General features: G+C 42.7%; 1 non-coding gene across 1 annotated transcript; it reads right to left on the bottom strand.

The window, feature by feature from the left end:
• Positions 1-58,475: 58,475 nt before the first annotated feature.
• Trnas-gga lies at positions 58,476-58,559 on the bottom strand. Its single transcript is given in 2 exon segments — positions 58,476-58,510; positions 58,520-58,559. It is a non-coding gene; the product is annotated as a tRNA-Ser (tRNA).
• Positions 58,560-72,089: the final 13,530 nt, after the last annotated feature.

The following is a 72,089-nucleotide window of genomic DNA, read 5'->3' as shown; positions in this document are numbered from 1 at the left end:
AGCAGAGTTTCTCAAAGTGTGCCTTCCTGTTCTACAAACGGAGTTCCTCATATATGTAAGAAAAGGGGGTTGCTATACTTTCGGCTGCCTAGTTTCGGCTGCCTAGAGTGACTCGATGTCACCCGACTACCCACTTCTTCCATCCGAAATACATGAACATCGAGCATTGTAAATATGAAACGTCTTAATATTTTTGGTGGGTTAGCGAACAAGACAAGCAAATATTCCAGTGCAAAATCTTCATTGGTTTCTACATATACATTTATAGACAGTAAAAACTCTTTCTTTACGTTTGTTTGGTGTAGTTTTAATAATATTCACTTAATTTTTGTCTTATAATTTAAATCCACATCTGTTCAGCTATTTCATCCTCCAGCCAGTAATTTGACAGGTACAAAAAGGTATGTTCTCGAATTCCAGTGTATATCTAATTTTTTTCCCTGTAAACTTCCTATTTTATGGCTTTAACAAGTAGTTCTGATCTTTCCGGCAGTTCAACTAGACGAGAGCATTTGGGGTATTAGTTTTTCGTCGTATTTCCCGCATAACACTGTTGTTATAACACTTCACATCTTCCTGGGTGTAGGCTGCCATTTCTTACAGAATTTAGATATCGAACTTGGAGTTCAATAAACAGATTTTTCATGTGTACTTTAACATATTAAACGTGCTCCAATTTGCTATTTTCGGCCAGGACTCCAACATCTTGTATTCCCCTGTCGCAGTCAGATTTCTCCTCACACTGTGTCTAAAGCCATCTGCAAACCTTGCTTGCATATCTGCAATAGATTCCTCTTTTTGCACTTGCAATTTGTATTCGTCTTTTATGGCAGTTGTGTTCGCCATGTACTCCAGTTTTCATTTCTTGACTTCGATGTCTTTTATTTCCAATTTCGCCGCGCGGGATTAGCCGAGCGGTCTTGGGCGCTGCAGTCGTGGACTGTGCGGCTGGTCCTGGCGGAGGTTCGAGTCCTCCCTCGGGCATGGGTGTGTGTGTTTGTCCTTAATATAATTTAGTGTGTAAGCTTAGGGACTGATGACCTTAGCAGTTAAGTCTCATAAAGTTTCACACACATTTGAAAAATGGTTCGAATGGCTCTGACCATTATGCGACTTAACTTCTAGAACTTAGAACCAATTAAACCTAACTAACCTAAGGACATCACACACAACCATGCCCGAGGCAGAATTCGAACCTGCGACCGTAGCGGTCACTCGGCTCCAGACTGTAGCGCCTAGAACCACACACATTTGAACATTTTTGAATTTCCAATTTCATTTTATGTGCACACAACACATTAACTGTACTTAAAGGTGTAATTTCTTTAATAGGGAATGATGTATGTCTGTTTGACACAATGGTTCTTTTCTTAGGACTTGTGGAATAAGATGCCTGTGTCACCCAATCCTCATCCTGCATTATCTATATCTGACAGTATTGTGGAGAACAGTGTTCTAGATTGAGAAAAATAAGTTTCTCCTGCTTTAATATAACATTTCTGTATAATACTTATTTCGAGTTTGTTGTAGACAGAGTTAAGAATCTTTACACACTACAATGATGAAAAATAGATATACTTACGATGTTGATATTGCTGCTGCTGCTGCCGCTGCTGCCTCTCAGCTTCCAGCTGATCTACGATTTGGTGGAATTATCCTGAAAAAAAACCAAGGAAAAAGTTAACAAAGAAATCTGAAAAATGCTATGATACCTGAACAAATCCGATGAAAGCTCCGAAATCCAAACTCACATTGTGATTTTATACTATAACATTTTGCTAACTTCGAAATCTGAACACAAAACGTTTTTACGAAAATATACTTAGAAACCTGAACACTCTGTGATTTGTTATTACGAAACTTTTTTTTACGAAAATAACTTAAAAATCTGAACACACAGTGATTTGAGACTGAAAAACTTTTTACTAAAATGTACACCATGAAATTTGATCTCATGCTATGAAAGCTAAATCTGAACAAATGGTGTGAAACCGAAATCTGAACAACTGTGTTTGAAAGTACCATTTTTTTTTGCGAAAACATACACTGCGAAATCAGATCTCATGATGTGAAATTAAATATCTGCTTACCCGGTAATTCTCCTTGCCTTGGGCGTTTGGCCCTGCCACCGGTACTGCCACTGGTGCTGCTATGGCACCACTTGAAAAAGTTTCATATTACAAGCAAACTAACATGGGAAGAGGCAAACTGACAGTTAAAGTAATATAATGGTGGACGATAGCAGAATGAGGACGAGAGTGAAGGGGGTAGGCTTTACATATCTTCCTATATTCAACATTAACCAATAGGAATGTGTTACTCTGAGGAGGAATTAAAGCCTCTGTCTGCATGTTTCAACACACTGATTCACGCAAAAACAAAAAATTGAGAGGGAACGGATGAGGTACCCCAGGTTATCAGGTCTCAGAAAACGATGTCACCACTGCCTCTGTTTGACAGGAAGCAGCCACTTGAGAGGGGCTGACCACCGTCCTGCGTAGACCAGTCTCGCTGTAGTTCCGCATGTCAATGTTAGAGGCGTGTGCTGGTATGTACATACCATTAGGCTGCAGACTTCCTCACCGGACTGAGCTGTCAGCACTAGGCGCTCCATCATGCATTTGGTGGCACCTGCCCTTGCTGACATCCATGGTGTGCGGGTGTGTGTGCCCAGTGCCCTGACAACACGCATGCTGGCGACGCCAAACAGCAGCTAGTATACCGTGCTTCATTCCGTTCTTCAGTGCGTACTGTTATTACATCAGGCGAAATGGGGGCAGATGTGAGCTCTACCTGAGTGGTGTCAGCCCTGCCTCCAGCAAACTGATCAAGTAAAGAATGTGCAGCAATATATTATTATTGGCACTGATTTCAATTTCGTGTTGTGAGACCTTTCCTCCCAAGCACAGATTGAGTCTTTTTCCCACCAACTTCCAGATGGGGAGGGTAGATGTGTAACGCAGCAAGTTATTACGAGATAAAATTCATTGCAGAAAGGCACGCAGCCGTCTAGTACAGTGGCTGCAGGATGGCTATGTTTTTTTTCGCTCTGCTCACAGCACAGCTGACACTGACTGCCGTGAGAACAGCACAGCGTAACATTCAGTCAATACGAAGATTTATACCCTCTACGAATCTAAATAATCCATATTAGTTATAATCCGATTTTGTTCAAATTTGGTACATAGCCTTTTGTTATTAGTGGAATGATGCTGTCAAAATGTAAGATTTTTATTTGTTGTAGTCCCGGAGATAAAGAGAATTACCTAAAAGTCCTAAAACCTACGCTTGTTTTTTTTAAACCAAGTTAGGAACAATAACAGATTGACTTTCATTATCATTTGAAGCCATTACAAAGTTGTCAGTGCATAAAAATCAATTAATTAGAATTTTCTTAAAAACTTTAGTTAGTTTGCATCACATAATACAAAAATCGGTCAAAATTATTATTTGAAACTTCCTGGCAGATTAAAACTGTGTGCCCGACCGAGACTCGAACTCGGGACCTTTACCTTTCGCGGGCAAGTGCTCTACCAACTGAGCTCCCGAAGCACGACTCAGGTCCGGTACTCACAGCTTTACTTCTGTCAGTAACTCGTCTCCTACCTTCCAAACTTTACAGAAGCTCTCCGCAATATCCTTTCTTTCAGGAGTGCTGGTTCTGCAAGGTTCGCAGAAGAGTTTCTGTAAAGTTTGGAAGGTAGGAGACGAGGTACTGGCAGAAGTAAAGCTGTGAGTACCGGCCGTAAGTCGTGCTTCAGTAGCTCAGTTGGTAGAGCACTAGCCCGCGAAAGGCGAAGGTCCCGAGTTCGAGTCTCGGTCGGGCACACAGTTTTAATCTGCCAGGAAGTTTCATATCAGCGCACACTCCGCTGCAGAGTGAAAATCTCATTCTGAAAATTATTATTTGATTATGTTTTGCTGTGTAAGAATGATTGAGAGTGTGTATGTGGGACATACATTAAAATTTAATGTTCCTTTTTTCGTAAAACCTTGTACAAATGAACCGTGGGAAAGTTATGTTGCAACCTCGATTCAGGTGATGTATGTCTGTGTGAGCATGCTTTTGTATAAAAGCAGCCAGAATGGAAGTTAGAACCAGAATAAGTTTATTTATCAATTTGCAGAATATTTCGCATTTTGTTTATTTTGAGTAAACATAATACAAGAAATTGAAGTTTTGCTGACATTAATTACTATCAAATTAGTGATTGGATAAAGCAAGATTTGCCGCGAGAATGATCAGGAAGGAACGTTCTCATTGGTCGTTCAGATCAACAGCCAATCAGAATTAAGCTGTCCCCACATGAATAGAGAAGTAGGGAGAAAGGAGAGTACCTCGAGAGAGTCGCTTGTTAGCCGCCCTATGGATAACATGATTTTTGATCGCTGCTTAAAAATAAGGAGCTAATTTCGGTTCGAAAATATCATGACTGATGCGACTGCATTTACGAACATTGTAATGAAAGTTTGGTGTTTCTAAGTTAAATAGTTTGAGAGATATGAGCGTGTGAGCTTTCCACGTGGCGTGTTTCATGCTCTGTACGGAATATTTTGGCGAGCACTTCTTAAGAATAAGACCACTGAAACGACTAAATGTTTAACTCGCGAATAGTTGTGGGTCTGTGACTGGTAAAACGTGAAATTAGTCGGGTCGGACTTGCTAAAATTCTGGCTGCTTTCTCGAGTGAATATTTGTTATACAGACAGTGAACTTTCAATGAGAACGTTTCACCATATTAAATAAGGACTTGATAGGCATTTCATGTGTTTGAATATAAATAAAAAAATAGAGTTAATCTAATTTTAAACACTTTTCAGCAAGTAGACAGAATATCCCGAACGTGCGATTTTTAATCATGAGCTTTCAGGAACTTACTTTCAACTAGAGTTACACGGCCCCTGTGTGGTAGGTATTAGGTAGTGGTTTCATCAACGCTGCTTTACAGTGCCTAGCACGTATCTGCTACCACAAAGTGAAGGGACATCGGCGCCTCACCGCAATTGGTGCATTTAGCGTCCAGGAAACATGAAGTTCAAGTGAGTGCGCAGTTTGAAAGCAGCAGTGTAGTTAACACGATAAAAGAAAGAGCCACACGTGCATAAATAAACTTTTATAGAAAGACAGTGCAACCATGTGGTCAAGGGAAAAATGATTCAGAAAGGACAGCAATAGTCAAGTGGAGATTTAGCGGCTAGAACAACCGGTGGAGAAGGTGGCTGAACATCTTCAGACCAGTGAGTAAGAACGTCCTTCTGCTGGAGAATAGTGATTCTCCAGCAAAATGAAGTTCTTACTCATTGTTCTGAAGATGACCTCAGTAGTGGTCGAAACCGGTCACCGTAATAAATAAATTGCGATCAAGACTGTTTTTGATAGTAAGTATTTGTACCACATTGATCACTGTTCTCTTCCACAATGTATTGAAAAACAATTAACGTAACGTTTAGTACAGCTGTAGGTGAACAACTGCGTAAACATGATGATAGACTAAAAGGAGTAGAACAAAGTGTTACTAACAGTAGTGGCTATTTAATACCTAATGGTGTTGTAGAATCCTCAGAAATTGCATATGTGGCACAGTGGCAGTTTTTGCGATTTGATCCAAGTAAAAATGTACATCATAAAGAATTATGGGGCGATTTTGAGGACGTTTTGCCCAAATCATGGAATGATAAGCAAAAAATTGGCTTCATAGCGTCAAATTTGATGGCTGAAGCTAGAGTGTGGGGAAACTGGGCAGTAGATAAATATGACAAGATAGAGGATTTCAAACAGGCATTTTTTGAGGGATAATGGGGCAAACGAAAGCAGATGGAAATCTTGAACAAATTCAGGTCAGGCGAAAAATACGATCCGAAGAAAGATATCATAAAGAGGTTTGTACAAAAATGGGTCACAACTTAGTGATATTTGAACTTTAAAGTGGAGACGGAACAGATCATTATGGAGGCACGGAATAAATTGCCTTTGTACTGGCGTAATAAAATAATCTCGGCAACTAGGGATGACATTGACAAATTTATTCATTATCTTGAGAAGGTAGAAAAATTTCTAAAGGAGGAGGAGAATGCTAGGAGGGATTATAGGCCTCCCGTTAAGCAAAATGAAAACAGAACCAAGGCACATGTAAATAGAATAGGAGTACAAAGATCCAGTAATTACAGAGGCAGGTACCGAGGTGAGGGCCTCCTGTTGGAAGTAGACATAATGACAGAGATCGAAACGTTGAATGTAGACAGCAGCAGTCCGGTGACTGGGCGGAGTGGCGTAGACAGCCAGCCGAAAGAAATGCCAATGGCTATGACCGCGTAAAAGAGGGAGAAAACTAATGGCAATCTGTAATGGTGCTAGCGTTTGCAGGCTGCGGCAGCATAGGTTAAATCTGCTAGGAAAACCTTTCGTAAGGCAGCCACCAGCTGAACATCTTGGGGTTGGCATAGTAGAAACAGATGTTGCAGAGGAGAGGGACACTGCTAAAATATGTGTTTTTCAGGGAAGTGTAGTAGATTTTTGCGAAAGAAAAGGTCATAAAAGTGATTGCAGGAACCACGTTAATGAGGAACAGCTATTAGTAAATAACGATTCAGGACAGGATGTTAGTATGAATGAGCACTGCAGTCCAGATGAGGAGCTTACAATGAAGTGTGGAATTAGCACTATAATAAGGGAAACGGTATTAGACGTACCTGAGGAAGAATATAGAAGGGCAGAGGAAGTTTTACGTATATTAGAAGGAGTAGTGTCTGATAGTGACGAAGAAGGAACAGAAGTGGATGAAGCAGGGGGCTATTTTGATAATTCTGACAACACGATAAGAAGGGTTGCAGAGTCCGATATTATTATTAAAGAAGGAGAGTGGAGAAGTGTTTTGATTTGTCAATAGTGGACAGACTAATTAAAGCTGCCACAGTTAAAGAGGAAGAAGATTCCCTGAATAAGTGCGTAATTTCCACAGAAGGTGTAGGATTCAATAGCGTGATGTAGTGCAAGATTTGTTAGACGAACCTGATTCTGAAGTCGGAGAGAAAACTGCAGGACATCCTATAATAGTTACTATTTCTAATGAGAAGGTTCCTTGTTTACTTGATAGTGGTTCCGATTTATGTCAAGTTCAAAAATGGCTCTGAGCACTATGGGACTTAAATTCTGAGGTCACCAGTCCCCTAGAACGTAGAACTACTTAAACCTAACTAACCTAAGGACATCACACACATCCATGCCCGAGGCAGGATTCGAACCTGCGACCGTAGCGGTCGCGCGGTTCCAGACTGTAGCGCCTAGAACCGCTCGGTCACTTCGTCCGGCTTATGTCAAGTTTCACAGGGTTTTGTGAATGCTCTCCCTGCTAGTAAGGATGTGATTATAATGCTAGTGGATGACATAAATAATATTGTAGCCACAGGGAAAAATAAGAAAGTAGTTAAACATGAAGTAATGCAACCTGTCAAGATCGGTGATGTACAGTTGGACCATAATTTTCTGTTAATAAATGGCTTAAGCTTGGAAAAGCTGGTGAGAGCATATTTCTTACAAAAGTACAAAGGAAAAGTGGTTCAAAATGGTTCAAATGGCTCTGAACACTATGGGACTTAACATCTGAGGGCATCAGCCCTTAGAACTTAGAACTACTTAAACCTAACTAACCTAAGGACATCACACACATCCATGCCCGAGGCAGGATTCGAACGTGCGACCGTAGCGGTCGCGCGGTTCCAGACTGAAGCTCCTAGAACCGCTCGGCCACACCGGCCGGCAAGGAAAAGTGGATTTTAGACGTAATGAAGCGGTCGTTGTGGTGCAGGGAAGAACAGTAGCTATCCATTTTATTGGTAAAAGGCAATATGAATCAGACGAGCAAAGTGACATGCCTATACGTTACTGCAGAAAGAAAGAGGATACTGTGGGGTACAACGAGTATGGTGAAAGGATCGAAGTAGTTCCTTCTGAGGTAGAAAACATACGAATAAGAACTAACGAAAAAGTACAGGGATTATCGGATTTAACAGAAACACAAAAGGATGAGCTAAAACAAATGTTGAGCTGGCATCGGGAAGAGTCCTGACCATCCAGGACTAGTTCGAGATTACAAATGTTATCTTACTGTGAAAGAGGATATCACAGGCAAATATTAGAAAAAAGGCTCTGGAAAGAAAAAGAAGACACGATGCGAGAGTGTGTCCTACAAGTTTTCAAGAAGGTAATTTAGTGCTGGTGTAAACCAAGGAAAAATCTAAAACGCTTACTGCAGAAACCAAAAAGTTTGCAGATGAGGATGTGGGACCCTTTAGAATTGTGGTCAAGCCTCATACCAATGCATATAAATTAGAATATGTCAAGTCGGACAAACTTCTGGGATTGCGAAATATCATTGAATTGAAGAAGTGTGTACAGAAGGATGATGGGGACAGTAGTAGTTACAAGGCCTCAGGGGACGCGCATTCATAGCGTTGTCAGGTGTATGACGAATACCAGGCTTCCCGAGTTGTTGGCAATAAAATTTCCTTTTCGTGTCGTATTGTCAACCAAACTCTTCATCATTCGGGACTTTTTTGCTATTTTCTTTCCTTCTTCTCTATCGTATTAAATAATGTATATGAAATGTACATAGAGAGTAAATGCCGTCAGAAAATAAGAGAACGGGTAAAAGAAAGATATTTTTGGCTGTAAATGAATAATAAAGACTAGCACGAATGGATGTGGAGTGAAAGTGATGCAAAAAGGTATACTAAAAAAACAATGTAATAGGACTCCTTAATATGTGATTTCAAAGCCATTTTCAGAACATGTAGAAATGATGTTGGAAGATGTTTGTGGTAAGAGGCATAAGGAAAGTGCCTAGTGGAAGTGAGTAAATAGATTATGTATCTGATGTTTGAGAGCCACATAAGTTGGCGAAAATATTTTCATCATTTCCAGTAATTTTGCATCCTCTGTGTATAATAGCTTGTTTTATGTAAAAGTCATAAGATATTTAATAGTAACTGTAAGGTAAATATTTCTTCTGAAAAGAATAGTTAAAGAAAATGTTTGTAAATTTTTGAAAAAAAGTTTTTTTGGCTTACTTACATCGTAATAAGTGCTGCTTTCAGCAGGAACTTGCTTAGGAATTATCCCATTATAAAATGCAGATAATGATCTTTTGAAAAAGAGTAAAGTAATAGTGCCAATTTGCATACTGTTGTTATTTTTGAATAAGGGTTAATTCATAATTTACTGAAAATAGTTGGTACTGTACAAGACTATTTGATAAAATAAATTGAATTTCAATGAATATTGAGTTTTCTTGGAAAAGTGTTTTATGAAAATAAGCAGTAAATTTTGAGTACACTAAAATTCTGGAAGGTTACTCGCAAAGTTTCCCCTTTAGATTTGAAAAAAAAAATCAAATTATGATACGTGTATATGTGTAAAGTTAGGGTGCAGAAATTGAGAGTGGTGGCTTAGACGTACTGTATTTTGCAGGTACGAAATTTTGAAAAACCTGATACGAGACTATAAGAAACCAGGTCTAGGACAGATGACTGGACGCTGTATCACAGTGAAGTGCCTTTGAAGCAACCGAAGTGTAAGTGTGAGAAAGAGAAATGTCCTACGACAGTGCGGATACAGAAAGTTAGTGTTTTCTTGCTAAAGTATGTAAAAAAGACGCTACCCAAAGCGAGAATAATATAATGAAAGAAATATTTTATCCACAGCGATGGTTAAAGCTGGTGCTATCCTGCTAGAAAATTTTGTGGAATAACGATAATTAAGTCGAATCTTTTGTATAATAATATGTTAGGTTTCATGAATGCTAACATAGCGAATGTAAAGAGCATTAAGTGGTTTATTTCATTTCAAAACGATGTAGAAATTTATAACGTAATTGTTTGAAGTAAAATTTAATTTCGAGGAAAACTTGAATATTTGCTAATGTAAATCAATTTTATTATTCGCTATCAAGTCCAAGCCTTTGAACTCTGATGCAACACCGTAAAAACTGTAATGTAGTTTTGATATTTCGTTCATTTGAAAAAAATTGGAAGTAGCAACAATTTTCCTTAAAATTTTCGTAGTTAAATTTGTCGGTTAAGTTAAAGAATTCAGTAATAACATTGCCTTTATATGAACCTTAAATGCACTTAAAAGTAATTTTAGGTTCGTAGAGGGTATGTAACGCAGCAAATTATTACGAAATAACATCCGTAGCAGTAAGGCACGCAGCTGTCTAGTACGGTGGCTGCAGGATAGCTATGATTTTTTTCGCTCTACTCACAGCACGCTGTCTGCAGTGAGAACTGTATAGTGTAACATTCAGTCGATACGAAGATTCATAACCTCTACGAATCTGAATAACCCACATTAGTTATTATCCGATTTTGTTCAAATTTGGTACGTAGACTTATGTTATTAATGGAATTATCGAAAAGTCCCAAAACCTACACTTGTTTTTTTAAAACCAAGTTAGGAACAATAACACAGTGACTTTCATTATCATTTGAAGCCATTACAAAGTTGTCAGTGCATAAAAATCAATTAATTAGAATTTTCTTAAAAACTTTAGTCAGTTTGCATTACGTAATACAAAAATCGGTCAAAATAATTATTTGATTATATTTTGTTGTGTAAGAGCATGAGAATGATTGAGAGAGTGATTGAGGGACATATATTAAAATTTAATATTTCATTTTTCGTAAAACCTTGTACAAACGAACCGTGGGAAAGTTATGTTGCAACCACGATTCAGGTGATGTATGTCTGTGTTTGCATGCTTTGTATAAAAGCAGCCAGAATGGAAATTAGAGGCGGAATAAGTTTATTTATCAATTTGCAGAATATTTCGCACTTTGCTTATTTTGAATAAAGATAATATAAGAAATTGAAGTTTTGCTGGCATTAATTACTATCAAATTAGTGACTGGATAAAGCAAGATTTGCTGTGAGAATGATCAGGAAGGAACGCTCTCATTGGTCATTTAGATCAACAGCAAATCAAAATTAAAATGTTCCCACAGGAATAGAGGAGTGAGCAGAGAGGAGAGTACCTCGGCCTACGGATAACACGATGTTAGATCGCTCCTTAAAAATACTCTGTAAGATGAGGAAATAAGGAGACAATTTTGGTTCGAACGTATCATGAGTGAAGCGACTGCAGTTACGAACATTGTAATGACAGTTTAATGTTTCTAAGTTAAATAGTTTAAGAGATGTGAGCGTGTGAGCTTTCTGGTCGTAGTAACAACTCCGCGTGGCGTGTTTCATGCTCTGTACGGAATATTTTGGCGAGCACTTTTTACCAATAAGACCACTGAAACGACTGAATGTTTAACTCGCGAATAGTTGTGGGTCTGTGACTGGTAGAACTAGAAAATTAGTCGGATCGGACTTGTAAAAATTCTGGCTGCTTTTTCGAGTGAATATTTGTTATACAGACAGTGAACTTTCAATGGTACCGTTTCACCATATTAAATAAGGACTTGATAGCCATTTCATGTGTTTCAGTATAAATAAAAAACAGAGTTAATCTAATCTTAAACACTTTTCAGCAAGCAGACTGAATATCCCGAACGCGCGATATTTTAATCATGAACTTTCAGGAACTGACTTTCAACTAGACTTGCACGGCCTCTGTGTAGTAGGTGTTAGGAAGTGGTTTCATCAACGCTGTTTTACACTGCCTAGCACGTATCTGTTACCACTGAATGAAGGAACAGCGGCAAGAATCTTATCGAGGTAGGTGGACTGAACGATAGCGGGAGGGGTTAATTTATTTATGGATTTAATTAATTAGTTCAACTAATTTGGTATCAATAGCGTGCTTCTATCGGTGAAAGGAGGGGAGGGGGTTGGGGATTTTGCAGAGGGGTAGGGGAGGAGGAGGGGGAGGGGGAGGGTCGGGGATTCCCCAGAGAGACTGATTATCCCAAAATAAATCAATTAACAGAGCGATAGGTGTCCCCAAGGAGTCACAAATCATTTAGCAGAACATTAGGTTAAGGTCATAAATCAATCAGCTATCACTGTATAATTAATTTAGATATCAATGTGATATCAAGAGAGTGCCAGAACTACCTTTGCAAGGGACCCAACACACTTCCATGGAGCACACACATAGTTGCTTCTAGATCTGACGATGACTGAATCCCAGATAACTTGCTACATCTCATATCCTCAGTCCAGTCACAAATTTCACTTAATACCTCATACGATCATACTTTTGATAATAAACGTGTGTGTGTGTGTGTGTGTGTGTGTGTGTGTGTGTGTGTGTGTGTGTGTGTGGTACTGAGTCATGTGTTTTTCAGAAATCGTGAAATACTCTATCTTTTTGATTGTCTTGATCGATGACTCAGTATGTCATGTAAGAAAATTTGCGAGTTGGATTTCATATGATCGATATTTTCTGAATTCGTATTGGTTGGCACATAGGAGGTTATCCAGTTCGAGATGGTTGATGATGTTTGAGCTTGGAATATATTCTATACTTCTGCAACAAAGGCATGTCAAGAATATTGGAGGGTAATTCTGTGGATCACTTCCGCTTCTCTTCTTGTAGATCGGTGTGTCTTGTGCTTTCTTCCATTTACTGTGCACGATTTTTTATTCAAGGGTTCTACGACAGATCATAATTAACAGAAGGGCTAACTCAGCCTCAAACTAAATATAGAACCTAATATGGATTCCACGTGGCCCTGTGGCTCTGCTCAATTTTAACAATGTCAGTTATCTATGTCACTCATGTTTTCAGTGGTACGAGAGATAAATTGGGGCAATACATTTTGGTTTTCGTTTGTAAAGGAATATTTTGAAATGGAATTAAGCATTTCAACTTTTGCTTTGCTAATCTCAATTTCAGTTTCTGTGTTTTCCGTGAGTGACAGGACACTAGCTTTGGTACCACTAACGATCTTTACGTGCAACCAGAATTTCTTCGGGCCCTCTGAAAGATCTTTCAACAATATTCTGCGTCGGTAGTCACTGAAGCTATCACGTATTGCCCTCTAGGCAGCCAGACGCGTTTTATTCAGCATCTCTCTGTCTATAGCCCTATCCCTTGTTTTATACCTATTACCTAGTAGTCTTTGATTCTTTAGAAGTTTCTTTGCAGTGACAGAGCATCGCCCCTGACATAATCATGGGTAAGTATCTACTATATCGTGTTTTGGAGCCGCCTGTGAACCTATAATTATTGTCAGTCACACTAATTCAATTTCCAACAGTTCCTAATACATTATTAGCTGCCCATATTCAGCTGTTTCGAACCTCATGTCAGATGTTTTACCCAAACTGAAAACCACATTCCACAGTGTACACCAACACAGGCAAAGTTAAATTGTCTATATCTGCTTAGAAGGTGACTATGCAAATACTAGTAGGAAGCATGTTTTACTTTTCTACACCCATACACAATTTATCTGATGTGCCTATCCTGTAGTGATAAGCATGCTTTCAGGTCGCAAAGCTATTTATAATTTGTACTTGCACTCATGCTTTCAGTGTTTTATATGAATATCCTGTGACAGAAGGTTTACGAGCCTTGGGTACTAAAGCCATGTATTGTGAAAACATCGAGGCCGGTCGTGTTGGTCGCTACAAGTCGTCACTTCTAAAATCTCGATATTTTGACATAGTGTATTCTACGTATCTACGGATACAAACAGGCCTTTTCTTGGAAGTTTTTGTTTGCTAAAAGAATGCTGTTTTCCTCGTGCCACCGATGGTCAGCCATGTTTATGGTGCGTATCTACGCTGATTAATGTAGCTGCCACTCCCGTATCTGCTTTGAGTACCACTTCCTGTTGATTAATGCCGCGTGTTAGAGATAGCATGCGAGGACTATCGGACCGAGGTAATGTGTTGTTTATGAGATTATCTCCACGGAGGCGAGAACCGTGACGTTTTGTGCTGCACCGTTTTCTCTTACAGACACGTAATTCGAGGACTCGTTAGTACCAAGAGTAACTCACTGAAGTGAAGAATGGACAGTATTGTCGGTCAAGATTTTGGAAACACTCTGGGTATGAGGGCACAGCTTCTTTCGTTTGCGGATCAGCCGGCTTGTGTCACGCCACTAGGGTGGACCAATCTGTCTTCTTGCAGTGGGCCTGGCTAACGATATCAGCCGTTATGACGTTGAGTGATTTCTGACATGTTCGTTGGTGGGTGACTCCGATGACAACGAAGCTTGGAGTGCTGAATGCAGCGCTGCGATTTTGTCTGTTGTACTAACAGCTGACTTTGAGAAATAAAATGTCTGACCTATTTACAGCACTTCTTCCAGTGATCCGATCCTTATTTATTGCTTCAGTCCGGACTTCCTCAGCGGGAGCATTCTGAAATATAACATAACAAATCAGTATAGAAAATGAGGCATTATTAATGGGTGAATGTCCAAATGGGTGTGAGTTCCTAAGGGATCAAACTACTTAGGTCATCGGTCCCTAGACTTACACACTACTTAAAGTAACTCAAACTAACTTATGCTAGGAACAACACATACACCCATGTCCGAGGGAGGACTCGAACCTCCGGCAGGAGGGGCTATTAATGGGTTAATTCAGATTTGTAGCTGATATCACTAAAATATTCTAAACATACATTCACCAGATTAGTCTTGTCACTTATGAGACTGTTGAAGACTTGTACAGAAAATAAACTACATGCACCCATTTCTGAACCTATGACACTAACAAATCACAAATTTGTTTAAATTTTCCATTTTATTTCTTACATTGTGTCATGTGTATCTATACTTTAAACACAGGTTGCATTTATTCTTACTCAGATTACCAAACCGAGCGAGGTGGCGCAGTGGTTAGCACACTGGACTCGCATTCGGGAGGACGACGGTTCAATCCCGTCTCCGGCCATCCTGATTTAGGTTTTCCGTGATTTCCCTAAATCGCTTCAGGCAAATGCCGGGATGGTTCCTTTGAAAGGGCACGGCCGATTTCCTTCCCCATCCTTCCCTCACCCGAGCTTGCGCTCCGTCTCTAATGACCTCGTTGTCGACGGGACGTTAAACACTAATATCCTCCTCCTCCTCCTCCTCAGATTACCAATATCGTTAACATCTTTTTCATACGTCGCAACAAATGAAATTACATGCACTAATACAGATAGCGCGATGCTACTTGCCATCGCTTAACTATTTCCACTTTTAAGGTATAGCACACCCATTGTTATTTCAGTACAACCAGATTTCCAGACATCTACCAGCACTTTACACTACGCCTGTGCGCTATATATCTCTCAACATAAATTACACTAGATCTCCCAATTGTTGAAGACTTCTAAGCAATTGATACATTTTTGAGTCACTCCACGAGAGTAAAAAACGCACGCTGACTCAATGATTGCTTTACCTTATATACTTTTGAACTGAAGTGTCAGTCTTATGGAAGACTACCAGTCCTCCCTCACTGCTAGCTAGTTGGAATCCTGGAAACGTAAGGACGTGGCGGGATGCTATGTGGCCGCAACGCCTCGACTTGCGCTGGAGGGACCGACAGAACTTATTCTTCTTGCACAAGTAACTAGTACATATGAACCACGCATTATTTTTTCAGTTTTTGCTTATTGCACCTGCCATTGCAGCCTTAACTTCATTAAAGTGAGATCCATGTTATAAGCAAGTCTTGTATGTGAGGGTGTCACTTTACTTCGTCGCCAGGTTTCTTTCGGATACAAGACAATGATTATTAAATCTTCGGAAGAACAATTCGCATCACATGTATTTCATTTATTAGTTGCTATTTTTATAAGTGACCAGCACCCTAGTAACCACTGAAGTTCATATTTCTACTAATTATTATTGTTATTGTTGTTATTATTATCTTTAGAGCAAAGCCGCTTAACATATTTCTACTCGTATATTTATGACGCCGTTGCGGGTGCTACCACCAAATCAGTACTTAGAACATGTAAAGCGATGTCCCTCTTAGACCATGGGTTCATTGATTCTGACACTGGAAGTTGCCTTATACGCTACTGGCCATTAAAATTGCTACACCACGATGATGTCGTGCTACAGACGCGAAATTTAACCGACAGGAAGATGCTGTGATATGCAAGTGATTAGCTTTTCAGAGCACTCACACAAGGTTGGCGCCGGTCGCGACACCTACAACGTGCTGACATGAGGAAGGTTTCCAACCGATTTCTCATACACAAACAGCAGTTGACCGGCGTTGCCTGGAAAACGTTGTGATGCCTCGTGTAAGGAGGAGAAATGCGTACCATCACGTTTCCGACTTCGCTAAAGGTCGGATCGTAGCCTATCGCGATTGCTGTTAAACGTATCGCGACATTGTTGCTCGCGTTGGTCAAGATCCAATGACTGTTCGCAGAATATGGAATCGGTGGGTTCAAGAGGGTAATACGGAACACCGTGCTGGATCCCAACGACCTCGTATCACTAGCAGTCGAGATGACAGGCATCTTGTCCGCATGGCTGTAACGGATCGTGCAGCCACGTCTCGATCCCTGAGTCAACAGATGAGGACGTTTGCAAGACAACAACCATCTGCACGAACAATTCGACGACGTGTGGAGCAGCATGGACTATCAGCTCGGAGACCACATCTGCGGTTACCCTTGACGCTGCATCACAGACAGGAGCGCCTGCGATGGTGTACTCAACGACGAACCTGGGTGCACGAATGGCAAAACGTCATTTTTTTCGGATGAATCCAGGTTCTGTTTACAGCATCATGATGGTCGCATTCGTGTTTGGCGACATCACGGTGAACGCACATTGGAAGCGTGTATTTGTCATCGCCATACTGGCGTATCACCCGGCGTGATGGTATGGGGTTCCATTGGTTACACGTCTCGGTCACCTCTTGTTCGCATTGACGGCACTTTGAACAGTGGACGTTAGATTTCAGATGTGTTACGACCCATGGCTCTAGCCTTCATTCGACCCCTGCGAAACCCTACTTTTCAGCGGGATAATGCACGACCGCATGTTGCAGGTCCTGTACGGGCCTTTCTGGATACAGAAAATGTTCGACTGCTGCCCTGGCCAGCACATTCCCCAGATCTATCACCAATTGAAAACGTCTGGTCAATGGTGGCCGAGCAACTGGCTCGTCACAATACGCCAGACACTACTCTTGATGGACTGTGGTATCGTGTTGAAGCTGCATGGGCAGCTGTACCTGTACACGCCACCCAAGCTCTGTTTGACTCAATACCCAGGCGTATCAAGGCTGTTATTAGGGCCAGAGGTGGTTTTTCTGGATACTGATTTCTCAGCATCTATGTACCCAAATTGCATCAAAATGCAATCACATGTCAGTTCTAGTGTAATATATTTGTCCAATGAATACCCGTTTATCATCTGCATTTCTTCTTGGTGTAGCTATTTTAATGTCCAGTATTGTCTGTTAAGTTTTGATCTGATGATGGCAGTGGCTGAAACGATGCTATGACTAAACATCGTTCTTGGCCAACACAGCTAGCCCTTTATGCTCATGAAGTAATGTGTGCTATCGACAGGAGAAAACCCAAAGAGATTCTGGTCACACATAAAGCACACCAGTGACAAGACGCAATCAATACCTTCACAGCGGCTTAACAACGGTGAAGTCACTGATGACAGTGCCACCAAAGCAGAATTATTAAACACGGTTTTCCGAAACTCCTTCATCAAAGAAGACGAAGAAAATATTCCTGAATTCCAATTAAGAACAACTGCCAAGATGAGAAACATAGAAATACACTCCTGGAAATGGAAAAAAGAACACATTGACACCGGTGTGTCAGACCCACCATACTTGCTCCGGACACTGCGAGAGGGCTGTACAAGCAATGATCACACGCACGGCACAGCGGACACACCAGGAACCGCGGTGTTGGCCGTCGAATGGCGCTAGCTGCGCAGCATTTGTGCACCGCCGCCGTCAGTGTCAGCCAGTTTGCCGTGGCATACGGAGCTCCATCGCAGTCTTTAACACTGGTAGCATGCCGCGACAGCGTGGACGTGAACCATATGTGCAGTTGACGGACTTTGAGCGAGGGCGTATAGTGGGCATGCGGGAGGCCGGGTGCACGTACCGCCGAATTGCTCAACACGTGGGGCGTGAGGTCTCCACAGTACATCGATGTTGTCGCCAGTGGTCGGCGGAAGGTGCACGTGCCCGTCGACCTGGGACCGGACCGCAGCGACGCACGGATGCACGCCAAGACCGTAGGATCCTACGCTGTGCCGTAGGGGACCGCACCGCCACTTCCCAGCAAATTAGGGACACTGTTGCTCCTGGGGTATCGGCGAGGACCATTCGCAACCGTCTCCATGAAGCTGGGCTACGGTCCCGCACACCGTTAGGCCGTCTTCCGCTCACGCCCCAACATCGTGCAGCCCGCCTCCAGTGGTGTCGCGACAGGCGTGAATGGAGGGACGAATGGAGACGTGTCGTCTTCAGCGATGAGAGTCGCTTCTACCTTGGTGCCAATGATGGTCGTATGCGTGTTTGGCGCCGTGCAGGTGAGCGCCACAATCAGGACTGCATACGACCAAGGCACACAGGGCCAACACCCGGCATCATGGTGTGGGGAGCGATCTCCTACACTGGCCGTACACCACTGGTGATCGTCGAGGGGACACTGAATAGTGCACGGTACATCCAAACCGTCATCGAACCCATCGTTCTACCATTCCTAGACCGGCAAGGGAACTTGCTGTTCCAACAGGACAATGCACGTCCGCATGTATCCCGTGCCACCCAACGTGCTCTAGAAGGTGTAAGTCAACTACCCTGGCCAGCAAGATCTCCGGATCTGTCCCCCATTGAGCATGTTTGGGACTGGATGAAGCGTCGTCTCACGCGGTCTGCACGTCCAGCACGAACGCTGGTCCAACTGAGGCGCCAGGTGGAAATGGCATGGCAAGCCGTTCCACAGGACTACATCCAGCATCTCTACGATCGTCTCCATGGGAGAATAGCAGCCTGCATTGCTGCGAAAGGTGGATATACACTGTACTAGTGCCGACATTGTGCATGCTCTGTTGCCTGTGTCTATGTGCCTGTGGTTCTGTCAGTGTGATCATGTGATGTATCTGACCCCAGGAATGTGTCAATAAAGTTTCCCCTTCCTGGGACAATGAATTCACGGTGTTCTTATTTCAATTTCCAGGAGTGTAGGTATCCTCGGTGTCGCAAAGAAGCTTAAATCACTTAATAAAAGCAAGGCTTCCCGTCCAGACTGTATACCTGTCAGGTTCCTCTCAAAGAATGCTGATACAATTGCTCCATATTTAGCAATTATATACAACAGCTCGCTCACAGAAAGATCCGTACCTAAAGACTGGAAAATTGCTCAAGTCACACCAATACCCAAAAAGGGAAGTAGGAGTAATCCCTTAAATTACAGGCCCATATCACTAACGTCGATTTACAGTAGGGTTTTGAAACAAAAGCTGTATTCGAAAATTATGAAGTACCTCGAAGAAAACGATTTATTTACACGTAGTCAGCACGGATTCAGAAAATATCGTTCTTGCGAAACACAACTAGCTCCTTATACTCATGAAGTAATGAGTGCTATCGACAGGTGATGACAAATTGATTCCATATTTTTAGATCTCCAGAAAGCTTTTGACACAATTCCTCGCAAGCGGCTTCTAATCAGATTGCGTACCTGTGGAGTATTGTCTTAGATATGCGACTGTATTCGTGATTTCTTGGGAGAAAGGTCACACTTTGTAGTGGCGGACAGAGAGGCAATGAGTAAAACAGAAGTGATATCTGGTGTTCCCCAAGGAAGTGTTATAGGCCCTCGGCTGTTCCAAATATATATAAAATATTTAGGAGACAATGTGAGCAGCCGTTTTAGATTGTTTGCCGATGATACTGTCATTTACCGTATAGTAAAGTCACCAGAAGATCAAACCCAATTGCAAAATGATTTAGACGAAATAGCTGCATAGTGCGAGAAGTGGCAATTGATCCAATATAATGAAGAGAATTACGTCATCCACATGAGTACAAAAAGAATCAGCTAAATTTCAGTTACACTATAAATCATAAAATCCGAAGGCTGTCCATTCAGCTAAATACCTAGGTATAACAATCACGAACAATTTAAATTTGAACGATCACGTAGATAACCAAAGACTGCGTTTTATTAGCAGAACACTTAAGAGATTAAATAAATCAGCTAAAGAAACAACTAATTATACAACGCTTGTCTGCCATCTGCTAGATTATTACTGTGTGTTGTGGCATCCTTCTTAGATAAGATTGACGGAAGACATCGAAAAATCCAAAGAAGGGCAGTTCGTTTGGCAGTATCGCGAAATAAGGGAGAGTGTCACAGATATAAGACGCTAGTCGAGGTGGCAGTCATTCAAACAAAGGCGTTTTTCGTCGCAGCGAGATACTTTCACGAAATTTCTATGACTATCTTTCTCCAACGAATGCGAAAATATTTTTTTTACGCCCACATACATAGGGGGAATTGATCATCGTAATAAAATAAGTGAAATCAGAACTCGCACGGAAAGACTTACGTATTCGTTTTCCCCGAGCGCTGTTCGAGAGTGGAACCGTAGAGAAACAGTGTGAACGTGGTTCAATGAACCCTCTGCCAGGCTATTAAGTGTGAACTGCAGAGTGGTTTTGTAGATGTCGATAGATATAATATATTAAGCAATCTAGATGGCTTTATTCACAATTTTTTTTACAATGAACGCAGACGCCTTCAAGAAACGTACTTCCTTCATTAATACATCATTATAACTAACTTAATACCGGCCTTGGTCGGAGGTGTAGTTATTCCAATATCGTATTAACCTATCTTCTCCTCCTCCCTCTCTCTGTCCGCTCCTCGTCCTCCTCTCTCTACCCATCTCCTCCTCCCCCTCTAGACATCTGCTCCTTCTCGCTTTGTCCATCTCCTCGTCAGCCTTCTAAGTCGTTATCCATCTCCCCCTCCATCTCCTCCTCACCTCCTCTAAGTTCATCCCTCCCTCTCTCTATCGATTTTCTCCTCCCCCCTCTCTCCGCCGATTTTCTCCTCGCCATCTCATTGTCCATCTCCTCCTTCATCCTCTCTCTGTCCATCTTCCCCTCTACCATCTCTCTGTCCCTTCCCTAATCCACAATCTCTCTGTCCCTTTCCTTCTCCACCCTTTCCCCGTTTATCCCCTTCTCTCCCCACTCTTCGTTCATCTCCTCCTCCACCCTCTCTCTGTCCATCTCCTTCTATTCCCTTTTTATGTCAATTTCCTCCTCCGCCTCTCTCCACGTTAGCACCCCTCGACAATAGGAAGTTGCTGGTTCTCACTACCACAGTATTCCTTTTCAGATAGTAAGTTTTATGTGTACCGAGTTTGGTCGACAGTGATCCACACACCCGTGACTTTGCCCATGTACAGTCGTGGACAAAACGAGCGAGACCCCTCGCCTTTCCGTTATGCTGATCCGCACAGCTTTAAAGTCTGCTACACAGCATAACAGGATAGGCGACGAAGTGCTACCAACATACTATGCACAGGCGTGAAATTGACAAACTATCCCAACTTTGTCAGACTATTTTCAATCATATGTAAGACTATATTAATACTGATTAGTGTGTTAAAAACAACACGTGAATATAAGATATAAATGAAAGAAGAAACGCTAATTCGTATGAACTGTACTAATAAAAATGAATTTCAGCTTAGTGAGATAACATAACAGTTTTAGTAAGACAAAGTACCCCAGATCGTTATGAATTATCAAAATATTATGCGCATTCGGCCGCGAAACGGTCTGTCTCAACGTTCAGACCAGTCATACAGGATTACCGTTGCTGACCTACCATGAAAGTGTGCAAATTTAGCAATGCGTGACGATTCATAACGAAATTCAGTTAAAAATCGTTCCATGCCACACTTAAGTCAATTCAGTTATTGACAGAAGCGGAAAAAGTAGGCAGTAAAAAGTACGAAATTCTACAAGAATTTCATATTGACATCCACAGGGCGCCAGTACAGAATAAAGGTAGCAATAAAACGTATTGGGGGCGTGAGAATTTCTTAAAATTGCTTTACTGGTAATCTATCAGCCTCCATCGAGATTAGAACCGAAAACAAATAAGACCTACGTTGCAGTAGCAAACACTTTTCACTACACTAGCAGACAACCCAGGGAAACAGCCCTCTATTATTACCCCAGACATGAATAAGCCGGCAATTTCGCAATGAAAATGGCAAAATTATCTGCAGTTTCTGTTGCATAGAGCTTTCTGGACTCAAAAACATGAATTTTCTACCTTTATGTCACCGTTTATGTGACAATCATTCCGGATGGTTATCGAAATAACAAAATACTGTTATTAGCGAGTAAATTTAGAAGGATACTTCTGCACCACCCCAAGGAAATAAACGGCTATATAGCTGCCAAACGTATTCTACAATGTTTCGAATTCTTCATTAGGCTCACCATAGCCAGAAATCGTTCATTAGCCGAAGTGTTTCTTAAGCTAGCTAGCAATTGGAATTCCCGCACTTCTAAAACACGGTGGCATTAATACTGGGATCTGAATTACCACGTATATAGGCAAATGGATTTCATTTGCATCCCTGTAAACGTGATTTGGATCGAAAGCGTAGCTACGATTAATATGCTGATATATTGACTGCAACTAGAACATTTCGAATAAAGAGTAGGGCCGGCCGCGGTGGCCGTGCGGTTCTGGCGCTGCAGTCCGGAACCGCGGGACTGCTACGGTCGCAGGTTCGAATCCTGCCTCGGGCATGGGTGTGTGTGATGTCCTTAGGTTAGTTAGGTTTAAGTAGTTCTAAGTTCTAGGGGACTTATGACCCAAGATGTTGAGTCCCATAGTGCTCAGAGCCATTTGAACCAATAAAGAGTAGGGGGAATTATTTATTCGGCCCTGATCTTCAGTAATTGTCGTAGCTATTTTCGTTATTAGGATTTCGTCACCTAAATCGGTAAAAATGGGACCCTACTAGTCTCACTAGTCTTTCTTGACCGTCTGTCTGTCTACCGAACCCTTAAAACCCGTTTACCTCGAGTACGGGTAGACATAATAAGTGGAAATGTATCGCACTTCCTGCGGTATATCGTGCCTTGGTGATGTATAAAAGTGAGCTTCTATGTGAATGCAATCTAAAGATACGGCCGTTCATGTAAAGAAAATTTACGTGAAAGGTAAAAAAATGGCTCTAAGCACTATGCGACCAAACTGCTTAGGTCATCAGTCCCCTAGACGTAGAACTACTTAAACCTACCTAACCTAACAGACATCGATGCCCGGGGAAGGATTCCTACTGACGGCGCAAGCAGCTGCGCGGTCCGCGATTGACGCCGTTGAACGCACGGCCAACCTGCGCCGGCAAGCTGTTAATATCATCTGCTGTTGCTAAAAAGTTATTCACTTCTGGTGAATGGTTTTTGCGCTGTTCATTTAAGATAGAATAACTAAAATATTTTTGATGTTACGGAAGAGGAAGACGCCTAATTCATTTCCCCTTGTCTTTATTTATGATGTTAGATTCGCAATCTGAGCATACGTACTATCCATAATCACACTTAAGTGCCAAGTCATAGTCACAGATATGCGAATACAACACTTTGGCTTATACTTGAGGTATTTCGTTTCCTACGAAGTGGTTGCAGACGATGCTGTGGCGTCTTCGAAGCGCGAGCTTCGCCAGTGCTGAGCGAACGTTTTCTTCCTTCTGCTAGTCTAATGGACAATGGCAACACAGTAGAACACATTTGACAGCTATGTGACCATCGATTTACGTTCTTGAGTGCTTCATAATTATGTTAGTAAATCCACTCGATATTTTTATGTCCTTTAAATTACATTTACTACGTGATTCGCACTGAAGACGTAGGAAATGTATGTTATTTGGTCCAGGAAGCACGTTCCAACAAAAATTGGTGCTTACATTGACTTTTATGTTGCGAATTAGTTGTCTTATCCATCACATGGGCAACGAGGAAGTTCTGTTTTCCTACAGTTGTTTTAGAGCTTAGTGGTATTGTGTGTTGGTGGCGTTGCCAGTTAACATACCGCGCATGTAACACAAAAAAAAAAAAAAAACGTTGGATGCCTACAGTGATCAGTCTACTTGAAAAACGTTTGTTGTCATCGTAATTTATGTAACTTGCTCTTCGACTTCCACTTTGACAATTTGTGGAAAAATGTTTTACCTTGCTAATTCTAGTTTGAAACATTGTCTGACTGAGAAAAAGTAGGCATGAAGGATTCAGTGAAAGCAATTATTCGCTGTTATAGCAAACTTTTGAATCCACTGGACACTTGAATTCTCTATATCGATTCTGAGAGTTTTGTTATTCCTCTTGTTATTTACTGTCTCAGTGCCATCCATGAGAATAAAATTAGAGGCAGTGCGATTAGGTTCTGATCTATATACTGTGTATTAATATTCTGCGCTGCTAAGTAAATTTTGAAGGTTATATTCTTTACGTAAAACCGAGTATCGGTTTCAGCCCTATGATCGACGACGAACTTCAGAAATACAATTACAGAATAGTGGCATATCGATTATGGCTCCTCACCATCAACAGGTGTTACCCACTGTGTTGTATTTGCTATTTGATCGTCGTCACCCTTTAGAGACCAACCTGATCTTTCCACAATGCCATTTTTGACTTGCTTCTTAATATGTCCTGTAACTACAGATTTGTTGAAAATATTAACTGTTAAATACGCTATTCCACAAATTAAAAACTTCCATTTATTCTTTATATCTTGAAACTTACTACCGTTCACTTTCACTGAAGAAAAGCTACATAACAATAAAATGAAATCATAGATTAGAATCTCAAAGCATACTGTGAATGGTTAAAATGAAATGAACTAAAAATCATCTTCATTTCTAAAACACGTTACTATTCCACAGAACTTCGGCACCTCTCAAATTTTTTTACACCTCTGATGTTTAGCCACATGTGGACAAATAGTGAGTCTCATGAAGCAGCACTGTTTAGCCGTCACAAAACAAAGCCTCAAAAATCAGTAAATAAAACTTTTCTTCTACTGTTGCTCCTAATCGCATACACCAGCCGCCCTCTGCTGCGACAACAACTCGAAATCTATTGGGTATTTGATTTTTCTCTTCTTTTTCGGGCCTCCTTACCTCCCCTTCTAGTCCAACTTTCGCTCTCCAATCACGCCTTTATCAGCGAGCTTCTCCTCAATATTTTTCATTTGTGCTGAATTGCTTTTTACCCTTCTTGCATATACACGTGTGTCATGTATCTTTTAGAGACTGCATGAATATATAACGTGAGTATTTATTCTCTTAGCAAATTAAATATTACATATCTTGTTGTGAATTAATTTGTTTGTCCAGATTCCACTTAATATGTTTCCTTAAAATTATATAAAATATACTTCTATTAAAAAAAGAAGAAAACAAACAAACTTGAAACATCTGTTGCAGATGATTGGTTAAACGCTGAAAAAAACACCTCTGCTGATGCTGCTTAGGATCGCGTATAGCCTCCTTCGACTTCCACAACGGCTCGAAGTCTGTTGGGAAATTGAGCCCACAGATCATAACTAGGAGATTCAAGTAACTCATTCCAAGCGTCATGAATCACATCAGAAAGCTGTCGGCGAGTTGACGGAAACTGTCCATTTTCCCATATTACTCTGACCATTTCTGCCCAAATATTCTCAATGGGATTCATGTCAGCTCCTTTAGACAGCCATTCCATTACAGTAATATAACTATGGTCGTCGAACCACCTCTTAATCACACGTGCCATGTGAATAGGCGAGTGATCTTGTTGGAACATGATCTGATCATCGCCAAATCTTGCTGTCACAGAAGGCAACATCACGATCTCCATAATTTATATGTAATTGGGCGCATCGAGTCTTCCTTCCACTTTCCACAGGAGCCCACACCCTTCGGCCGATATCAATGCCTATACCGTTATCGACTCCCTGCCACTCCTTCGGCAACTGTAAATGTATTCTGGATTATACTTAGCACATTTCGGCCGGTAAACAAGTACTTTTCCGTTTGATGCCGTAGAGAAAACTTTTTCGTCCGTGAAAATCGCTTGCTTCCAAAACTGGAGAGGTTAGTCGACATTTTCAGCAGCAAAAGCAAGGCGAGCTTCTCTGTGGGAAACAATCAACGTCTCTTTCACAGCAGCGCTTCTTGCTCTCAGTCCACCTTCCCTTAGACGACGAGCGACGGTCTTACTGCTAACATCGAGACCCAAAGTCTGCTGAATTTCTCGTGCATTGACAAATGGGTGGTTCTCACTGAAACGGCGTATCTGCTGATCCTGAGCTGCCGCTGTTTTGCGGCGACGGCCATGAGGCCTTCCATTCAGCTTACCAGCCTCTTCCTTGCGTCTAATCCACCTGGCTGCCGTCGACTTGTGAAGATCCATAGTTCTTGCTATATAGCCATTTGAAGATCCCTCTGCATGGAGTGCTATTATAGCACCCTTGCCTGCCTCAGCCAGATAGGCCATTTACCGTTGACTGCATGATTCGTCGCGGTTAATATCTGCTGCGAAAACAGCGCTAATAGGAAACTGACTGCCTCCTCCACGACTGCAGCCACAACGCAATGGCCAAGCATGTGTAACACGGAAATCGATGGCATAAACGAGAGATCGCAAGCCCTTACTCGTTTCATTACATAGTGGAGCAACTTAGAATCTATAATTTTTCTCAGAAGGGATTTGTCAGCTCTTGTCATGTCTTATCCTGATAAATATTACATGGAATGAAATGTTTACGTTTTGCAGCCGGCCGCGGTGGTCTCGCGGTTAAGGCGCTCAGTCCGGAACCGCGCGACTGCTACGCTCGCAGGTTCGAATCCTGCCTCGGGCATGGATGTGTGTGGTGTCCTTAGGTTAGTTAGGTTTAAGTAGTTCTAAGTTCTAGGGGACTGATGACCACAGAAGTTAAGTCCCATAGTGCTCAGAGCCATTTTGAACGTTTTGCATATACGGCCAGCCTAACGCAAGAAACATTCCTGAAATATCTGAGGCAACCTGAAGAACACTCCGTGAATTTTTGCTGTAGAAGGTTGCCTTATTAGAAGGTAAACGTGTTTATCCTCGCTCGCCGTGTTTCCAAGTGGCGCAGTTTACTCTGAGGCATACATAGTTCTCGGCGGGATAAGAAGCGACTCGACTAACGAGGGGAACTCGCCAGGTGCCATACGCTGATTGTCCGGAAACTTTGCTCAGCGAAGGAGAGCACAAAATAAGCGAACATGTGTTTCGGCTTATCTGCAGACACTCGACTGTTTCCGAGAAAACGACGGTCAAAGTTATCAATGCGCTGTTGCTATAGTATAGATACCTTTTGCGCCCGAGAATTCAATTGAAGCGGCAGCGCAGTGGCTACCGTCGTTCCTTCTTAACTTTGAACCCCGAGTTCCTATAAGGTTGTAAGGACATTCACAAATATTTCACATCATTTTCCCATTTGTTTATTTTTTTAACTTCTTTCAGTACACAGTACATTAATTGACGAATAACGACAACATTGTTTCAGCATAAATTGGAATAAACATTCGTAGATAATTCAGAGGGTGAGAGGAAAAAAGGATCAACCGGGTTTCGAACTCGCAGCGTAAAGTTCTGAAGTCACGACGGTAGCCGCTATGCCACCAGTTCAACTGAATCCTTACACGCTAAAAGGTATCTACACTATAGCAACAGCGCATTGAAAACTTTGACCGTCGTTTTCTCAGAAGCGGTCGAGTGTATGCAGATAAGCCGAGACACGTGTTCGCTTATTTTGCCCCCTTTTTCACTGAGCGAAGTTTCAGCAAGATTGGGGTATGACACTTGGCGGTCCCCTCGTAAGTGGCGTGCGTTGCGATTCAGTAGACAGGACGCGTCCACTTTCCTTGACTACTCATTGACATGTTTGGAAACTTTCGTTTTTGTAGTGGCAGTTTGCGTTATGAGGGCTCGTTTTCCTGATCACGATCTAGTAATGGACTTTGCTCCTAATTTACGTTACTGTGTAGTAGACCTACTGCAACGACTTGAACAGGAAATGTTTGTTTATTTGGATAGTACGCTTCTTAGTTGCCATATTTCACTATAATATTTTCCTTTGTTGCAAAACGGCAAGTTTAGATGACCACTTCGACTTGGGAACATAAGTAACAACTTAATACTTTGAAACAGTTACGTGTGGTGTACGAGGAGTGTACTCTGTTGAATGAGGAATACATTAAATACGAAAGCTTCGTCCAGCAACAAAAATTAACTTTCGGTTACATGACAAAACACAAGTCGAAATACTGTCAGTTCATCTCAGTGCCGTCCGCAGCTCGTGGTCGTGCGGTAGCGTTCTCGCTTCCCACGCCCGGGTTCCCGGGTTCGATTCCCGGCGGGGTCAGGGATTTTCTCTGCCTCGTGATGACTGGGTGTTGTGTGATGTCTTTAGGTTAGTTAGGTTTAAGTAGTTCTAAGTTCTAGGGGACTGATGACCATAGATGTTAAGTCCCATAGTGCTCAGAGCCATTTGAACCATCTCAGTACCAAGTAAAACTTAAACTGGAACGATCGTAGACATACTTTTGTGAGGAAGGCAAACGAAAGACTGTGTTTTATTAGCCGCACACTAGGAATACGCAACAGGTCTACTGAAAATACTGCCTACACAATGTTTGTCCGTCCACTGCTATAGTATTCCTGCGCCGTATGGGATGCTTGACAGACGTGATTGACGGTGCGCGCCAAAAACGTCCAAGGAACGGTAACACGATTTGTATTGTCACGAAATAGGGGAGAGAGTGTCCCAGATTTGATAAGCGAGTTGGGGTGACATTCATGAAAACAACAGCGTTTTTCGTTGCTGCGAAGTCTTTTCACGAAATTTAAATCACCAACATCTGTTCTGAATGGCAAAACATTGTTTCCTCGGGAACTTGCACAGGAAGAAATGACCATAGTGATAATGTAATGCAGGGTTCGTAAGAAAAGATTTAAGTTGTCCTTTTTGCCGCACGGTGTTAAAGAGTAGGACGGTAGAGAAATAGTCCGAAGTTAGTTCGATGAACCCTCTGCCAGGAACGTAAGTCTGGATTGCAAATAAATCCTGTAGACGCAGTCATGTAGCTGTAACAACGAAATTATGTTGTAACTGCGACATGAGAGTTACAGTTGATTTGAACATCGAAGTTGTTTGCTGTTTAATTATTTTTTTGTCAATTATTTTCAGCCATAGACAAACACCTAGGTGCATTAAATTGATACTGAAATAAAGTGTCATGCATGGACCAATAACAATAAATTCTTAACTACTTGTTATTGTTCTGCAGTATCTGCCAGCGTCAGTGGATATCGCATACGACGTTCCTAGGGTGTTTATAAGTGGACATTGCAGACGACTTCGAACAAACTTTGAAAGCAGCTTCGTCAAAGGTCCGTGATCAAACGATATAAGTTGCTGGCGAATACAGTTTATCCTAACTAGACAGTATATATTATCATTATACACGAGGTGAAAAGGGTTTCATCGGGTGCGGTGGTCGAGCGGTTCTAGGCGCTTCAGTCATGAACCGCGCGGCTGCTTCAGTCACAGGCTGGAATCCTAACTCGGGCATAGATGTGTGTGATGCCCTTATGTTAGGTAGGTTTAAGTAGTTCTAGGTCTAGAGGACTGATGACCTAAGCAGTTTGGTCGCATAGTTCTTAGAGCCATTTTTTTATCTTTCGCGTAAATTTTCTTTACATAAACGGCCGTATATTTAGATTGCATTGACATAGAAACTCACTTTTATACACCACCAAGGCACGGTATACCGCAGGAAGTGCGATACATTTTCACTTATTATGTCTTCCCGTACTCGAGGTAAACGGGTTTTAAGGGTTCGGTAGACAGACAGACGGTCAAGAAAGAATAGTGAGACTAGTAGGGTCCCATTTTTACCGATTTAGGTGACGAAATCCTAACAACGAAAATAGCTACGACAGTTACTGAAGATCAGGGCCGCATAAATAGCTCCCCCTACTCTTTATTGGAAATGTTCTAGTTGCAGTCAATATATCAGCATATTAATCGTAGCTACGCTTTCGATCCAAATCACGTTTTCAGGGATGCAAATAAAATCCATTTGCCTATATACGTGGTAATTCAGATCCCAGTATTAATGCCACCGCGTTTTAGAAGTGCGGGCATTCCCATTGCTAGCTAACTTAAGAAACACTTCGGCTTATGAACGTTTTCTGGCTATGGTGAGCCTAATGAAGAATTCGAAAAACTGTAGAATACGTTTGGCAGCTAAATAACCGTTTATTTCCTGGGGTGGTGCAGAAGTATCCTAATAATTACTCTTTGATAAAGGTAGAAAGCCGGCCGCGGTGGTCTCGCGGTTCTAGGCGCGCAGTCCGCAACCGTGCGACAGCTACGGTCGCAGGTTCTAATCCTGCCTCGGGCATGGATGTGTGTGATGTCCTTAGGTTAGTTAGGTTTAAGTAGTTCTAAGTTCTAGGGGACTAATGACCACAGCAGTTGAGTCCCATAGTGCTCAGAGCCATTTGAACCATTCTGAAAGGTAGAAAATTCATGTTTTTGAGTCCAGAAAGCTCTGTGCAACAGAAACTGCAGATAATTTTGCCATTTTCATTGCGAAATTGCCCGCTAATTCATGTCTGGGGTAATAATAGAGGGCTGTTTGCCTGGGTTGTCTGCTAGTGTAGTGAAAGGTGTTTGCTACTGCAAGGTAGGTTTGGTTTGTTTTCGGTTCTAATCTCGATGGAGGCTGATAGATTACCAGTAAAGCAATTTTAAGAAATTCTCGCGCCCCCAATACGTTTTATTGCTACCTTTATTCTGTACTGGCGCCCTGTGGATGTCAATATGAAACTCTTGTAGAATTTCATACTTGTTACTGCCTACTTTTTTCCGCTTCTGTCAATAAATGAATTGACTTAAGTGTGATATGCAAGGATTTTTAACTGAATTTCGTTATGAATCGTCACGCATTGCTAAATTTGCACACTTTCATGGTAGGTCAGCAACGGTAATCCAGTATGACTGGTCTGAACGTTGAGACAGACCGTTTCGCGGCCGAATGCGCATAATATTTTGATAATTCATAACGATCTGGGGTACTTTGTCTTACTAAAACAGTTATGTTATCTCACTAAGCTGAAATTCATTTTTATTAGTACAGTTCATACGAATTAGCGTTTCTTCTTTCATTTATATCTTATATTTACGTGTTGTGTTTAACACCCTAATCAGTATTAATATACTCTTAGACATTATTGAAAACAGTCTGACAAAGTTGGGATAGTTTGTCAATTTCACGCCTGTGCATAGTATGTTGGTAGCACTTCGTCGCCTAGCCTGTTATGCTGTGTAGCAGACTTTAAAGCTGTGCAGATCAGCATAACGAGAAGGCGAGGGGTCTCGCTCGTTTTGTCCACGACTGTACATACATGTCACATATATTATACATATATTTAGCAGATTTCACACATATTTGTGCTCATAGTTCACCTCTGTCTGTAACGAATTTCACTCTGTAGTTTCGTTTTCACGCAGCTCAATGTTTATGACGTCATGTCTCCTGAACTATGTGTCGTACATCGAAATAATATTATATTATTTATTATATATTTATTTTTTATTTTGATAGATACAAACACGATACCCTACGATTGCTATATTAATCTATAAAATAAAATTGTACAGTTAACAAACGAAAAGAGACAACTCATGGTAGCAAATTTAAAAAGAAACAGAACTGGATTCTTGCTTCATCATTTTGTCAGTATCATGGCAATTTACCTATCAGGACATGTTTAAATCGCATTTTCCATGCGAAATCATCCAATGTGTGATTTTTAGACCTAATTACAATATATCACTTAAATGTGGTAATTTAGTTTTTTCGAAAACGTGCTCATTTACTGTGCACCGTGATCTAAAACTGAAATGTTCGCCTACTAACAGGTAAGATACTTTGATGCAGTAGAACCTGAAATATAAGTGTCAAATAGAAATAAACGCAAGTGTATCTTTTTTACATGCAGCATGTATATATTTTTAAAATGGTAAATACAACTTCGAATCCGTCAAATGGTTCCGCTACAACACAGCAGTTATTACCACAGCTTAGATGTGCTTCATTACAATTTTCTAAATACGCCCCTTATTTCAGTCAGCAGATAGAGCAGATGAAGAGGATAAAGATCCCAGAATGACTGGAATACATTTAGGTAAAACTGTGATAAACACTATGAGACATCTTATTCTCGACCTTAGTAATGTATTGGTACTGCAACCGATGGCTGCTCTGTCAAGAGTTCCGAGATATTTGGAGTAGTTGCCACAATAAAGAAAGACTGTATTAATGCTAAAAGAGTCCCATGTTTCAACCATACTTTGAATTTATCTATTTCTAAGTGTTCTGGTGTGCAACAAGTGAGAAACTCAATTGGTGTCGTTAAGGAGGTTGTTTCATTTTTTACAGCCTCTCCAAAAAGAATGCTGTGCTCTTAAGCATACAGGCAGTCAGCTTGTCTCCATGTGTGAAACAAGATGGGTAGAAAGGCAGTTATCTTTAGTGTCGTTCCTTAAAAATATTGAAAAAATTGTGTTGTGCCTTGAGGAAATTTCACAATGGCCACATTTTTCAAGTGATATCTCTAGTGTAACAGCTACGACGCTTTTATATGCTATCAGTAATGGAGAATTTATCTTAACTCTAGCGTGCCTTGCTGATGTGCTCTGTCAAACATTGCCTCTCAGTAGATTTTTCCAAAAAGAAACTATTTATGTTACAGAAGCAACTGATACCGTAAACGACACTTTATCAGTCTTAAAAACAAAGAGAGATAATGCAGTAGCAGAGTTCAGTGTCCTTTATGCTGAAGCCAAGAGGATCGCAGATATTGTTGGAAGCACCATCCAAACACCCAGAATTACATCACGCCAAATTAACAGACCTGATGCTGCTCCATCGAGTCCACAAAGTTATTTTAGGGTTAATGTCTTCATCCCCATTCTCGATACAATTAGCAACGATCTTGAAAGCAGATTCTCTAAAAATCTTCTAATTCTCTTCAACCTGAACACGCTTCTACCAAAAGTCTGTTCTTCGTCGACAAGGTCCATGGAGTCAGTGATTAGTGATACCGAAACAGTGGCTAGAAAGTATTATAAACTGTTTGCAAAGGATGAAAGTGACTGTATCTCTAATTTGAGGGCAGAAGTCAAGTTGTGGGTGACAAAATGGAAAAAGGAAGATGCAAAGAAAACATTTCTACCAAGCTCTGCAGTTGAGTGTTTGCAGTTTTGTACTACAGACATTTTCTCCTTGAGTACATCTTTAATGTTGATTCTTTCTTGTCTTCCTGACTGCAACAGCCGAAAGATCTTTCTCTATACTGAAATTTATGAAGACTCGATTAAGAAATCGTTGTGGGTAAAACCGCTTAACTGGGCTTGCTTTGTTGTACGTACATAGGGACATTGTTTTTAACAAAGAAATCAGAGATAGATTTATCGCAGAGAGTGGAAAGAGGAGAAGATGTATGCTTTCTGAGGTCTAGATGTTGTAAAGCTAGCTGATGAGAAAAGATAGAGTAATTAATAATTACGAAACTATATTAGTTTTTGCGCTTTTATAAGAACTGTAAGAACAACAAACCACATGCTAATATGCATAAAACGGATCAAATATGTACTTTACAAATAGAAAGCCAATACAAAAATTGTTAACGTAACTTCTACCAAAATTTAAATCACTCACTACACAGAAATATATCATATGATATTCAAAATTATTGTTTTATATCTCTTATATAAGTTTGTAATGACTATTGCTCATACTATTTTTTTCAGAACTAGTATCATTCTAAACTGTTTAAAAATTGAAAACCTAAAAAGATCTATGGATTTATTTACGGCTTTACTAATATTGTTTTAAAATAAAGTATTTGTGTTAAGAAAACGCTTATGTAACTTGACATTTTCCTGTTAACTATTATGTAAATGTAAATGCCTATGCAACGACTTTGAAAGCCAGACGTTTAATGAAATTTTAGACGTCTGTATCAACAAAGCACGTCTTTCCCGCGTCTTTGATATGTTTTTTAAGTCTCAAAAGGCTTGAAATGCTACATTTTAAACACTTTTTTTTCCTTGTTTTCTAGACCGCCCTGTTTCCCCCCCCCCCCCCCCCCCCCATAAAATTTCTTTAATCCGCCACTGATCATACCAAAGCTGGCCAACTTGAGTTCTTGCGCCATTTTCTCGAGTATATTCGCGGTTGTTTCTCCTCATTTTACTAACAATAGGACAGGAACAGACATTTACTGTAGCCAGCGTTACGTGAATTTTAATAATTTTTTTTCAAACCAACTCTGATATAGATACTCGCTTTTCCTTCTTGTAAAATAACTGTGAGAGTGGTGAGTTGTCAACTCTGTAGTTATAGTAGGTTCTGCAAAAGCTCTGTAAACTATGTTCTGTAAATTGCCGCTAACAGCGACTAAATTGAAATTCATTTACGTTCATTGAATCTGGAATGAGAGTATCATCAAGAAGTGCGACAATACGGATTCTGTGACTGTAATATTGTTTAATGGTGTGATTTATCTAGAATCTAAAATCACTATTGATAAAGCACAACCACATGTGTAAATTGAAGAATGATTAAAGTAGAGTGTTCTACCACCAACCGATAGCAGTAGCAGATATTTACCGTAAAGATTTCTTCATTTATGTTTTACTTTCGTGTGGTGATGAACAAATTTTTCAGCAAGCATCAATAGGGACTTAAGTTGCAATGTCTCAATTTGTATCAGTATCTTCGTTGGTACAAGAGTTACGATTATTAATCACGTAACAAAATTACGTAAGTCACTGCGTACTATCATTTGCTGAAAAGCTCGCTTCGATATCTTTAACATTGCAGAAATTAAAAGGGTTATTACATCCTATGCTCTTCAACCTGTATATCATAAGGATATGCTGAACACCAATGGTGACAGTGTATTTTTTGCCGTAAAGAACTCGGTAACGTGTAGTGAGTCTATTCCAGAGATTGAATGGGAAATGATTTGTATGAAAATATTCTTCATAGTTCGATCAAACGTCGTAATAGGATGTTTTTATATACTTCTTGTCTGTAGCTGTAGGACTCTTCACAGAAATATGGAGAACATCATAAAACTGGAGGAGATTTCAATTTACCAATTGCAGTATGGGAGTTTCGCATGACTAAAACAGGTGCCAGGGACAGAGTCTGATGCGAGATAGTTCCAAACATATTTTCTGAAAACTAGTTTGAGCAGTTAGAGAAAAGACTTGTGAGGGCTACGTCTTAAATCTTCTGGTAGCAAAAGTACCCGAACTTTTCCATTAAGTTAACGAAGAGAAGGGACTCAATGTCTACAGGGCTGTTATAACCATAATGACTGCAGGTTTTTAAATGACTGAACAGAGACATAGGAAAATATTTCCGTTTAGCAAATGCGAAAGGTAACAGATTGCGGCTTATGGGGCAATAAACAACAAACTTAGGCCTTGGAAGAATAAAGGGTGAATTATTGATAAGTTACATTCAAGAGTATTGTACGCTATACTTTAGATACGTACTTGTCGATCAAGATTGTGAAGTTTAGGAAAGATCAGTCGTGATTCAGAAGACATGTTATCAGGTTGTGCTCCAACGCTAAGAGAGCTTCATCACAGATATAAACGAAATGAGAAGTTGATGACAGATAAAATGATCGAAAGGAATACATTACGAGAAGAAATCATCAAAAACGGAAGCATAATTTTGTCAACCGATATGATGAAAAGTTTGAATTTCTGTTTCCACGTAAAGACAATAAAGAGACCATGGTTGGGGCTACATTTGCTCAGTAACACTGACACTGAAACGGAGGATGTCATAGAACACCGAAATAATGAATCCGAATTTCCGAAATTGCTTTACTGTGGAAGATCAAATATGCAGAAATGATAGATTAATTGAGGTGGTCGCAGAGTAAAGAGTCAACTTAAGCCGCTCAACATAGGAAAGGCAATGATTCCTGACAGGATAACAAAGATTTTGTGTAGATTAGCAAGATAAATTTTGCTCTCTTTCTGACTTTAGTTTATCATTGGTCAGTGGAGCAACGAAACTTTCCAAAAGATCGGAAAAATGTACAAGTCATTCCCACTGTCAAGGAACGAAGTGGGACGTATGCACGTAACTATAGGCCGATGTAACTGACAGTCAGTTGCATAACTGTGGAACTCGTTTTGTGCTTGTATTTAGTGACCAGCTTAGAGACCGAGTATCTTCTCTGTAGGAGTCAATATGGAATATCGCAAACAGCTATCTTGTGAAACTCAGCTCACTCTGTTCCTCCATAAAATCCAAAAGATATTAAATATCAGTGCGTAGGTGGAGACCGGGTTCCCAGACTTTCGGAAGATACTCTATACAGATCCGCACTGTTGGTTGATAAACACAATACAAACGTATGGGATACTGGACAATGTTCGTGATTGGATTCAGAACATTCTAACAGACAGAACTAATTTGTCGATCTCAGAGTGACGAAATCGTCGAGTGAAAATTAGTTTGTGACGCGTGAAGGGAGTGCTACAACTCCGTTACTCTTTATTGTGTACGCTGTCTGATCAAAAGATTCGGATATCTATTAGTGGACATGTGGACATTAATCTGGGTATCTCCACCCTTCGCTTTATGACGTCTTGGACTCTGCTGGGGATGGTGTGTGTCCTCCCTCCGCCTAATGACAGCTTGCCTGAACTCCGCCGGGGAGACTTTCAGTGAAGTGTCTAAATGTCTGTGGAGGAATGGCAGTCCATTCTTCCTCGAGGGCCGACGCCAGAGAAGGTGCTGATGTTGGACGCTAGGGTCTGGAGCGAAGTCGACGTTCTAACTCATTCCAAAGGCGTTTCAGGCGTTTCATTGCGTCCCGATCGGGACTGTGACTGGACAGGCAGGTCCATTTCACGAATGTTACTTCCCACAAACCATTACCTCACAGACGCTCCTTCATGACAGGGTGTATTGTCATGCTGGTACAGCCGTCGTCTCCGAACTGTTCCTCTACTACTACGGAGTATACACTGATATAAAATGTGTTCATATCCTTTTACATTTAGCATTTTCTTATGTGCAATAAGGGAACCATACCCTAAGCCCAAAACACATCCATATACCGTAACAATACCTCCTCCATGGTTTACTGATGATACTACACGTGATGGCACGCGACATTCTCCAGGCATTCGCCAAATCCAAACTGTTTCAGCGGATTCTACGTGGTACAGCGTAATTTATCATTCCAAATCCCTCCTTTTCAGTCGTTCCAGTGGCGTCCCTCTTCACACCAACTCAAGAGTCGCTTAACAATGACTGTAGAAATGTGTGGCTTAGAGGAGCTGCTCGACCGTTTTTCTACATTAACTCCCTAAAAACACTCATTTTGATAGCTGGACCGCTGACAGCACTTTCGCTGATTCCATCTGATTTTTAAAACCACCTCTAGCAATGATCTATTGTACCTGTCCGTCAGTACATGAGATCTGCCTAATCTTGGTTTATCTGTGGTTGTTCCTTCGTGTCTACACTTAACAATCACATCACCAACAGCCGACTTGGGTAGCTCTAGAAGGGTTGAAATCTCTGTTCAGGTGACATCGAATGACTAGTCCACATCTGAAGGCACTGAGCTCCCATGACCGACCGATTCTGCCATTGCTGCTTGCCTACTGACACACTATACTCCCCGCCTCCTTTTATACTGGCGGGTCCGCCTCTCGTGATATCTAGTGATCAATTCCGCATTAAATATGGGTGTGCGAATACTTTTGATAAAATAGTATGTGTAGTGACTAATTTAAGACGAGACATCAAAATATCCTGAGAACTTTACCAAAAGGAAACTTTAAACGTGAAACCAACATGCATGACAGACCTAAGAGGTGTCAATATCCGTGGCAAAGTGGTGCTGTGGCAGAAGACTAGACTCATCTTAGGGGAAGACTGGACCAATCTTCGGGAGAAAGGGGTTCAGTTCCCCGTCCGGCCATCCAGACTTCAGTTCTCCTTAGTTTCCTGAAACGTTTTCCCGAAATTTCCGGAATGGATCATTTAAAAAGAACGCGACCAGTTTCGATCTTGATTCGCTTTCGGTCCGAGATTTTACGCCGTCTTCTATGACCTCGTATCGGCGGGATGTTGAACACTTATCTTCTTTCCTTCAACTTTCTACTAGATGGCGTTGATGTCGATGGAACAGAAGAAAACTCATTTATGTGGGAACCTGTAGTGTAAACTCCGTATGTACTTCTACGAGAAATAATTGCGAAATTAGTACAGGAACGTTGTTTTCAAATGATGCACGAAACCAGAATTACAACCAAGATACAAACAGAATCTGTGTGGAAATTTACACTGGCTGTACCACCAGTCCCCAGGGTAGATGTGTTTATGCAAATACAAGCATCGAACAGAACGTTATTGCTCGTTGGTCTACTGAGTTTCTGTTCATTCACCATGTGTAATAACATCATTTTTAGGTGGAAGCTACCATTCGTGGGGCGTTGTTTGTAATCACTATTTAGCCCAAACACCATATTGAAATGAATTTGAAGTTAAATTCATCTCAACAAGAATGGTAAGCTACGGAATATGAGAAATGTGACTATTGAGGTCTGCTTTCTCTCAGGCCCATTGATCATCCAGAACCATACACGTAAAACTGTTAACCCCATAAGAACTCAGCGTTACTGCTAAATGAACAGTCTAAAATAATAAAGAAGAGCGCATCGGACAATATTTAAATTTGTAAAAATGAAGCAACGCATCTGCATACAATCACGGACAAATAACTGAGTTCCATGAAAGTTAATGCATCTTTTCACGAACGTAGTGCCCTATGCAAACAAAACCTGACAACTAAACGTCTTCAGTGCATGTTTTATGCTATTCTTGCTACTCTACGCACCTGAAGTCACTGTTAGCTGAGACACTAGCATCAGCGACCACTAGCTGAAGTAAAGAGTAGTGGCGTGCATGCGTTTTGTACTGGGACATGCGATGAACACTTCAGTTCTGTCGTCCAACGACACGTATCACAACGTCTCGAAATGTAGTCTATTTCATATTTTAACAATTAAAAGTAAAAAAAGGCACACAGAAATTTGTAAAGCTTCAAATGCCATAAAAATCGGTGGTTGGATGAGAAACAGAATTGTTCTGAGGAAGTGATACAGCCGACACCAACATGTTTCATGTAATATCTGTATATTCAGTAGCTCAGCCGCACATTTTGGACAAAGTGATTTAACAAAATGAAATATCATTAACTGAGAACAGCTCGAACAATACAGACAAACCTTGACTACAACTCATTAACACCCCCAGGATGCATTGAGTGGCATGATGTCCCATTTACCCGTAGAATGGCAAAGCCACGAAAATTGCTGAATGATCGATTTATTATTCTGAAACAAACCTATGTTTGCTTAGAGCATAGAGGCTACTTAAGAATTCATTTCCCCATAAGTTTCAAATACGCTAACCGACTAGACAAAGGCTGAATGGATTGCTCCCTACAAATCATGGGAAGCACAAAATTCGCTTCCACGAACTCTACTGCTCTCCAACATTATTAGGCCAGATACTGGAAACATAATGGGAATATACCACTAATACGTACGATGTAATTCGGTTCCCGTGGAGTCGAGACAAAAATCACATGAATCCACTCAAAGCAACTCGGTGAGATTTCTAATGTTAAACACATAGTATAACGTCGCGCAGCATTAAATAACATAATACAATATAAAAAGTGACTTTGTAATGAATAGCATTAATCAAGATCAAGTTATTCGTGGAGATCATAGAGAAAATTCGAAACAGCGGCTTAAAAAACAGGAAGCTGATGCATACACCTTAAGAACTACGTACCATACAATAGATAAAACAAAGTACAAGTTGGTGAATACACAACACAAACTACACCTATGGTATTCTCAAATACTTACATGGTATAAAACATGTCACTAGAAAGTCTTACGCACAAAATTTGTGACGATAATATCAATCGTATTTCATCTTCCAGAACTGAATCTCTAGCTGACAAAGGAAGGTGGAAACATTGTGGTGGTCCTGATATCAATCGAAACGATGGGTGTGCGTAGTGTTTGTAGTATGTGTAGTGACTAGTGATGAGAGATGGATGAAAATGGTAACACTACTTTTGACGTCATCAGGTAACTTGCTGACAAATACGTCTGTACGAAAGAATATTGTACACAGAGAATAAATCTTTATGAAAGTGCCCCTCTATGCTTGTAAGTATGAATTCGTTAATTTTTATTTGTATGAAGCTCACTACTTACTCTTTTACAAATTTGCTCTGTGGATGAATAGTAATTTACCCAACACGTCTGACAACTTATGTAGTTAGTTAGTTAGTTAATAACTTGTTCTGTGGATCGTTTGCACATTTTTTATGGAAATACTGTGGAACGAATCAGTTTAAATCCTACGTACACGCGATTTCTTGTGATTATGGCTGCATGCAGGTCATTTACGGATTACTAAATAATACACTGACTTAAAATTAATAAGAACAGTAATATATGTCTTCGCACAACTTGTGTAACTAGCTGTACATTTAATTTTTTAGCTAGATTTATTTGAAATTTTTAATGCGAACTTAGTCTCTGGAATAGAGAAAGTTATTCTGAAGAAATTATTTGGGCCTGGATTTAAAATTTACATTGCAGCCTGTCAGAATTTTATTGTCTTGGGTAAATTGCCAAAGATTATTATGGGTGCGTATTGAACTCCTTTCTGAGCCACTGACAGCTTGACTATAGAGTAATAAAGGTAATTTTCTCTTCTAGCGTTGCAGACGTGGACATCGCTGTTCTTGACAAGATGTGGTCAATAATTTATAACGAATTTCATTAGCAAACGTACATACTATGAAGGACCGACTAAAAGGCCCAACTTCTTGAAGAGCCGGCTCAAAGAGAATCGTATATTTTTCTCATGTTCGTTTGTGTGCAAGCAATAATTTATTTCTGAGTCAAGAGTTATTCCAGAACGGAATGCTATAATTATGCAAAACATGTTAAGATGTTGACCCTTTTGTTTTCAAAACTAGCAAATATACGAAGAGCAAAAGTTGCTGAACTTACTTGTATAAGCATTTCAGTAATATTTTTCTCATAGTTCAAGTTTTCGTCGGTATTTACACACAAAAAATTGGAACATTCTACCCTATTTCTTGACTCCAGTTCTGCGCTCAGTCACCATGGTGAAGAATGAGAAAATTACGTTCTGATCATGTTTGTCTCGCTTTCGCCAAGCCTGGTAAAGTCAAACAAGAAAAAGTTGCTTTAAACTCACTGTGAATTAACTTGCCTTCACATGAAAACAAAAGTAGAAGCGACAGATAAATTTGTGGGTTCACTGATTCTTACGTCATTGGAAATGTTACACATGTTCAGAAGTGGAAGAGTCCATGAGAGATAAGGAGCGAATGCGGTGTTGAAACTGGTTATCACACTACAGTCATTACAGCAGTTATCCCGCTACGTCTTCTGTTGCGAGACGATAGACAGCGCCTTACTGTTTGTTTTGCAAGCAAGCAATAATCACTCGATCGTTTCCATCAACTGTGGAATAGATTGTTTCGTGCTGCCAAGGAAATTACTTTAGCCATAGCACAAGTGTAAAAAGTAGCAATGCCAAAAAGAAAATACACTCTAAGACAGAAATGAACGACACACCACGAAGGGATTATCCGAATGGGACAGAAATAGGCAGATCTGACGTACACGTACAGACAAATGAATGTTTAGAATTTCAGAAATGTAAGCCCAGAGTGGCTTGCCATGAAGGACAACGAAACAGTGCGTACAATATTGTCGACGTACCGCTGTGCAGTGAGGGTGTCATGGATCACAACCAAAGTGGTCCTTCCATGAAATGAAATGAAATGACACCCCAGACCATCACTCCTGGATGTCGGACCGTATGAGATTCCATTCCCCAAAGACCAGCGTAGACGTGTCTGGAGACGCCCTGGACTGCAATGGGATACCGACGTGACTGTCACCCCCCATACGGCCCGACAACCAGGTGATAACACCTTAGGATCCGTCTAAGTTGACATTTCATTTCACATCATGACCCGTTTGGTAGTCATCCGCGGCATCCTTACAGTACAGCTCCACGTCGACGATATTCTATGTCCATTTTTGTTGCCCTTTATGGCAAGCCATCATGGGCTTACATTTCAGTAACGAAAGTCTTGTCTTTGTGTATGCCAAACCCTACCTTGGCCAACGAGGTCGTCCTCTCCCCAGCTCAGAACTTTTCGAGCATTATGGCCAGGACCCGTCGGAATCTTGAAGATCTAACGCGCCAGTTGGACAGCATTTGGTACGATAACCCTCAGGAGGACACCCAACAACTCTGCCAATCAACGCCAAGCCGAATACTTGCTTACATAAGGACCAGAGGTAGACCAACGCGTTATTGGATTGCTCAATTTGTGAAGCTCTCTTGAATAAACTATCCAATTTTTCTGAAATTATAATCATTTGTCTGTCTTGTCTGTACATGTGCGTCAGATTAATCGATTTTCGTCCCATTCGGTTAACTTCTTTGTGTTGCTTTGGTTTTCGTCTTAGAGTGTTTGTAAAGAAAATAAAATCCAAAAGCACGTTTCAGTTCTCTGTATCTTTTATGACCTTTTCTGCTTAAGTTCCTGATAACGTGATTCTTCACACCAAAGGAAGTGGCGCAGTAGTAAGACACTGGACTCACATTCGGGAGGAGGGTAGTTTAGATACACGCCCGGCCATTCAGAATTAGATTGTCTGTGATATTCCAGTATCGTTTAAGGAACATACCAGGATGTTTCCTATGAAAAGAGCACAGCTGGTTTCCTTACCCCGTCTGCGCTTGTGATCCGTCTCTAATGAGCTACCGGCGATGGGACGTTAAAACCCGATCTTCATTCCTGTAATCAGGCTTTCGAAGTCCATGCAAATAGTAACATAAAAGTAAAGACAATTACTTTGGATAAATTGTAAAATATAGTTTCCTTCAGCGACATATTGTCCACCCCTGGTAGCTGAGTTGTCAGCGCTACAGACTGTTAATCCCAAGGGCCCGGGTTCGATTCCCCGCGGTGTCGGAAATTTTCTCCGCTCAGGGACCGGGTGTTGTGTTCTCCTAATCATCATCGTTTCATCCCCATCGACGCGCAAGTCGCTGAAGTCGAAAGACTTGCATCCGGCGAAAGGTCTACCCGACGGGAGGCCCTAGTCACACGACATTTACATTTTATTTACCGAAAGATTCGACTTCAACAAAATTATGTTGCTACTTGTGACGTGCAATTACGCTCTCCTTGAACTCATCCCTTCACCTCACGGACTTAGATAGAAAGAACGTAGAGATTCTGTGTCATTTTCTCCAATTTTATATGCCCCTTATAAAGGTTTCTTTTTAATCAGTGTGGTATCATCTGCATGGATAGAAGGGTAATCAATTATCTTCCTGCAAAGTCGACTTAAGTAGTCAGCACTCATGGAATTATACATGAGACCAAAATTAGGAAATGCTTGACACAGGCTCTCTCATTGTCAGCACTGATATTAAACTTGTGTGTTCAAAAAAGCAGTGGAGGAAACAAACAACTATCTTGATGTGAGACTTATTTGTCATGGGCAAACAATCAATACACAGCAGTAGTCGACCCAAGTGAAGGGGAACTGAGTCGTGAGCTTAATGAAATGAAACGTGATATAGTTGATAACTATAATGTGCACACAAGTAAAAGGAAAACTGAGATAGGAGAGTGTGCAGCAGATGGACATGGGAGGATAATGTTAAATCTGGGAAAGATACTGCTGAAGATGTACACGAGTTCTCTCTCTCGGAAATGCAGAGTGGCCCACGGGGAACAGTACAGTGGGACGTTGGCCAGAGCAGGTTCAAATGGTTCAAATGGCTCTGAGCACTATGGGACTCAACAGCTGTGGTCATCAGTCCCCTAGAACCTAGAACTACTTAAACCTAACTAATCTAAGGACATCATACACATCCATGCCCGAGGCAGGATTCGAACCTGCGACCGTAGCAGTCGCGCGGTTCCGGACTGCGCGCCTAGAACCGCGAGACCACCGCGGCCGGCCCAGAGCAGGTGGTTTTGAGGCAGTGGAGGTGGTCTGTCACGTGCAGAGCGTTGAGGCTGTCCAGTACGGAATGTGCCGTGGAAGGAACTACCATTTCTGTATTCCAGGCATAAAGACAATATCCAGGTGGTTAAAACAATGGCACGAGACGGATTTTGTAATCAATGTTAAGACTAAGGAACCTGAAATAGACAGTTCGATCGGTGTAAAATATCCGACAAGTTCGTGCAACTCTGTAACGATGCCCACAGCGTTATGTCCGACGCCATTAGAGAACATTACGAATCTCTCGCCCGTATTTACAGATGACTTTGAAACAGGATTTTAAGTTTCATCCTTATAAGCTGCAGTGGCTCAACAGCTACGACCGTCAGCTAAAGTGAGTAGGTGCAATTTCTGCACAACATTACTGGACAGAATTGACCAGGACAATATATTTCTGTCAAATCTTCTGATGTCTGATGAGGCAAAGTTTCATCTGAACTTCTCTGTCAATAAAGAAAACTTCCGCTGTTACTTGAAAACAACCCGCAGCTCACTCATGAAAAGTCTGCAGTAGCCCAAAGATTATCGTTTGTTGTGCTATTGGACGGTCCACTGGAATCGTAGGGCACTTTTCTTAAGACAAAGGAAAGCTAGTTTGTGTCAATTCCGGGCGGCCTGCGGCAATAACTAACAATTTCTTCGTAACACAGCTTACTGATAGTCTCAGTAAGATGGGGCGACAGCCCATGTGGACCGCAATTCAATAACTACACTGAGACGCCACTTTCGACGTCAATTACTCTGAATATTTGGTGAAGTTATATCAAGAACAAAGTTTTCTCAAAACGACTCCACATTACCGGTGAGCTGAACGTCGTAACACGCGAAGCAACAGAAGTCATTCTGCCGGAAATAATGAGAATATAATGTAGTGTCGCTGCGTAGTTTCATGTGACACTTGTAGGAATTCGTAAGAAAGTCGTCATGAAGTCTTGTGTTAGCTACTGCTGGCCGGTAGGCGCAGTGTGAAGACATGTATGTTATAGCAAAATATACGCTTAAGGATTGCGAGATGGAATACCGTAATATGTCAAAACCTTCAGCATGCAATGTTAATGGCTGGGGCGTGCAGGGCGGTGTCACCACACCAGGGCAAGTGCCATGATATGAGCTATGTGACTGGGAGCCGGGTAACAGTGCAACCAATGTGCTCCAGAACCATATAAATAGCTGTGTGTTTTGAGACGGAATCATTCGGGTTCCAGCACCACCACTATGACATCAGGGCCCCACTAGAAGATGCGACAACTGGGAACCGCCATCTGCAATCATGAGTTCGAAATCAGGTAGGGTCAGCTCCCTCCTCTGTGGAAATTGTTGCAACAGCGCCACTGACCTGCTGTCCACGCCTGCTTTGCCAGACTCTTGCTAAGGGGCAGCAGGTTGTGTCCTCTGCACGGCAGTATTACCTCATTTCTGTGATGAATGCGATCTGTACTTGATTCACTTAGGTGTGGGCTCTTAATAGCAGAACGTAGTGGCACCAAGAGGAAGACTCGCACCACTGACATCAGGGCCTCGGCCCACTGACAGAACACAGGCCGCTGCACGGACTGATCTCAGCAACACAGGGCGCTGATGGCTGTGATGCTTCACGGGGCTTGAAGCCAGCTGCCTGCTGGTCATCACAGCCTACTGCGCTGGAGTGGTGCATGACTGCCCCCCATTGTCAAAGACGAGAAAATATTTCTCTCGACTATCAGTCAGTTACTGAACACCACCAGAACATCACTCTACGGAGTGGAGCCAGAAATCTGCCTCACTCCTACAGACTGGTGTCACGAGAGCTGACGGCGCCGTCAGAGGGTAATGGAGGGTTTAGCCACCCCACATTCATATTGCAACGTGTGAAGCACAGCCTATGGTATCTTTGTTGTCTGGTGAGTGAGACCACTGTCTGTGTTTTGTTGACTATCATGGGTCGAAAGTTAGGGGTCATTATAACTTCAAAGTTACTTTCGTGAGGCCAGTGGAGCCGATGGATGTCTCCCAGTTTAAGGGTAATTTTAAGGATCAATCGATAGAGCTCCTGTGATGTGCACGGTGTAATTTACCTGGGAATTCTACTCTGTGCCGAATCTGTGGCAGTTGTTTGTTTTACATGTCATCATCTTGACCATATGGGAAAACAATGCAGAGTGTCCAGGTGGCTCATCATTAGACACAAGAAATAAGTGTGGTAGTGTTCTTAAGTAAGGAGTTTTCTGTTCTTGTTATTGCTGAGTTGTTGTTGAATTCCTAAAAGTGAGTGTAGGTGCTGCAATGGAGACATCAGAGACACAAGGTGTAAATGTTGAGGAAGGTGTGCAATCGTAAGCTGACCAGGTAGCGCAGTTAAGAGCGGAGAATACATTTGTCAATAATAAGCTAGGAGAGAAGGGTCAGGAGTTGGGTTGTTGAAATGTCAGAATCTAGGGGTAGAGCTGGCAATTGAAAACCTTATTTCTCACTCTCACGGTGGATCATCCGAGGATGTGTTATAGTTTGCATAGGATTTCTTATCATCTACAGACATAGGGGGTCGTTCAGACAAACAGCTGTTGCTAACAGTAAGTTCACGTCTGTCATGAGAAGTGAGGTAACTTTTGCGATGCACTGAAGCACTAGATAAGGCGGAAACTTTTGAGCATCTAAGACAAGTATTTGGGCAAAGATGTAAGAAGCAGAATAGTGCTCGGTTTTTCCGTGAGCACTTAGGTGTAATTTCTAAGAGGCCTAATGAGACCAAGGAAGATTTTGTGCACAGGATTAAAAAAAATTAATATCCATACATATGAACTGATGTGGAGTGATGAGGAAACAAGATCTCGTTACATGAAGCCAAGCTGAGTGCACTCGATGTTTTCATGTGGGGTTTAGCACCGAAAATATCTAGGAGAGGTTACACTAGTGCGGCTAGGTAACTCTATGCAGCGATTATACTAGCAATGGACTTTGAAGAGACTAATGTTGAGACAAGGGTAAGAGATCGATGAAATGTGTTTGCAGCAAATATAAAGTGCTTTAATTATGGGTGTACGGGACATGTGGGAAGGCAGTACCGCCAACCATGGAATAATGGGGCTGGTATTAAGTATCAGTGGATTTGTGGGAATAAAAGTATGGGTGGTATGAACCAGCAGCAGTATTGTGGAAACAATGGTGGGGGTGGTCTGGGTGATATTTTAAGCACCATTTAAACTCAATATAGAACCCCAGAAACGCCGAAAGTCTTCCCCAGTAAAAGCAAATGCAATAAATGGGAATGCGGAGGCGGTATGTGACATAACATATGGTAAGAAGTACAAGTTTTTGTTGGACACAGGGGCGCATATGTCTTTGGCCTCGAGGAATTTAGTGAGTAAGAGGCATTGGGACCCACTGCGCTATAGTCGTAATTTGCGTGGGTCTGTAGTGGTGAAGTTTTGGTTGGAGGCAACCAAGATTGGTAGTGTGCAGAAGTAGTGTATCGTGTAATCGAGGAATGCAGCGTGATCCTAGGGTTGGACATTCTGCATAAGTATCAACCATAATTGACCTTCGACAACATCTCGTGGAACTTACTGAGGAGACATTCCGGCTGGGACAAGCTGTCGTCATTGTCGAACAGTCGCCGGCAGCGTCTGTTGTACAAGCAATCCAGTTAAACATCCATCAATGTTACTAAGGCTTAATTCTTATTGCTGGGTGTCAAGTGGCACCGGAAAGTCATTGTGGGTCAGCGTGAAGCCTGAATTACCGCTTGATTTGTTCTGTGTAGTGGAACTCCTGGAGGATCGTGACGGATTGGATGCAGCATTTTGTTTGCGAAGACAAGGCCTTGTACGCATACAGGAAACTGACAGAGGCAAGGTAATACCCATAAATGGGGATAATTATGGGCGGATGAGGTCAAGTTGTTCAATGGAATGTTAGTGGCAACGACAGAAATTCCGGAACAGGAAGATTGCTGCACGGACAGAAGAAGCACTGTTGGAGCTTCAAGACCTGTTCTTGTCTGCAATGCCCATCACACAATACAGGACTCCTATGGGGAACAAAACACCAGTGTGCCACAGACCGTGCAGAATACCAAGGTCTCTGCAGCCGATTTAAGAAGAGTTTATCAATCAGTAGTAGGCTAGAGGCATAGTGGAAGGGAGTAATTATACCGAAAAAGTGTGCAGACGATTCAAGGAAGTATTGATACTGCTGTGACTACTGCTATTTGGCTATTTGAACAGTAAGACTATTATAGAAGTTCACCCCATTCCAAACATCACAGAAACCACTGATAATCTTTGACATTGTCGGCATTTATCGACAATGGGCTTAAGGAGTAGGTACTGTCTGTTAGAGGTTGCTCTAGAGGGCAGATCAAAGACTGCGTTTTTCGTACCTTCTGGATATTACAAGTACAGAAGAATACTGTTATGTATAAAGAACGCAAAAGTGACGTTCCACCGTTTGTTAGTCGGATTGTTGAAGGGACCGACATCTCGTCAACATTTAGTGTATTTGGACGAAATAATCGTTTCTAAAAAGGGATATTCAAGCAGGCAGCGACTGAGGGAAGTGTTAAAGACGTTATAGGCTGCTCATTTAACACTGAGTACTGAGAAGTGTCATTTTGCATTGGAAGAAGTAAATTATTTCAGTCATTTAATCACTAAGGATGGTGTGAGGAGTGATGTAAGGTTGACACAGGCGCTGCAAGATTTTCCAATATTAGGGACAACAAAAGAGTTACAGCCTTTCCTGTGCCTCACAAAATATACAGAGAATTCTTGAGAGGATTTGCATACCACGACTGTTTACTCAATTACTGGAAAAGGACATCAAATTTGTGTGCTGTGAGGGGTGCCAGAGCATTTGATGAGTTAAAACAAGTATTGGCGTGCAGTCCAGTGCTAGTGTTCCCAGATTTTCAGAAAGAATTTAAATTATCACGTGATACATTGAAAAATCCTCCCAGGTGCATTTGGAACCATAAGTCGACATAGAGGAACACCTTACTGCTTTTGTGTTAAGACATCTCAATCGAATTTGGAGTCATTATTGTGCAATTGACAGGGAGATGCTTAACCTGGTGTATGGAGTAACATACTGCCAGTGTTACCTGTATGGGAGGAAGTTTAAGGAAGTGACTGACCATGCTGCTTTAAAGTGGTCACTGAGTTTGAGGGACTCATCCAGTAGATTGATGAGGTGGGTATTAAAACACAGTGAACTTAAGTATTAAGTGTAATCTACCAATCAGCGAACGAACACAGAAAAGCAGACGTACTAAGAAGAAAGGTAGCAGTTATACTGGGATTAGATCAAGACTTTGGTGAGTATCAAGCAACACACAGCACTGACAGGGAGTGTAAGCAGTGCAGTAAGCAGCAGCAGCATTTCAGCATGTGTGACGAGTTGTTATGAAGGAGACGATATTAAGACTGTGAGTCGTCATACCAACGAAGCTATTGGAAGAGGTGCTGAGAGAAATACATGATCACATTTTACCTGAGCAAAGAGGATGCAGGGCAACAAATTGGAGGGTAGCGGAGGAATAATGGTGGAGAAGAAGGAAAGGTGACGTTCAGTATTCTTGCAGGGGTTGCTGTAAGCTACATTACCGTTCTGGTTTATTGGAGTGGATATGCTAGGACTATTTAACTGGACTCCAGCAGGGAATCGTTTCGTGCTGACTATAATAGACCATATCGATATGGCCTTCATGCTGTACCAGCAGGCAGTTACAGTCATGCAAGTGATGGTGAACAGATGGGTGTTGAAGTTTAAGTTGCCAGAGGTAATAAAACAGATTAGGGGATGAACTTCATGGTACAGCTGCTGAAAGAACTGTGTCATATGTTGAGAGTGACAAAATTAAGAGCTAGTCCAGTTCCCCTCACTCACGTGGATGGACAGAGTGGGTCCATTGGACGATCAGAAGGATGTTTAATTATTGTGTTAACTCCCTCACATGGATTGGGGCACATATTTATCTTTTGTGGTGGGTGCATGCAATTCGAAAATGCACATTAACATAGGATTTTCACCCACAGTAGTGCTGTATGGTAAGAAGATGCCATTGTCCTTTGATATTATTAGACAGAAAGGGAGCAGGAATGGGAAGCCTGCCCAAAAATATACCAGAACTGTGAGAGACGTCTCGAGAAATGTTCAACAAGAGAGCACCAAGGCACTGGAAATGCAAGAGGAGGCAGTAAAACATAAAGCAACATTACTTCATTACAAGGAGGGCCAATGGGTGATGTTGTCAAGTCCATATACTCCAAAATGGTCGACAAAGTAGTTTTGACACGGTATCAGGCTCGTACCAAGTGACTGAAAACACATCACCTGTGATGGAGCTGTAGTTACCAACCAGGTCAACATCTGTGCATGTCAGACAATTACGACCAGTCAGGGGTGTGCTAGAGTCTACCTCTGGGGGAATATCGGTAGAACCAACTAAACAAGATATTTTCGGATTTACAAAAGTTAGCAAGTAGTAATGGAATACTGACGGAGCTGTCAGGGGAGCAACACAATTGGTAGGAGGGAATTGGGTGACTTCTGAGTGACATTCCACACGGATTATAAGTTGAGAGAGTGGCATGCTGAACAACATACACATGCTTTGACAACCCACTAGAGGGGTAATGGATTATGTCAGAGCATCAAATAGCACTCTAATCTTGGTTTTAGGGACAGCTCAAGCTCGAATTAAAGTGTTAGATGAGAGAATAGCCCTATCAAGACTGTAAAAATCACTAGGAGACTAGGGGGAGCAGAAAGCCGTTCATCAGGCACTACATGGGCAGTCAGGTACTTTTGTTACCTAAGCGATATCTGAAGTGGCTGAGCAAAGTATGGAAACCATTAGCACCAGAACTGCAGTTATTATCAGAGCTTAGCAGTTAGAACCTGGCTTTCTGTTGCCATGGAGCAACTGGCATAAATATAAAAGGAAAGTGCACGGTCATACATGTCAGTGAAGGTACCAGTGACGCACAAGCACACATTGTGTAGGTGTTACACAGTGCACACCTATCCAGTAAGGCTGGAAACAGTGGGAAACTACATATACATGAGGATGGTGTGTTACAGATAGCAAAAGATGGGGAACAGCATGCAGTAATCACCGAGGGTGAGCTACAGCACAGTCAAAGTGAGGTAATCATCATATATCCTACTCGCGAGAAGACAGAAGGAAACACCCGTGCCATGTAATTATTCATGGGCAAGGCAGAGAGTCGACCATGCCAAAATAAGTGATGGAAGCAAAGCTGTACTTCCAGTGAGTGGGTCTACGTCGGATATACTCACTTTACAGCGATATAACAGTGGTGACAAGCTGCGATTAACAAGAGAAGCTCGTGGGAGCAAGCTCTGACGCTTATAATTAAGAGGCAGCAGTGGTTTGTTGATTAACGCAATTATGTTTGGTGGAACAGGACCCACGCTTCATTTACCAGCTACAATGACAGGCGTTATTATTTAAATTTAGTACAGCCACAGCTGCATTGGCTGGAAAAGCCCTTGGACACGTTGCCTAAGCAAAACCTTATCTTCTTGAATGATACATGATCTAGCGTATTCACTGAGTCAGCAGCACAGGAGGGCCAGATCACTGTTGTGCAACTAATGCAGCATGTTCAACATTATCAGGATAGTAGACAATGGGTAACAGTGATTTTGAGTGCCGCAATATCTAGCGCCATAGTGACTGATATTGCTTTGCATAGCTTTTATTTGTCAGAGATGATGGGCAGTTCAGAAGCCCAATCTGTCGGTAGTCCAGTTTCTAATGGACTGGATCCGCCCAAGTGAGGGATGGAGAATGAATGTGTAGAGCTTAAGGAAGATGGGAAGTAACCGTAAAATTTAATGTAGTAAATGTATAGTGTTTAAAATGCCATTCTGTGTCAGTGCACCAGAGTAAGAACCAAGTTGTGACAACATGACTGGACGCTGAGTAATAGCGCAACAAACGAGCACTAGACAAGGGTACAAGACCAGGTTGGGCCAGACACCTCCAGTGCTAAGTTCCCTGTGGGATTGGTACCACAGTGCCACCGGCCTGCCGTCCATGCATGACATACCAGACACCTGTTGGAGGCTAGCAGGTCGTGTCCCATACAGGACAGTCTTCTCTCGTCTCCACAGTGGGCACGAGCTGATCCTGCAACGCCTGGGTGCAGGCACTCAACAGCAGGAAGCAGTTACAAAAAGAATAAGACATGCACTACTGACGTCGGGACCATGGCCCACTGAAACTCAGCTGACTGCTGCTGCTCGGCCTGAATTCATGATGCTGATGTGTATCTCTTTGACAGAGCAGAAGCTAGCTGCCCGCTGGCCATCGGCGGCCTGCCGTGCCTGAGTGAGGCGTTACCGCCCTGAATTGTGAATGTCGAGATGTGTAATTGAGGTCTAATTGTTGTAGCTGTGGCCTCTTGTAATGTTTGGTGGTTCCTGGCTGGATGAGGAGAGGGTGGTATGATAGGTGGGTGACCGGTTTCCTCTCACTACAATACAAAATTTACACGTGGTTATAATACGCGTTATTACAGGAAACAACGGAGTATTTAACTTGATGCCCATTCTGAAGTTCTGTGGTTAACAGCAATCAACTAACATCTAATTCTTGAATCTTACCCGTGTCCATATCACAACTACACTCCTGGAAATGGAAAAAAGAACACATTGACACCGGTGTGTCAGACCCACCATACTTGCTCCGGACACTGCGAGAGGGCTGTACAAGCAATGATCACACGCACGGCACAGCGGACACACCAGGAACCGCGGTGTTGGCCGTCGAATGGCGCTAGCTGCGCAGCATTTGTGCACCGCCGCCGTCAGTGTCAGCCAGTTTGCCGTGGCATACGGAGCTCCATCGCAGTCTTTAACACTGGTAGCATGCCGCGACAGCGTGGACGTGAACCGTATGTGCAGTTGACGGACTTTGAGCGAGGGCGTATACTGGGCATGCGGGAGGCCGGGTGGACGTACCGCCGAATTGCTCAACACGTGGGGCGTGAGATCTCCACAGTACATCGATGTTGTCGCCAGTGGTCGGCGGAAGGTGCACGTGCCCGTCGACCTGGGACCGGACCGCAGCGACGCACGGATGCACGCCAAGACCGTAGGATCCTACGCAGTGCCGTAGGGGACCGCACCGCCACTTCCCAGCAAATTAGGGACACTGTTGCTCCTGGGGTATCGGCGAGGAACATTCGCAACCGTCTCCATGAAGCTGGGCTACGGTCCCGCACACCGTTAGGCCGTCTTCCGCTCACGCCCCAACATCGTGCAGCCCGCCTCCAGTGGTGTCGCGACAGGCGTGAATGGAGGGACGAATGGAGACGTGTCGTCTTCAGCGATGAGAGTCGCTTCTGCCTTGGAGCCAATGATGGTCGTATGCGTGTTTCAGGACTGCATACGACCGAGGCACACAGGGCCAACACCCGGCATCATGGTGTGGGGAGCGATCTCCTACACTGGCCGTACACCACAGGTGATCGTCGAGGGGACACTGAATAGTGCACGGTACATCCAAACCGTCATCGAACCCATCGTTCTACCATTCCTAGACCGGCAAGGGAACTTGCTGTTCCAACAGGACAATGCACGTCCGCATGTATCCCGTGCCACCCAACGTGCTCTAGAAGGTGTAAGTCAACTACCCTGGCCAGCAAGATCTCCGGATCTGTCCCCCATTGAGCATGTTTGGGACTGGATGAAGCGTCATCTCACGCGGTCTGCACGTCCAGCACGAACGCTGGTCCAACTGAGGCGCCAGGTGGAAATGGCATGGCAAGCCGTTCCACAGGACTACATCCAGCATCTCTACGATCGTCTCCATGGGAGAATAGCAGCCTGCATTGCTGCGAAAGGTGGATATACACTGTACTAGTGCCGACATTGTGCATGCTCTGTTGCCTGTGTCTATGTGCCTGTGGTTCTGTCAGTGTGATCATGTGATGTATCTGACCCCAGGAATGTGTTAATAAAGTTTCCCCTTCCTGGGACAATGAATTCACGGTGTTCTTATTTCAATTTCCAGGAGTGTATATACAGTGACTAACGTTCCCTCAAAGGTAGCTAAGGTGCAAGGCGACGACTATCACTTTGGAAGACTAGAGCACAGTGCGACATATTGAGGTGCAATGCGAACTGAGTCCTGATGCGACGTACTGAGGTACTAGACTGAGACAGGTCGGTCGGAGGCGGCGGCGTACACGCACGCTGCCCAGGGGCGTTAGTGGCTCGTCGTCTGGGGGCGACTCGGTCTTCTCTTGTCATAGGAGCACCTAGTTCAGCGCCTGCTATAGAGTGTTTCCTAGTACCGACCGGCGTGCTGGTGAAGGTGTACGCCAGCACATTCCTCCCAACCCCGAAACGCCGCACCATTGTCGTGTACTGGAGATGCGAACCACAACCACAACGGTGGGAGAAGGGGGGGGGGGGGGGGAGGCAGGAAGCTGGACGTAGAGATTAGCCGGGAGTCGTAGCTGTGGAAGACAGTGTACTTCGCTACGGTCGCAGGTTCGAATCCTGCCTCTGGCATGGGTGTGTATGATGTCCTTAGGTTACTTAGGTTTAAGTAGTTCTAAGTTCTAGGGGACTGATGACCTCAGAAGTTAAGTTCCATAGTGCTCAGAGCCATTTGAACCATTTGAACAGTGTACTCCCAGCCGTACCTCAGTACCTTACCATCTGGCTTGCGAGAGCAGAGGAACGTCCACCCGAAAACACTGCTCAGGGTAAACGTCCAGTCCTGAAGACGTTTCCTGGGGAGATGACGGCAATGGCGGGTCCAGGTCCATCGGGTCAGAGAGTGGCGACGGCGGAGGCAAGGGCTCGACGTCCATTGGCACGTCGTGGGGTGCTGTGGCGGCACCAGCAGGCGTCTGCGAAAACTGGGCGGTCCCGTGAGGCCGTGATTCTGGGGGAAGAAAAGTAGGAGAATCTCGCGGCAAACGACCAATGCGAATTTGATTCTGGCGACGGCGCTGCGAGCCATCGGGACCTGCTATTAGATACATATGTGCGCAATTGCGTTTCTGGATCTTGCCTCCCTCCCAGGGCCAAAAACCCTGTAAAGAACAAGATCACGTGGTGCACAGCGATACTTGCAGACCATCGGCGGCGCCAGATGCTGCGGTCGGTTGCGGCGGCCACGCAGAACTGCCACCGGTGATGGTCCGTCCCTTAGGCGGGAGCGATAGGAGGCGAGAAAAAATTGCAGCGCCTGTTCCAGTGTGTGAAGTGTGAAGCTTGACCATTTGTTGTTTGAATGTGCGAACAAAGCGTTTCTCTTCTCCGTTGGAATGGGAGTAAAACGGGGCACTTGTTAGATGACAAATGTCATTTTGTTCACAAAATTATTCAAAGTCATGTGATGTGAACTGAGGTCCGTTGTCCGCAACAACGACTTCAAGCAATCCTTCAACCCAAAAAATTGAGGACAACACTTGACTGGTGCTACGTGACGTGGTAGTTCCAGAATGGTCCTGGAAAGTCTGTGTCATGGGGCTCATGGGGCTTGAGTCTTAGGCCAAGCTAAGAATATCTGTGACGGAGCGAATTGGTTTTCCGCCCATGCGCGACCCTGTGACGTCATCTGTTCGGTATGGGCGTCCATGCCCTACCAAGTGCAGTGCCAGCGCGCTAACTGTTTAGTGCGAACAGTTCCCTAATATCCTTGGTGAAGCAGTTTTAACACATTCCTGTGCAACACTGTGGAAATGAGCACACGCGATTGTGCGCTGTCAGATTGTACTAAGATCACATCGTGTTGTGCTGAAACGTTATGCCGACGAGCAAAGTCTCGGCGCACTACTGAGTTCTGAATACTGTTCAATGAGCGAGGCGAAGACTTGCGAATGTAATACAACAAAATCTTCAGATAAGGGTCCGCTTCCGTGGCCTGTGCAGTTTTTCTGTAATTCAATGGAAAAGATTGCAGCAATTTAGAGTCCTGCGCATCGATCTGGCAACAAGCTGCGTCAGAGGAATCAAAACCAGTTCGGGGCCGATCGGAAGGCGAGAAAGTGCGTCAGAATTGCCATACTGTGCCGTAGGTCTGTGCACAATTTCGTAATTTCTTACTGATACTGGGATAGAAGCGAAGCCAAACGTCGCAATTTTTGAGCGGTACGTGTAGCAACCGGCTTTGACGGATGAAACAAGCACTGCAAACGCTTGCGATATGTCACTAGACCGAACTTGTGACCAAACAGATAGTGATGGAATTTTGTCACATTCACAATAGCGTGAGCTTTTTCAATTTGTGAGTAATTGCAATTTGTCTGAGTTAACAACTTTGAGGCAAAAGCAATAGGTCTGTTTTGAGCACCAATTCTGAGCGAAAGCGATTCCGTAAGAGGAGGCGTCTACTTGCAAAAATCACTGGTTCGGCAGGATCACGATGTACTTAACACCTGTCACTGAGCAAGGCATTTTTGAAATGTGTCATGACACTCTTTGGTCCATGCGAAAGGCACATTTTCCCGACCCAAGCGATGCAATGGAGACGCGATCTGCGAAGCGTTCGAAATGAAACGAATGTATGTCAACTTGCCTAGTACTGACTGCAGTTCAGATAATTGCGAGAAATAGGGAGGTCACAGATTGCAAGCAAATGAAATTGGAGGGGCTTCACACCCTGACTATTTATCCCATGACCTAAGTACTGTAGCTCTGTCTGAAAAGTCACTTTTCGAGAGGATACTTCAGTCCTGCATCTTACAACACTCTAAGAAGAGTACGTAAATTGGCAATGTGTTCCTCTGGCGTACGACCTGAAACGACAATATCGTCAAGATAGTTCGAACAGAACGGCACTTGAGCGGTCAGCTGTTCCAAGCCGGCCGGTGTGGCCCAGTTGTTCTAGGCTCTTCAGTTTGGAACCGCGCGGCCGCTACGATCGTAGGTTCGAATCCTGCCTCGGGCATGGATGTGTATGATGTCTTTAGGTTGGTTGGGTTTAACTAGTTCTAAGTTCTAGGGGACTGATGACCTCAGATGTTAAGTCCCATAGTGCTCAGAGCCATTTGAACCATTTGTTCCAAGTAACGTTGACAAATGGTGGGTGCGGAGGCACTGCCGAAGGGCAAACGCAAATACTTCAACAGGCCTAGGTGTGTATTAACAATAAACACTTTGTGATTCTTCATCTAGTGGTAATTGCAAATAAGCATAACGCAAATCTGTCTTAGAAAAGTAACGGTGTGTGCCAAGCCTGTCCATAAGTTCCTTAGGGTGACGCAATGAATAAGTGTCAATTATTGTCTGGATTGGCTGCAGTTTTGAAGTCACAAATGCGAATGCGACCAGAAGTCTTGGGCATCAAAACCAATGGGACTGCCCACTGACTAGATTGCACTGGAGTAATCACGCCATTGTCTTTCAATTCTTTCAATTCACTGGCTACTCTGTCTCGTGAAGCAATGGGAATGGTCCGATCCCAGAAAAACTTAGGCTGTGTATTGTGACTCAAGGTAATGTGCGCTACAAAATTATTAGCTTTTCCCCATTCATCAGAAAAGGGTTCAGGAAATTCCTTAAGCAAACTAGCTACACTGTATTTTTGATTAAAAGCAGTCTCTGGAAGTACATTGTCTTGGATTCTAAGGCCAAACAAGTCAAACGAATCTAAGCCAAAAATATTTTCACTGGCTCTTGATTGCAACACCTGAAATCTAACTGTTCGTACGTATCACGATTAAGTAAAGTTATAGAAGCACCTATGTCCAATTGAAAGTCAACACGACGGCCAGCAATTTGTAGTGTTACAAACAGTTTGTTGGAATGGCGTGGTACTGCACTGGAACGAGATGACGGCACAACCTTACTTGAGTTACTACTAGAACCTGTAGTCGGTTTTGAAAACACTGCATTCACAGAACGTGCATAAGACCCGTTATTGCGAGAGCGGGCAGAATTGGTATTCTTTTGCCATTGCAAGCAAACTGCCCGGGCATGGCCTTTCTTCCCACGTGAGTAACATGTTGCATTGCGCGAAGGACAATCTTGCCGCTTATGGCGAGCAAAACAACGAGGACAAGACTTCACTCGGTTTATAGGCATGCTACTTTTTTTTACAAGGCCGTCTGCGCATCTGTGTGCCCGCTCGTTGTGGCTGCTGAGTGGGGCGATCGCGGGCAAGAGGCAACTCGACACTACAAATCGGGTACAAACATGACTCTCAGCCCTATGGGACTTAACTTCTTAGGTCATCAGTCCCCTAGAACTTAGAACTACTTAAACCTAACTAACCTAAGGACATCACACACATCCATGCCCGAGGCAGGATTCGAACCTGCGACCTTAGCGGTCGCACGGTTCCAGACTGTAACGCCTAGAACCGCTCGGCCACCCAGGCCGGCTACAAATCGGGACCTGATCAAAATTATCGGCTACTATGGCGCCGAAATCGAATTATTATAATATTTTCAATACTCGATGGAGCGAAGGATCTGAGTACTTGAGAATCCGCTCTCTAATTCTGCTATCAGGGACATTGTATGTGATCGCATCACGGATCATCATGTCACTATAAAAGCTGCCACAACTGCACTTGAATCAGAAATCCTGTTGAGACCCTGTAAGTCGGTATACCACTGACAGTACGTCTGATCCGGTTTTATCTTAAGTCGAAAGAACTGAAATCTGGCCGCCGCCATCTGAATCTGCTGTTAGTAATACTGACTTAAGGCATCTACTGCTTGGTTATAGGAGAGTACGTCGGGAGACGACGTAGGGAAGAGTTTTTTAACCAAGCGAAACACAGGGGTTCCCGCGACGGACAGGAAATAACGAGATTTAACAGTGCATTGAATTCGATGGACTCGACTGTGGGCCTGGAACTGGGTGAGATATTCGAGCCATTCCTCTTCTTTTTCATCGAAGTGCCGAAACGCTGGAATGTTATTTGGTGGCACTTGTTGGATCCGTTGGTTGCTCGGTTGGGCAGTCGACACAGCTTGTGCGGCAGTAGACAGCAATGTGGCGATTTGCTGGTTCTGAAACTGATAAATCTGATTTAGCTCTGGAGCAGGAGCAGAGGGTGGAGGTGGTGGGGTAGCCATTCTAACGCTAACACATTACAGCAAAATATGAAAAGACAAACAGGAAAGCAATGTGCAAAGCCTCTAAAAAGAGAAGTAGATTAGTTCTGCAGCTACCCTCGTGAAATACATGCAACAACAAGAACAAATTAGCAAATAGAATCACAAATGACAGCTCCCGCACAGCAACCTGGAACACAAGAAAAGCAAACAAAACTTGTTGATCAGACTCGTCGCCATTTGTTGCGCCTGTGTCCTCTTGTAATGTTTTGTGGTTCCTGGCTGGATGAGGAAAGGGTGGTATGATAGGTGGGTGGCTGGTTTCCTCTCACTACAACACAAAATCCACACGTGGTTATAATACACTTTATTACAGGAAACAACTGAGTACTTAACTTCAATGATGCCCATTATGAAGTTCTGTGGTTAACAGCAATCAACTAACATCTAATTCTTGAATCTTGCCCATATCCGTATCACAACTATATACAATGGCTAACGTTCCCTGCGAGGCGACGACTATCACTGTGGAAGACTAGTGCACAATGCGACGTCTCGAGGTGCAATACGAACAGAGTCCCGATGCGACGTACTGAGGTACTAGACGGAGAGATTGAGACAGCTGAGTCGTCGGCGATGGTCTATATGCACGCTGCCCAGGAGGCGTTATCGGCGCGTCGCCTGGGGGCGTTTCTTGGTCTTCTTTTGTCACCAGCGGGCTGAGTTCAGCGCCTGCTATACAGTGTTTCCTAGTAGCGACCGGTGTGCCGGCGAAGGCGTACGCCATCACATTAATGAAATATTTCTCTCAATCACCAGTCTCTCCCTGGACACCACTGGCCCCCACTCCACTATTAACCTTATCGAGTGACGCCAGAAGCCGTCCTCACCCCTATAGTAATGTGGTGTTCCGCAAGCGTCTTCAGTATTACATCACCAGTGATGGAAGTCAATAGTGGAAGGACGATAAACTCAATTCCTGCAACGAAACGTATCCAGTATAGATAAGACAAGACCTCAGAGTCTCATTTAAAAGAAAATGGAGAGTGTGTGAAAGATTACAAGGCAAATAATCTGGAGCAGCTCATTACACAGAATACTGTAAGATTCAAACAAATATTAGACAGGCTATGAGTACGAGATTTTTGCAAATGATGTACAAATCATAGTGTAAAAATAAAAACAGGGCCTACAGTATATCTTCTGCTAACTTTGACCTGATCACTTTAGCCTTTGTTCAAAATTCGCATAATCTACATTTCAGTAGCTACAATGCAAGTGGAAGAAGATTTTAATGGAAACATTCTGGGATGATACGAAACGCAGGTAATTCACTTGTCTATAAAATAACTTTGTTTAGTGCTTGGAGGACTAATGAAAGATTGTTTAATAAGCAAGGGAATGCCCAACTACCTTGTCCATCCGAGACACATGACCCAGGCTGCATACAGTGCACTACCACAGTGATATTGGCTAATAAGCAGTACTCAATATAGTACAGACAACGTAACAAAGCTTACTGTACATGTCTTGCCACAGAGAAAATGAGTAAGATTGATAATGCCTTATTTTTTGAACTGTCCCCAATGACTAAGAGACAAGTTATATTTTAAAAATCACACCATGTATGTGTGTGTGTGTGTGTATATTAAGCCCAGTGGCTCTGGCTGGCCCTGCAGCAGCAAGCCACAGGCTGAGTGCTGACTCAAGACAGAGTCGAGCGTGTGTGCATTGGTGGAGTGAAGCGAGGGCAAACGCCTGCACCAGCACTGTAGTGGCAGTTGCTGGGAGCACAGTATACAGCACAGTAGAGATGTTGGAATATTTTTGAGCACACTACAAGAAAGTAGAAGGGATGCAAATACACACATTCTCTCTGCTCATATATGTTTTGTAATTAGAGGACATTTTGTTATATCATTCTCTCAAGAATATGAGACTCATGGTATAGGGCGCTCTAGCTGCTGGCGTGGAGCAGCCAAATGTTCATTGTTCTGGTCAGGTAGTGCTAGTGTGCATGTGAGTGAACATTCAGTACTTAGTCCACTCCTCCACCCTCAACACGCTATCGCAGACAGTGGCTGTTGGCTGCATCTTTACATGTGGATCGACTCTCGGAGCAGCTGGACAGGATGTACAGTGGCAGCAGCAGTGGAGGCTGTGATGGCTACACACTTGGAGTGCTGTGAGTTGTGCAGGGACAGGCCGCTCTTGGCCAAGTGCAGTGCTGGGGTGGGCGGTAGGTATGACATCCAGCATTTTTTACGTGTTTTACATAAAGGTGTAACTACCTCCCCAGTCATATCCCAATGGTAGTGGCACAAGTGTGGAGTATTAATGTAATTTAACAATGTACGGTAGAAATGTTCCCATTGTCACGTCCAAGCCCACAATATTGCTATGATGTCAGAGTGCTCTTGGGGGGACTGTTAGCGATGTCACTGTTTTCTTATGTCCTGATGGGGTTCCAATTCGGTTTTACAGAGAGTACTCTACTGCATTGGCTCCTTACTTAGCTTGCATTTATCGCAACACTCTTGCCCAACGTAAAGTCCCGAGCGACTGGAAAAGAGCGCAGGTGACGCCTGTGTATAAGAAGGGTAGAAGGACGGATCCTCAAAATTACAGACCAATATCCTTAACATCGGTTTGTTGCAGGATTCTCGAAAATATTCTCAGTTCAAATATAATGAATTCCTTGAGACAGAGAAGTTGCTGTCCATGCATCAGCACTGCTTCAGAAAGCATCGCTCCTGCGAAACGCAACTCGCCCTTTTTTCACATGATATCTTGCGAACCATGGATGAAGGGTATCACACGGATGCCATATCCCTCGACTTCCGGAAAGCGTTTGACTCGGTGCCCCACTCCAGACTCCTAACTAAGGTACGAGCATGTGGGACTGGTTCCCAAATATGTTAGAGGCTCGAAGACTTCTTAAGTAATAGAACCCAGTACGTTGTCCGCGATGGTGAGTGTTCATCGGAGGTGAGGGTATCATCTGGAGTGCCACAGGGGAGTGTGGTAGGTCCGCTGTTGTTTTCTATCTACATAAATGATCTTTTGGATAGGGTGGATAGCAATGTGCGGCTGTTTGCTGATGATGCTGTGGTGTACGGGAAGGTGTCGTCGTTGAGTGACTGTAGGAGGATACAAGATGACTTGGACAGGATTTGTGATTGGTGTAAAGAATGGTAGCTAACTCTAAATATAGATAAATGTAAATTAATGCAGATGAATAGGAAAAAGAATCCCGTAATGTTTGAATACTCCATTAGTAGTGTAGCGCTTGACACAGTTACGTCGATTAAATATTTGGGTGCAACATTGCATGAAGTGGGACAAGAATGTAATGGCAGTTGTGGGGAAGGCGGATAGTCGTCTTCGGTTCATTGGTAGAATTGTGGGAAGACGTGGTTCATCTGTAAAGGAGACCGCTTGTAAAACGCTAATACGACCTAATCTTGAGTACTGCCCGAACGTTTGGGTTCCCTATCAGGTCGGATTGAGGGAGGACATAGAAGCAATTCAGAAGCGAGCTGCTAGATTTGTTACTGGTAGGTTTGATCATCACGCGAGTGTTACGGAAATGCTTCAGGAACCTGGGTGGGAGTCTCTGGAGGAAAGGAGGCGTTCTTTTCGTGAATAGCTACTGAGGAAATTTAGAGAACCAGCATTTGAGGCTGACTGCAGTACAATTTTACTGCCGCTAACTTACATTTCGCGGAAAGACCAGAAAGATAAGATAAGAGAGATTAGGGCTCGTACAAAGGCATATAGGCAGTCATTTTTCCCTCGTTCTGTTTGGGAGTGTAACAGGGAGAGAAGATGCTAGTTGTGGTACGAGGTACCCTCCGACACGCGCCGTATGGTGGATTGCGGAGTATGTATGTAGATGTAGATGTTTTTTAAACGCTTACATTGCATGGTAAGATCCTTGCAGTGAAATGTAGACTTGACACGTAGCAAGAGCATTTTGTTTGTGTCAAAATTCATCTTAATTTCTTAAGACACGATCAACTAGTTGAAGAGACACGAACAACCAAAACAAGATCACAAGCAATGGATGATTACCAAAACATTATATGACAAGACATTGTCCCCACAACTCAACAAATCTGCAAAAATATCGCGAATATACTCCTGTGGGGATAAAAAATAAAGAAATCGTCAGCTTTAAGAAGGGAAATAATAAGCTACGGCTTCAAAATACTAACACGAATTCTGTACAGACGAATGGAAAAACTAGTAGAAGCCGACCTCGGGAAAGATCAGTTCGGATTCCGTAGAAATGTTGGAACACTTGGGGCAATATTGACCCTACGACATATCTTAGAAAATAGATGATGGAAAGGCAAACCTACATTTCTAGCATTTGTAGACTTAGAGAAACCTTTTGACAATGTTGACTGGAATACTCTCTTTCAAATTCTGAAGGAGTCAGGGGTAAAATACAGGGAGCGAAAGGCTATTTACAATTTGCACAGAAGCCAGATGGCAGTTATAAGAGTCGGGGGTCATGAAAGGGAAGCAGCGGTTGGGAAGGGAGTGAGACAGGGTTGTAGCCTCTCCACAACGTTATTCAATCTGTATATTGAGCAAGCAGTAAAGGAGACAAAAGAAAAATTCGGAGTAGGTATTAAAATCCATGCAGAAGAAATAAAAACTTTGAGGTTCGCCGATGACATTGTAATTCTGTCAGAGACAGGAAAGGGCTTGGAAGAGCAGTTCAACGGAATGGACAGTGTCTTGAAAGGAGGATAAAAGATGAACATCAACAAAAGCAAAACGAGGATAATGGAATGTAGTCGAATTAAGTCGGGTGATGCTGAGGGAATTAGATTAGGAAATGAGACACTTTAAGTGGTAAAGGAGTTTTGCTATTTGGGGAGCAAAATAACTGATGATGGTCGAAGTAGAGAGGATATAAAATGTAGACTGCCAATGGCAAGGAAAGCGTTTCTGAAGAAGAGAAATTTGTTAACATCGAGTATAGATTAAAGTGTCAGGAAGTCGTTTCTGAAAGTATTTGTGTGGAGTGTAGCCATGTATGGAAGTGAAACATGGACGATAAATAGTTTGGACAAGAAGAGAATAGAAGCTTTCGAAATGTGGTGCTACAGAAGAATGCTGAAGATAGATGGGTAGATCACATAACAAATGACGAGGTATTGAATAGAATTGGGGAGAAGAGAAGTTTGTGGCACAACTTGACTAGAAGAAGGGATCGGTTGGTAGAACATGTTCTGAGGCATCAAGGGATCACCAATTTAGTATTAGAGGGAAGCGTGGAGGGTAAAAATCGTAGAGGGAGACCTAGAGATGAATACACTAAGCAGATTAAGAAGGATGTAGGCTGCAGTAGGTACTGGGAGATGAAGAAACTTGCACAGGATAGAGTAGCATGGAGAGCTGCATCAAACCAGTCTCAGGAATGAAGACCACAACAACAACAACAACAAGGGAAAATTATTATTTTCTCGCATTTCTTGCATACAAGCTTCTCTGCTAACTACTGATCACTATTTCAAACACTGGCGACAAAATGAGTAGAATTACGGCCCAGCTAAGAACAAAGCACTGGTGATAGTTTGGTTGATCCCAAGGTCATTATGAGGCGTATGAATGAACCCAGCAATCTCCCTGACTTGACTGAATCAAGTAACCGAAAACGAAAACAATAAGAACGTGATATATCATGGCCTAAACTCGGTCCTGCTAAGAACAGCAGGAAATGTTGCACACTCGCGTCCGCGGACGTACTGACAACAATCAGATGCCGCACCAGTGTCCGCATCTCCTCTGTGCATCACGGCCCCGTACTCGCTTCTCACTTTAGCGGAAACACTTCCGAAACTGAGGTAATTCCGCGGTCCTTAGGCTTGGTGGAAAGCAAAATGAGTTAAATTTGAAAGTGACCAGTCACACTCTCTCCGGCCTGTCGTAACTTTCCTACTCTGAATGCATCCCTTACTCTGTCATCTGCTGCACCCACCCTTTTGCAAGTGCTGATTTCGCATCCTGATGGAGGGGATAAAAGGCTCGTTAAATTTTAAAATGCCCAATATTTCCATGGCTTATGACTCTGGTATCTTCCATACTCCTGAAACGGAGCTCTGTCCCCCGTAGGGAGGTGAGATGTCCGGTACATTTGAAACACTACAACCATGGGTCGTGCGAGGCTATGTGTCTCTCTGTCCGTTTACGTTCTGAAATTGTCTCTCATGTCCAAAACTTGCTCCGTCTATCGAGTGGTAGGGCGCAGTTTTCGTTAGAAAGTAAATAAATCAGTGGATTCCTCGTCGTGCGTTTCGGCCTTTTACCATCTCCCTCATGCAAGGAGCTCTTTTACACTTCCAAAGAAACATTCTCTTTCATATGGTGGGGAGAGATTTTCCTTACGCAAAGCACTTCTCTGTCACGCTCCAAGCAACGTTCTCTTCTGGGATAGGACTGTTTTCGTTAAGGTTTAAAAAACGCCACGATGATGCGTCAATTTTCAACTAACCACACAGTCACACAACTGAGTCGCACAAAAAATAAGGAATGTTGGAACTTATATGAAATAAAACACTTGACTTGACCCATCTTTCTTCCAGCAGGGCCCAGCGCAGTGAAGTAACAGTAAAATTAGTGTAGGAGACTCTATGGTGTGCCATCAGAATGACTCACAGATAACCATTTCATCAACATGTATGAAAGGGATCAATAGTCGCCTTTAAATGAGATCCAGTTTCTCGCTGCCAATTTACTGGACGACATAATTTCCTAATAATCTCAACACCTGTCTCAAAAATCGTGTTGCGGAATTTCGCACTTCGGAGGATAACACAATTTCTCATCCAGGAGCGCTAACTGAATTTAACTGCGTGGTTCTGTCTAATGGACTACATTTGCTGCTTAAGAGACTGTTACAGTTTCCTGTAATCCACCCTGTACATCCCCTGCTCACCCAGTGTCGTCATTCTGGCGCTGCAGTCCGGAACCGCGGGACTGCTACGGTCGCAGGTTCGAATCCTGCCTCGGGCATGGGTGTGTGTGATGTCCTTAGGTTAGTTAGGTTTAAGTAGTTCTAAGTTCTAGGGGACTTATGACCTAAGATGTTGAGTCCCATAGTGCTCAGAGCCATTTGAACCATTTGAACCAGTGTCGTCAACAATTTGGGGAGACAGCCATTGCACATAACATGGTACTCTGGACATAATGGCAAATCAATGTGCTTCTCATGCAGACTATTAAGATATGCTAAATGTACACACAACACATGTTTTATCTTTACGAGAATAAAATTTAGCCTTACGCAAATTCTAGTGGGAATATTAACATGGTAACCTTTTTTTGAATGCTTAGTGACTGTGAACAGAGGAGGACGCCAACGCTGATGTCTTATTGCACTTCTTTAGTTATTCCTGTACCGACATTTCTGCTGGCGGGACCACCCGCAAAATGTATAATGTAAGGCCACAGTACTGTCACGGTATAACTCTTAACTGATAGGAGAAGGACGTAACCCTCTTCAACATGTATTGTCAGAGTTACAAAGGGAAAGAGGATGGGGCTGCATCAGTGTAAAATTAAATAAAGACACACATTCGCATTATTTTTACTCGAGGATGCGTAAATACTTATTCAAGAAAAAAAGTATGGAAGTGAGAACTCACTGAGAATAAGTAATAAGACAAAGGGTACACAGTTACTATAAAAGTGGAATTACCACCAGCTTTTAGCATTGGGCGATAGACAAAAAGTCGAGAAGGGCTCCAGAACATTATTTTACGTACATGAATTACTAGAAAAGTCAGAAAGCATGCTCTCAGCATACAAACATGAGGGCTGAAAAAAAAGAAAATCCTGAGAAGTGGGAAAAGCCGGTTCTGGTGCAATTTTGACATAAAATTGATATCAAATTAATTATGCAAAGTAATTAATTGATCAATTAATTACCCAATCCCCCCACCCTCAAAACCTGATGACATCTGAGGTTATCCTCAGCCGACACGTGGGTCCCCCTGAGGGAACTCCCAGCCCCTTCCCCTCCCTCTCCCCTCCCATGACGTATGGCAATGCAAGATGGCGGCCTGGAAAAAATGCGGGAAATTCAAATTTATTGGAGGGAATATAACATTTTGTGTGTGTTCCATTAAGGTTCAGGGACAAACTGACCTAGTTCACAACACTATCACCATAGACTTTTGTTGGCCCTCCCCTACTTCCCTCTTCCTCTCCCTCTCCCTCTTCTCTATCTGGAAATTGGTGGAAAAAGGATCAGTCTGAGCTAGGCTGCCAAATAGGATGGACACAGTCTTTATTATTTTGTATTCAGTGCAGTACACTGTTTAAGTAAACAATTTGAGTTCCAGTTTAGTCAACAGCTGCTGGATGTGAAGAGCATATTTTCACTATTACTGTAACACTGCAGAGTTACTCCATCCAGACTAGTCAAGGGCATTATATAGGAAATAGTGACAGAACAGCAAATTATCACAGAAATACAGGAGAGTATGCTTAGACCAATCTACAAGTGAATAACTGTTGCTGGGAGAAACATATGGATGGGTAATAACAATATTATAACAGCGATCCACTGTCCCACTGCTTTTTCTTTCTTTCTAAACATAGGGAAAAGACAACATCGATGTACTCTAATAATAAACAACACGGTTGATAGTGCGAACAATTTTTGCAATTTTACACTAATTTCAACACCAACCAATGATGTGACATCATGTTTCCCAATTTCAGTATCATAGCTAAAGCACCCCTTCTCCACTTTACGAGTATCATTGCGAATGTAGATAGATGACTGTGCAGTACGTCCATTCAATGTTAATTCTCGAGTACAAACATCATCAAAGTATATCAGACAATGCTCTACATATTTCTAACACCCCGAGCATAGTGCATAATTTATGCTGATGAGAGTCACAGAGTATTCTCGCTGTCTTAGGGTAAAATTAGATGGTGAATGACCCTCTCGTACTATCATTGACCAGCCCACCCTGCAGTACCGCTACCGATTTAATCTGCATCCGACCAGAAATAGGTCGCTACATTCCATGTCTCGTGAATGAATGGAGCTTACCAAGTCCTCGTCCATCCAAGTGCACAATATTTCTCGAGATGCGCCCATGTCGAGGAGCTTAGCACTCCTTATCGATGTATAGTAACAGATTTCAAAGTGTCGTGATGTAATAGCAGACGGTTAAGAAGAATAAGAAACGAATGATTTTTATGCGCGATGGAGCTCGAGCCAGATGGAGTTCGACGCATTTTTATGTAAATCAACCAAGCCATCAACTCTAAAGTATTGTACTAGAGTCTAGGATCGGTACCTGGAAGGTATCCGACCTATCAGTCGTATGGAATGTAGCGCTGTTAATATTCCAATGTAAGAAATATATTTCAAGCGGATGACATACATCCTTCTTCCTGGTTTCTCTACGATAAACTACGGTATCGATCCGTAGAACGAGAAAACTACTTCTTTAAAACACTGGCTATGTGTGATACATGCACAATATTACTTTCCAGAGATGTATAGCGCCCACTGCTCACATCCGATCACAGCTCAGAAATTATACAATGCCTGCATCAGGTCTATATAAAATGATCGTTATTAGCGGGGGATACCTCCTACAAGGAAATAGATAAACGCATAGCAGCAGCGTCCGACATGTGAAAATTACAAATCATTCCATCACAAACTCTGTAAACAGCCCATCTGCCAGGCAGATGCGTACACGGGGATTACAGCACCTCACAAGCACCTATTTCTATCTTAGTAATGACGCTGAAGTCTCGATATTACACCCAAGATGCGACAGGGGTGATGGAGTACATCGCATAAGACAAAGATCATTTAGAGGAATGTGTCAAACGTCTTCACACATGAGAGGGAAGTCGTCTGATGACCGACAAGTTTACCGTTAGCGATCGCAAGTAGACAGTGCTTTAAACCACATACAGAACCCGTGGCAGTATACGACAAGAACGCAGGCTATGTCACGCGACTGATGCATCCAGACAGAACAGTTGAAAAACTGACCTGCAGCAACTTCTCCTTCTCTAGACTGCATCAGTCAACCATTAAATCGTACCTCGTTACAGCTCCATCTCAATCGATCACCCCGTCCACTCTCTGTTATCCTTTAATGCAGACGCAAGTAAGTTTAGAGGTGAATGGTCCTGGGTACTCCTGAAAAGCATCAAATACAGTACTCAACTCGCATGTGTCATTGGTACCTCAATAGACATACAGTATAATGCTGCCTCAAAGGAAAAAAAATTGATTGCCTCCCTGGTTCCCTTCATTTCGATGTTGACGTTTTCTCGGATTCCTCTTGTTGCCGCATACTTGTTCCCACGTACAAATTGTTCAGCGCGAGCCAGAAGATACGCAAGTACTTCCTCAATTTCCCATCATTTCGGTATATATTCGGTCAATTTATACTTATTCCCTCGTCATTTTTCGCAATTCTATCGATTTTAATGTCAGATCTATCCTTGCGATTATGACATAACCTCTCGTTCTGTGTTCTAAAATTGCTTGTAAATGTAGCACAGCTGCCAACACCTAGCCCAAATGCACTGATCGAGAGGCGTAATATAGCACCGTACTCGACTGTATCCAGTCCCCTCTTCATTCAGAGAGCGTTTGCTCTGTTTTCTGTATGTCTGAGTATATGCGAGCCTCGCTCGGCTATACCTTCTGGGGTGGATAGCACCGAAACAGTGATCGTGTACATGACTGCAATATGAGGAATCAGTCGAAACGGAACGTAGAGTTATCAGCTACTCCGTCAGTGTGAGAGACGAGTCTAAATGTAGAGCTCGTGACTCACCTTCAGGCTGTAGTTTGGAGACTACACAACGCGAGCAAACGCTTCCGGTTTCCTTATATTGTAACTGTCTTTTATTTAAAATCAGCCTGTGTGGCATGTTATGGTATCCGCCATAAGAACATGATTTACACTGTGCAATGTCTAATTTCCTGCGAAAGGCCGTGGATCAGAACTTCTTAATGTCAGTTTGGAACCTGGCACAGTGTTTCAAACAACTAAACAAGACCAGAGGGAGCGTCATTTGCGACTTAGTATAGTCTGTGGGATACGATCATTCGCCTAGAGTATAGGTGATCAAACTTTAAAGCGGCTTCTGCAGTGTATGTGTATTTAATAGCATAGTGCCACATAGGCAGCAGCAGTTTGAGGTGTAAATTCGATGAGGGACGGGGTATACCGTTAGGAATGCTTGGAGGGCTGCACGCTGCGCTATTCTGGGGAGCATTGCGAAATCCCAATCTCCGCGTTGTGGAGCCCCACCGCAGCTTTGTCATTGCATGAGCAATGGTGCATAGTTGAGTTCTATATCTGATAAGTTAGTGGAGCTTCTATAGTTCTTAATTTGTCTCTGTTTGGGGGTAGATAATAACGATTACAGATTTGAATGGAGGCGGATCTGTAGTAATTGTATGTAGTTCGGGGACGCACCACTACGCGCGCATTTCCACCGAATGGTCAAAACATGCTCCTGTCGCACTAACTCAGGTGTCTCTATTTCTACACGGGTTGCAGAAGGTGGCGGATATGGTTTTCTCTGACTTCTGCTCAATTCCGACTTAAAGTGGAACGATCATATGCGCAAAGCTGTAGAAATGGGAGCAGTTGCAAGATGCTTAGGGACTGACTAAAACCAGGTTGTAATTTTACTGTAGCAGACAGGTTCGAGGAAGGTGACCCGTTGCGACATACGAGAGAGCCAGAAATATGATTCACTTGTATCTGTGATCCAGCACAGGTATGCGGTTGAATGGGAGGACTTGATTCCAAATCGCAGACAGCATTTCTAATTTCTAGCGGATAGCGAAACACTAAAGATCTGAAAAGCTAGTGTACATTTCTTACGACCTCAATAATCATATGATTTACTGATGTTTGTGATCCTTCTCAGTCATCGCCTATAGCTCAGTGGATATATAGCAGAACCTCTGACGTGGTATCGAGACAGAATACGTTACACATACTGGATAAATATCTAGCAGTGTGAGGGTGTCGCAAATACCTGTTTCATACTGCATTCCTTAGCTGAACAACTTTCAGCGATTTTATCACGAGGTTGCGTCGTGGCCTACGTGTAAGCGTACTGATGGTCCGATAATATACACTCCAGTGATCACCGTCTCGGTATTTATCCGGATAGAAAAACCACCTCATTCAAAGGTAATGTCATACCCCGATTTATAAAGCTGGTATAGCTTTTAACATGGATACTTGTGTGCACCTGTAGAACCATGACCGCTTGTGACAGTAACGTACAGTAGTTGTTGGGATTGATTTTATTTAACATCTGGCCTATTACATCTCTCTTTCTAGGACACGGTGCTGGCACTCGCAAGAAAAACTTATGAGACATGTCCACCCATGGTTGATTTTCTCTCAGTATTATTTCGTATCGCCAGCAATCAGTTATTGACAGAGTATTATATTTAGTAGTAGGGGGTGCGTGATAGGTTCTCGTTGAGCATCAGGCTTATAAAGTATGTATTTGTGCAAAGGAAATGACTATGTCCATTCATAAGGAAGGTATGAATTTGACGTGGAGTACTGTGATAACATGGGAAGAGTATGTCAAATCATAAGAGTGGTACTAGTATTTCTATTTCCAGAGCCACAGCCGTCAACAGAGTGTATTTCCGATACTTCGCTCATTGTTGAATGTCATTCAACTGTGATCGTAACATTTAGTTGTAAGTACAGGGGTAAGATATATATGTGACCGATTTCTGAGGATAAACATTCTACCTGTGCGTGTTCGACCTGCAGCGCTGGTAACCTGTGTGGGGGGGT

The sequence above is a fragment of the Schistocerca piceifrons genome, chromosome X, assembly GCF_021461385.2.
Source record: "Schistocerca piceifrons isolate TAMUIC-IGC-003096 chromosome X, iqSchPice1.1, whole genome shotgun sequence".
Lineage (NCBI taxonomy): Eukaryota > Metazoa > Arthropoda > Insecta > Orthoptera > Acrididae > Schistocerca > Schistocerca piceifrons.
Note: the sequence above shows the minus strand (reverse complement) of the source record. Positions and strands in the feature narration are given on the sequence as shown.